At 45.8% G+C, this 71,821-nt stretch overlaps 1 protein-coding gene, 5 non-coding genes and 1 pseudogene across 6 annotated transcripts; 4 read left to right on the plus strand and 3 right to left on the minus strand.

The window, feature by feature from the left end:
* The first annotated feature begins 5,136 nt into the window (after positions 1–5,136).
* Positions 5,137–5,208, plus strand: trnah-gug (transfer RNA histidin (anticodon GUG)). Its single transcript has one exon. It is a non-coding gene; the product is annotated as a tRNA-His (tRNA).
* A 6,560-nt stretch (positions 5,209–11,768) lies between these two features.
* On the plus strand, positions 11,769–11,840 carry trnah-gug (transfer RNA histidin (anticodon GUG)). Its single transcript has one exon. It is a non-coding gene; the product is annotated as a tRNA-His (tRNA).
* A 756-nt stretch (positions 11,841–12,596) lies between these two features.
* trnaf-gaa (transfer RNA phenylalanine (anticodon GAA)) lies at positions 12,597–12,669 on the minus strand. The gene has a single exon. It is a non-coding gene; the product is annotated as a tRNA-Phe (tRNA).
* Positions 12,670–20,111: 7,442 nt separating this feature from the next.
* On the plus strand, positions 20,112–20,230 carry LOC148812365 (5S ribosomal RNA; annotated as a pseudogene).
* Positions 20,231–58,387: 38,157 nt separating this feature from the next.
* LOC148812366 (uncharacterized) lies at positions 58,388–62,812 on the plus strand. The gene is made up of 2 exons (XM_088908632.1): positions 58,388–59,010; positions 60,655–62,812. Exons 1-2 carry the CDS (start codon positions 58,641–58,643, stop codon positions 61,953–61,955), a joined length of 1,671 nt encoding a protein of 556 aa, XP_088764758.1. The 5' UTR covers positions 58,388–58,640; the 3' UTR covers positions 61,956–62,812.
* A 5,984-nt stretch (positions 62,813–68,796) lies between these two features.
* On the minus strand, positions 68,797–68,868 carry trnap-agg (transfer RNA proline (anticodon AGG)). The gene has a single exon. It is a non-coding gene; the product is annotated as a tRNA-Pro (tRNA).
* A 2,116-nt stretch (positions 68,869–70,984) lies between these two features.
* trnap-agg (transfer RNA proline (anticodon AGG)) lies at positions 70,985–71,056 on the minus strand. The gene has a single exon. It is a non-coding gene; the product is annotated as a tRNA-Pro (tRNA).
* Positions 71,057–71,821: the final 765 nt, after the last annotated feature.

A 71,821-nucleotide genomic window follows, 5' to 3' on the forward strand; every position in this document is an offset into this window, starting at 1 on the left:
AAATTGGCTCACACACCGGAAGGCACTAACGTTTCTCTTCGTTAGAGTATGTGAATAACTGTTTAACCCAAAATGTTTGGAATTGTGATTTTGTTAAAATTCAATAAATAATCTATCACCAGCACGAAATTATTATGAAAGTAAGATTTTTTTTTATCATAAACTGTAAGACATGAAGAGAGTTTACAGGTCGTATCCTTCGCTTTGTCTCTTAAATTAAGCGTTCAGGATTCAAACCGGTGTTCGGACTGTTGTGTTTCTTGAATTTCTTGTAATCTTGTAATCATCAAATGTCGATGTCCATCAGTGTTTTTCTCGGTTATACAATGGAATTCGCGCAGTTTTCAGCTCAGTGCGGAGTCCAGAGGGAGGACTCGCTCGCTGAATGATCTCTCAGGAAATCCTGGGTGAGATTCAAAAGGTGTCTTCTTCAACAGCCACGACAAGTCTGAAGACCTCTGGATTTCCTGAAATTGACATAAAATTAGTACAAATCATTTGGTAGTTAACAGAACTAAATGCTTTAGAGGTACATTTAAAACAGCAGAGCAACACCATAGCACTTCGAATGTGCCTGAATTTAATTTTATAAACCCGGTGGTACACAAGGACGTGCATTGAAGTGAAAGCAGGAAGCGCTGCGATATGCACTGTGCAAATCCCACCACACTAAGAGGTGTTAGGGTCTGTTCGATGCACAAAGAACGCTTTGAAAAGTGTCAAAAGCAAGTCATTCCGAGTTGGTCGTTTGTGTTTTCTGTTCAGACGCGAAATGCTGAAATGATCTCTCGGCTCCTCGGTTGTCATTTCTGCTCCGTAAAGGAATTACAGCACGCGTCGGCTTCCAGCATGCTGTGTCGGGACACGATCCTGGGGGTCGAAGAGAGCAATGTCTTCCTTGTTAGTATAGTGGTGATTATCCCCACCTGTCACGCGGGAGACCGGGATACAGCAGGACGCGCATTGGAGTGAAAGCAGGATGCGCTGCGACATGCACTGTGCAGATCCCGCCACACTAAGAGGTGAGTGGGTCTGTTCGATCACAGCGCTAGGCGAATCCCCAATCCCCTTTGTGCGTGGCGACAAAAGAAGCCGCTTTGTTTCAAACCGGGGACCTTTCGCGTGTGAGGCAAACGTGATAACCACTACACTACGGAAACGGTGGCAAACCCTGCCCAGCGGCCCAGCGCTGAGTTTCGCCAATGCGATTCAGCTGCTTCCAGTGCCTTTATTAAAGTGCGCTGTTGGACCGTGCTCTCTCTCCAGAGACCAGCACGCCTGTCATGGACGGAGCAGGAAAGGCGGCGCCACATTCTACAGCCCTCTCCACGCAATCGACGAAATCGGGCCACTGAAGTGGAGAAAATCGCCTCTCCAGAAAGTGCAAATATCATCTTGGAGAGTATAAATCCTATTGCCAAAGGTCAGCCCTGTCTACCAGAGTAACCCTCCCACCTCCTGCAGCGATGATCAGCTCGTCTCACACGCGAGAAGTCTTCGGTTGGAAACATGCGCCCCCTCTTCTCGCGCGTTTTGCACGTTCGAGTGCTTTTAATGCGGCTCCTTCGTACACGGTGCTGATCTTTTGGAAAGCAGAAGGCAAAACTGACACGTTCCCATACCGGGAGTCAAACCCGGGCCGCCTGGGTGAAAACCAGGAATCCTAAACGCTAGACCATATGGGAGCACACAACCCCGCTGTTCCGGGCATCATGCAAGCAAACTACATAAATATGAGAAAACACGCAAGAGAGTTGTCACTCAGAGTGTCGAAGGGTCGATGTATACTGGGGCTCAGTTGAAATGCAACGTCAGGACTTTGCCGAATTAGGTCACACGAAGAGAGCACAGCCTTTTCCGCCCTGCTGGGTGTGCATCGTTAACTCGCCGTGATCGTATAGTGGTCAGTACTTTACGTTGTGGCCGCAACAACCCCGGTTTGAATCCGGGTCACGGCAGAATAGGGGCGTCTGCTTTTACTACTTGCGCGAATGAAGGCAAAAAAAAGCCAATCGATGTGAACGAACGGCGCTTTACAGAGGAGTACTGCCTGACTGGATCGTTGATAAACGACAGAGGCCACTCCGACCTCTTCTCGGTTTTCTTCAATGACATACTAAAGGATCTTCTTCACATTCGCCCATGCAGGGGAAGCCAGTTACACCAAAGCAAACGCAGGAAAGTGCATTTCAAGCAGAGACCATGAGGGACTTGTTTACACCGAGAGTGGTCGGAGAATGGAACAATGCGCCCAGCCCTGTTGCTGGAGCCGATTCTTGATGAGATCTTGGGCTCACTAAGAGGCCCCCACTGGATTCTAACCTTTCTGTTGTTCTTGCAGGTCCTGCGCTGCTTTTGAGCCGACAGAGCTCGTCCTGGACTGTCGGCACAGCCCAATTGCAAATGATCGGCTCCGCGTACAGAAGGAACGTGCGTTTGGTACAAGAGTGCATGAAGGCACCGGAAATACATTGGGAACAAATGACCGGTCGCTCAAGACCTCTGTGAAGTACAGGAGCGTGCAAAAAGAGGCTGTTTCCGCCCGATCTCGAACCGGGGACGTTTCGCGTGTTAGGCGAACGTGATAGCCGCTACACTACGGAAACCTGCGGAGACTGCTGCTGGTGTCTCGCTTGCGTTTCGGGCTGAGAAAGGGAAGCGTCACTTTAGGCAGGGGGCGCTGGAGAGAGGAACAAAGGGCGCGATGAACATGAGCGCACCAAGAGGAGCAGGAGAGTGTTGCAGGAACGTCACTCAGAAGGAAAGCCACCCAGCTGCGCCCTCTGAGCTCTGTCCAGCACATCTTCCTCACATGGACTCCTGCCTGCGACGGGCAGGAAACAATTAGCAAGAACAGAACAGCACCCCATGGGTGTCTCATGACCACACCTTAGGTTGTGACACGTGCAGGTGTGAGGGGTTGCCGGGCTACTCTGGAGCAGAGCTTGGGCGGAGGGGGGGCGGGAAAGCAGACAAAGAGGTGACACCTCAAGGTCTGCACGATCACAGCTCTCCGCCGCCCCAGGCTTCCGCTCGATAAGCTACTGGACACACCCGCCCCTCCTTACACAGACCGTGGAAAAGCCCCCGAGTGGGAGGGCTCTCTCTTCCTCCCAGGAGCTCTTGGACACGACGCACAGACAGAGCGCGGGTAGCCGCCGCCTGCAAACACGGCTCCAGGCAGGACTCCACTCCGCAGGAGCCGCAGAGCAGAGGAGATGAGGGCAGCTTAGCTCCTGTGCAGAGACCTGAGCTGTTGTTGCTGCGGACGCTGTCTTTTCTGTTCTCGGGGTAGGAGTGAATGTTGAGTTGCCCTTAGAAATGAAGCAGAGCACTTCAACGGCACGGGTGTGTGTGTGTGCGTGCGCCCTGGTGATTCTGGGAGACAGATCGAACCTGGGCTGAAAGAGAGGGTGTTTAGCCCTCTTCCATTTGCTAGTTCAGAGTTGTACAACCCATTTGTATCTGCTAGGCGGCGCAGTCGTCGTGCACAAAGAACGCTTTGAAAAGCGTCCAAAGCAAGTCATTCCGAGTTGGTCGTTTGTGTTTTCCGTTCAGACGCGAAATGCTGAAATGAACTCTCGGCTCCTCGGTTGTCATTTCTGCTCCGTAAAGGAATCACAGCACGCGTCGCCTTCCAGCACGCTGGGTCGGGACACGATGCCGGGGATCGGAGAATGCAATGTCTTCCTCGTTAGTATAGTGACAAGTATCCCCGCCTGTCACGTGGGAGACCGGGGTTCGATTTTCCGACGGGGAGTAGAACGCTTTTCTTTTACCTCCTTAGAGAAAGGACTGCCTTTCACTTCTCTGTTTTCTTTCACAGCGTCGTGCACCTTTTCATTGCTCTCGCTTTCAGAGCCTCCGCACGGCACACGACTCGACATCAGGAAGCACATTGAAGTGAAAGCAGGAAGCCCTGCGACATGGTGAGTGGGTCTGTTCGATGCACAAAGAACGCTTTGATAAGCGTCAAAGGCAAGTCATTCCGAGTTGGTCGTTTGTGTTTTCCGTTCAGACGCGAAATGCTGAAATGATCTCTCGGCTCCTCGGTTGTCATTTCTGCTCCGTAAAGAAATCACAGCACGCGTCGGCTTCCAGCACGGTGGGTCGGGACACGATGCCGGGGGTCGGAGAGAGCGATGTCTTCCTCGTTAGTATAGTGGTGATTATCCCCACCTGTCACGCGGGAGACTGGGGTACATCAGGACGCGCATTGGAGTGAAAGCAGGATGCGCTGCGACATGCACTGTGCAGATCCCGCCACACTAAGAGGTGAGTGGGTCTGTTCGATCACAGCGCTAGGTGAATCCCCAATCCCCTTTTGTGCGTGGCGACAAAAGAAGCCGCTTTGTTTCGAACCGGGGACCTTTCGCGTGTGAGGCAACCGTGATAACCACTACACTACGGAAACGGTGGCAAACCCTGCCCGGCGGCCCAGCGCTGAGTTTCGCCAATGCGATTCAGCTGCTTCCAGTGCCTTTATTAAAGTGCGCTGATGGACCGTGCTCTCTCTCCAGAGACCAGCACGCCTGTCATGGACGGAGCAGGAAAGGCGGCGCCACATTCTACAGCCCTCTCCACGCAATCGACGAAATCGGGCCACTGAAGTGGAGAAAATCGCCTCTCCAGAAAGTGCAAATATCATCTTGGAGAGTATAAATCCTATTGCCAAAGGTCAGCCCTGTCTACCAGAGTAACCCTCCCACCTCCTGCAGCGATGATCAGCTCGTCTCACACGCGAGAAGTCTTCGGTTGGAAACATGCGCCCCCTCTTCTCGCGCGTTTTGCACGTTCGAGTGCTTTTAATGCGGCTCCTTCGTACACGGTGCTGATCTTTTGGAAAGCAGGAGGCAAAACTGACACGTTCCCATACCGGGAGTCAAACCCGGGCCGCCTGGGTGAAAACTATCCTAAACGCTAGACCATATGGGAGCACACAACCCCACTGTTCCGGGCATCATGCAAGCAAACTACATAAATATGAGAAAACACGAAAGAGAGTTGTCACTCAGAGTGTCGAAGGGTCGATGTATACTGGGGCTCAGTTGAAATGCAACGTCAGGACTTTGCCGAATTAGGTCACACGAAGAGAGCACAACCTTTTCCGCCCTGCTGGGTGTGCATCGGTAACTCGCCGTGATCGTATAGTGGTCAGTACTTTGCGTTGTGGCCGCAACAACCCCGGTTCGAATCCGGGTCACGGCAGAATAGGGGCGTCTGCTTTTACTACTTGCGCGAATGAAGGCAAAAAAAAGCCAATCGATGTGAACGAACGGCGCTTTACAGAGGAGTACTGCCTGACTGGATCGTTGATAAACGACAGAGGCCACTCCGACCTCTTCTCGGTTTTCTTCAATGACTTACTAAGGATCTTCTTCACATTCGCCCATGCAGGGGAAGCCAGTTACACCAAAGCAAACGCAGGAAAGTGCATTTCAAGCAGAGACCAGGAGGGACTTGTTTACACCGAGAGTGGTCGGAGAATGGAACAATGCGCCCAGCCCTGTTGCTGGAGCCGATTCTTGATGAGATCTTGAGCTCACTAAGAGGCCCCCACTGGATGCTAATCTTTCTGTTGTTCTTGCAGGTCCTGCGCTGCTTTTGAGCCGACAGAGCTCGTCCTGGTCTGTCGGCACAGCCCAATTGCAAATGATCGGCTCCGCGTACAGAAGGAACGTGCGTTTGGTACAAGAGTGCATGAAGGCACCGGAAATACATTGGGAACAAATGACCGGTCGCTCAAGACCTCTGTGAAGTACAGGAGCGTGCAAAAAGAGGCTGCTTCCGCCCGGTCTCGAACCGGGGACCTTTCGCGTGTTAGGCGAACGTGATAGCCGCTACACTACGGAAACCTGCGGAGTCTGCTGCTGGTGTCTCGCTTGTGTTTCGGGCTGAGAAAGGGAAGCGTCACTTTAGGCAGGTGGCGCTTGAGAGAGGAACAAAGGGCGCGATGAAACAAAATGCCGAAATCCAGGATCGAACCAGGGACCTTTAGATCTTCAGTCTAACGCTCTCCCAACTGAGCTATTTCGGCGGTGCACAGAGCACACAGCCACCTGCTCCAGCCTTCCTGTGTTGCGGCATGAGCGCACCAAGAGGAGCGGGAGAGTGTTGCAGGAACGTCACTCAGAAGGAAAGCCACCCAGCTGCGCCCTCTGAGCTCTGTCCAGCGCATCTTCCTCGCATGGACTCCTGCCTGCGACGGGCAGGAAACAATTAGCAAGAACAGAACAGCACCCCATGGGTGTCTCCTGACCACACCTTAGGTTGTGACACGTGCAGGTGTGAGGGGTTGCCGGGCTACTCTGGAGCAGAGCTTGGGCGGAGGGGGGGCCGGAAAGCAGACAAAGAGGTGACACCTCAAGGTCTGCACGATCACAGCTCTCCGCCGCCCCAGGCTTCTGCTCGATAAGCTACTGGACACACCCGCCCCTCCTCACCCAGACCGTGGAAAAGCCCCCGAGTGGGAGGGCTCTCTCTTCCTCCCAGGAGCTCTTGGACACGACCCACAGACAGAGCGCGTGGAGCCGCCGCCTGCAAACACGGCTCCAGGCAGGACTCCACTCCGCAGGAGCCGCAGAGCAGAGGAGATGAGGGCAGCTTAGCTCCTGTGCAGAGACCTGAGCTGTTGTTGCTGCGGACGCTGTCTTTTCTGTTCTCGGGGTAGGAGTGAATGTTGAGTTGCCCTTAGAAATGAAGCAGAGCACTTCAACGGCACGGGTGTGTGTGTGTGCGTGCGCCCTGGTGATTCTGGGAGACAGATCGAACCTGGGCTGAAAGAGAGGGTGTTTAGCCCTCTTCCATTTGCTAGTTCAGAGTTGTACAACCCATTTGTATCTGCTAGGCGGCGCAGTCGTCGTGCACAAAGAACGCTTTGAAAAGCGTCCAAAGCAAGTCATTCCGAGTTGGTCGTTTGTGTTTTCCGTTCAGACGCGAAATGCTGAAATGAACTCTCGGCTCCTCGGTTGTCATTTCTGCTCCGTAAAGGAATCACAGCACGCGTCGCCTTCCAGCACGCTGGGTCGGGACACGATGCCGGGGATCGGAGAATGCAATGTCTTCCTCGTTAGTATAGTGACAAGTATCCCCGCCTGTCACGTGGGAGACCGGGGTTCGATTTTCCGACGGGGAGTAGAACGCTTTTCTTTTACCTCCTTAGAGAAAGGACTGCCTTTCACTTCTCTGTTTTCTTTCACAGCGTCGTGCACCTTTTCATTGCTCTCGCTTTCAGAGCCTCCGCACGGCACACGACTCGACATCAAGAAGCACATTGAAGTGAAAGCAGGAAGCCCTGCGACATGGTGAGTGGGTCTGTTCGATGCACAAAGAACGCTTTGATAAGCGTCAAAGGCAAGTCATTCCGAGTTGGTCGTTTGTGTTTTCCGTTCAGACGCGAAATGCTGAAATGATCTCTCGGCTCCTCGGTTGTCATTTCTGCTCCGTAAAGAAATCACAGCACGCGTCGGCTTCCAGCACGGTGGGTCGGGACACGATGCCGGGGGTCGGAGAGAGCGATGTCTTCCTCGTTAGTATAGTGGTGATTATCCCCACCTGTCACGCGGGAGACTGGGGTACATCAGGACGCGCATTGGAGTGAAAGCAGGATGCGCTGCGACATGCACTGTGCAGATCCCGCCACACTAAGAGGTGAGTGGGTCTGTTCGATCACAGCGCTAGGTGAATCCCCAATCCCCTTTTGTGCGTGGCGACAAAAGAAGCCGCTTTGTTTCGAACCGGGGACCTTTCGCGTGTGAGGCAACCGTGATAATCACTACACTACGGAAACGGTGGCAAACCCTGCCCGGCGGCCCAGCGCTGAGTTTCGCAAATGCGATTCAGCTGCTTCCAGTGCCTTTATTAAAGTGCGCTGATGGACCGTGCTCTCTCTCCAGAGACCAGCACGCCTGTCATGGACGGAGCAGGAAAGGCGGCGCCACATTCTACAGCCCTCTCCACGCAATCGACGAAATCGGGCCACTGAAGTGGAGAAAATCGCCTCTCCAGAAAGTGCAAATATCATCTTGGAGAGTATAAATCCTATTGCCAAAGGTCAGCCCTGTCTACCAGAGTAACCCTCCCACCTCCTGCAGCGATGATCAGCTCGTCTCACACGCGAGAAGTCTTCGGTTGGAAACATGCGCCCCCTCTTCTCGCGCGTTTTGCACGTTCGAGTGCTTTTAATGCGGCTTCTTTGTACACGGTGCTGATCTTTTGGAAAGCAGAAGGCAAAACTGACACGTTCCCATACCGGGAGTCAAACCCGGGCCGTCTGGGTGAAAACCAGGAATCCTAAACGCTAGACCATATGGGAGCACACAACCCCGCTGTTCCGGGCATCATGCAAGCAAACTACATAAATATGAGAAAACACGCAAGAGAGTTGTCACTCAGAGTGTCGAAGGGTCGATGTATACTGGGGCTCAGTTGAAATGCAACGTCAGGACTTTGCCGAATTAGGTCACACGAAGAGAGCACAGCCTTTTCCGCCCTGCTGGGTGTGCATCGTTAACTCGCCGTGATCGTATAGTGGTCAGTACTTTACGTTGTGGCCGCAACAACCCCGGTTTGAATCCGGGTCACGGCAGAATAGGGGCGTCTGCTTTTACTACTTGCGCGAATGAAGGCAAAAAAAAGCCAATCGATGTGAACGAACGGCGCTTTACAGAGGAGTACTGCCTGACTGGATCGTTGATAAACGACAGAGGCCACTCCGACCTCTTCTCGGTTTTCTTCAATGACATACTAAGGATCTTCTTCACATTCGCCCATGCAGGGGAAGCCAGTTACACCAAAGCAAACGCAGGAAAGTGCATTTCAAGCAGAGACCATGAGGGACTTGTTTACACCGAGAGTGGTCGGAGAATGGAACAATGCGCCCAGCCCTGTTGCTGGAGCCGATTCTTGATGAGATCTTGGGCTCACTAAGAGGCCCCCACTGGATGCTAACCTTTCTGTTGTTCTTGCAGGTCCTGCGCTGCTTTTGAGCCGACAGAGCTCGTCCTGGACTGTCGGCACAGCCCAATTGCAAATGATCGGCTCCGCGTACAGAAGGAACGTGCGTTTGGTACAAGAGTGCATGAAGGCACCGGAAATACATTGGGAACAAATGACCGGTCGCTCAAGACCTCTGTGAAGTACAGGAGCGTGCAAAAAGAGGCTGTTTCCGCCCGATCTCGAACCGGGGACGTTTCGCGTGTTAGGCGAACGTGATAGCCGCTACACTACGGAAACCTGCGGAGACTGCTGCTGGTGTCTCGCTTGCGTTTCGGGCTGAGAAAGGGAAGCGTCACTTTAGGCAGGGGGCGCTGGAGAGAGGAACAAAGGGCGCGATGAACATGAGCGCACCAAGAGGAGCAGGAGAGTGTTGCAGGAACGTCACTCAGAAGGAAAGCCACCCAGCTGCGCCCTCTGAGCTCTGTCCAGCGCATCTTCCTCACATGGACTCCTGCCTGCGACGGGCAGGAAACAATTAGCAAGAACAGAACAGCACCCCATGGGTGTCTCATGACCACACCTTAGGTTGTGACACGTGCAGGTGTGAGGGGTTGCCGGGCTACTCTGGAGCAGAGCTTGGGCGGAGGGGGGGCGGGAAAGCAGACAAAGAGGTGACACCTCAAGGTCTGCACGATCACAGCTCTCCGCCGCCCCAGGCTTCCGCTCGATAAGCTACTGGACACACCCGCCCCTCCTCACACAGACCGTGGAAAAGCCCCCGAGTGGGAGGGCTCTCTCTTCCTCCCAGGAGCTCTTGGACACGACGCACAGACAGAGCGCGGGTAGCCGCCGCCTGCAAACACGGCTCCAGGCAGGACTCCACTCCGCAGGAGCCGCAGAGCAGAGGAGATGAGGGCAGCTTAGCTCCTGTGCAGAGACCTGAGCTGTTGTTGCTGCGGACGCTGTCTTTTCTGTTCTCGGGGTAGGAGTGAATGTTGAGTTGCCCTTAGAAATGAAGCAGAGCACTTCAACGGCACGGGTGTGTGTGTGTGCGTGCGCCCTGGTGATTCTGGGAGACAGATCGAACCTGGGCTGAAAGAGAGGGTGTTTAGCCCTCTTCCATTTGCTAGTTCAGAGTTGTACAACCCATTTGTATCTGCTAGGCGGCGCAGTCGTCGTGCACAAAGAACGCTTTGAAAAGCGTCCAAAGCAAGTCATTCCGAGTTGGTCGTTTGTGTTTTCCGTTCAGACCCGAAATGCTGAAATGAACTCTCGGCTCCTCGGTTGTCATTTCTGCTCCGTAAAGGAATCACAGCACGCGTCGCCTTCCAGCACGCTGGGTCGGGACACGATGCCGGGGATCGGAGAATGCAATGTCTTCCTCGTTAGTATAGTGGCAAGTATCCCCGCCTGTCACGTGGGAGACCGGGGTTCGATTTTCCGACGGGGAGTAGAACGCTTTTCTTTTACCTCGTTAGAGAAAGGACTGCCTTTCACTTCTCTGTTTTCTTTCACAGCGTCGTGCACCTTTTCATTGCTCTCGCTTTCAGAGCCTCCGCACGGCACACGACTCGACATCAGGAAGCACATTGAAGAGAAAGCAGGAAGCCCTGCGACATGGTGAGTGGGTCTGTTCGATGCACAAAGAACGCTTTGATAAGCGTCAAAGGCAAGTCATTCCGAGTTGGTCGTTTGTGTTTTCCGTTCAGACGCGAAATGCTGAAATGATCTCTCGGCTCCTCGGTTGTCATTTCTGCTCCGTAAAGAAATCACAGCACGCGTCGGCTTCCAGCACGGTGGGTCGGGACACGATGCCGGGGGTCGGAGAGAGCGATGTCTTCCTCGTTAGTATAGTGGTGATTATCCCCACCTGTCACGCGGGAGACTGGGGTACATCAGGACGCGCATTGGAGTGAAAGCAGGATGCGCTGCGACATGCACTGTGCAGATCCCGCCACACTAAGAGGTGAGTGGGTCTGTTCGATCACAGCGCTAGGTGAATCCCCAATCCCCTTTTGTGCGTGGCGACAAAAGAAGCCGCTTTGTTTCGAACCGGGGACCTTTCGCGTGTGAGGCAACCGTGATAACCACTACACTACGGAAACGGTGGCAAACCCTGCCCGGCGGCCCAGCGCTGAGTTTCGCCAATGCGATTCAGCTGCTTCCAGTGCCTTTATTAAAGTGCGCTGATGGACCGTGCTCTCTCTCCAGAGACCAGCACGCCTGTCATGGACGGAGCAGGAAAGGCGGCGCCACATTCTACAGCCCTCTCCACGCAATCGACGAAATCGGGCCACTGAAGTGGAGAAAATCGCCTCTCCAGAAAGTGCAAATATCATCTTGGAGAGTATAAATCCTATTGCCAAAGGTCAGCCCTGTCTACCAGAGTAACCCTCCCACCTCCTGCAGCGATGATCAGCTCGTCTCACACGCGAGAAGTCTTCGGTTGGAAACATGCGCCCCCTCTTCTCGCGCGTTTTGCACGTTCGAGTGCTTTTAATGCGGCTCCTTCGTACACGGTGCTGATCTTTTGGAAAGCAGGAGGCAAAACTGACACGTTCCCATACCGGGAGTCAAACCCGGGCCGCCTGGGTGAAAACCAGGAATCCTAAACGCTAGACCATATGGGAGCACACAACCCCGCTGTTCCGGGCATCATGCAAACAAACTACATAAATATGAGAAAACACGAAAGAGAGTTGTCACTCAGAGTGTCGAAGGGTCGATGTATACTGGGGCTCAGTTGAAATGCAACGTCAGGACTTTGCCGAATTAGGTCACACGAAGAGAGCACAGCCTTTTCCCCCCTGCTGGGTGTGCATCGGTAACTCGCCGTGATCGTATAGTGGTCAGTACTTTGCGTTGTGGCCGCAACAACCCCGGTTCGAATCCGGGTCACGGCAGAATAGGGGCGTCTGCTTTTACTACTTGCGCGAATGAAGGCAAAAAAAAGCCAATCGATGTGAACGAACGGCGCTTTACAGAGGAGTACTGCCTGACTGGATCGTTGATAAACGACAGAGGCCACTCCGACCTCTTCTCGGTTTTCTTCAATGACTTACTAAGGATCTTCTTCACATTCGCCCATGCAGGGGAAGCCAGTTACACCAAAGCAAACGCAGGAAAGTGCATTTCAAGCAGAGACCAGGAGGGACTTGTTTACACCGAGAGTGGTCGGAGAATGGAACAATGCGCCCAGCCCTGTTGCTGGAGCCGATTCTTGATGAGATCTTGAGCTCACTAAGAGGCCCCCACTGGATGCTAATCTTTCTGTTGTTCTTGCAGGTCCTGCGCTGCTTTTGAGCCGACAGAGCTCGTCCTGGTCTGTCGGCACAGCCCAATTGCAAATGATCGGCTCCGCGTACAGAAGGAACGTGCGTTTGGTACAAGAGTGCATGAAGGCACCGGAAATACATTGGGAACAAATGACCGGTCGCTCAAGACCTCTGTGCAGTACAGGAGCGTGCAAAAAGAGGCTGCTTCCGCCCGGTCTCGAACCGGGGACCTTTCGCGTGTTAGGCGAACGTGATAGCCGCTACACTACGGAAACCTGCGGAGACTGCTGCTGGTGTCTCGCTTGCGTTTCGGGCTGAGAAAGGGAAGCGTCACTTTAGGCAGGGGGCGCTGGAGAGAGGAACAAAGGGCGCGATGAAACAAAATGCCGAAACCCGGGATCGAACCAGGGACCTTTAGATCTTCAGTCTAACGCTCTCCCAACTGAGCCATTTCGGCGGTGCTCAGAGCACACAGCCACCTGCTCCAGCCTTCCTGTGTTGCGGCATGAGCGCACCAAGAGGAGCGGGAGAGTGTTGCAGGAACGTCACTCAGAAGGAAAGCCACCCAGCTGCGCCCTCTGAGCTCTGTCCAGCGCATCTTCCTCGCATGGACTCCTGCCTGCGACAGGCAGGAAACAATTAGCAAGAACAGAACAGCACCCCATGGGTGTCTCATGACCACACCTTAGGTTGTGACACGTGCAGGTGTGAGGGGTTGCCGGGCTACTGTGGAGCAAAACTTGGGCGGAGGGGGGGCGGGAAAGCAGACAAAGAGGTGACACCTCAAGGTCTGCACGATCACAGCTCTCCGCCGCCCCAGGCTTCCGCTCGATAAGCTACTGGACACACCCGCCCCTCCTCACACAGACCGTGGAAAAGCCCCCGAGTGGGAGGGCTCTCTCTTCCTCCCAGGAGCTCTTGGACACGACGCACAGACAGAGCGCGGGGAGCCGCCACCTGCAAACACGGCTCCAGGCAGGACTCCACTCCACTCCGCAGGAGCCGCAGAGCAGAGGAGATGGGGGCAGCTTAGCTCCTGTGCAGAGACCTGAGCTGTTGTTGCTGCGGACGCTGTCTTTTCTGTTCTCGGGGTAGGAGTGAATGTTGAGTTGCCCTTTGAAATGAAGCAGAGCACTTCAACGGCACGGGTGTGTGTGTGTGCGTGCGCCCTGGTGATTCTGGGAGACAGATCGAACCTGGGCTAAAAGAGAGGGTGTTTAGCCCTCTTCCATTTGCTAGTTCAGAGTTGTACAACCCATTTGTATCTGCTTGGCGGCGCAGTCGTCGTGCACAAAGAACGCTTTGAAAAGCGTCCAAAGCAAGTCATTCCGAGTTGGTCGTTTGTGTTTTCCGTTCAGACGCGAAATGCTGAAATGAACTCTCGGCTCCTCGGTTGTCATTTCTGCTCCGTAAAGGAATCACAGCACGCGTCGCCTTCCAGCACGCTGGGTCGGGACACGATGCCGGGGATCGGCGAGAGCAATGTCTTCCTCGTTAGTATAGTGGCAAGTATCCTCGCCTGTCACGCGGGAGACCGGGGTTCGATTCCCCGACGGGGAGTAGAAAGCTTTCCTTTTACCTCCTTAGAGAAAGGACTGCCTTTCACTTCTCTGTTTTCTTTCACAGCGTCGTGCACCTTTTCATTGCTCTCGCTTTCAGAGCCTCCGCACGGCACACGACTCGACATCAGGAAGCACATTGAAGTGAAAGCAGGAAGCCCTGCGACATGGTGAGTGGGTCTGTTCGATGCACAAAGAACGCTTTGATAAGCGTCAAAGGCAAGTCATTCCGAGTTGGTCGTTTGTGTTTTCTGTTCAGACGCGAAATGCTGAAATGATCTCTCGGCTCCTCGGTTGTCATTTCTGCTCCGTAAAGAAATCACAGCACGCGTCGGCTTCCAGCACGGTGGGTCGGGACACGATGCCGGGGGTCGGAGAGGGCTATGTCTTCCTCGTTAGTATAGTGGTGATTATCCCCACCTGTCACGCAGGAGACTGGGGTACATCAGGACGCGCTTTGGAGTGAAAGCAGGATGCGCTGCGACATGCACTGTGCAGATCCCGCCACACTAAGAGGTGAGTGGGTCTGTTCGATCACAGCGCTAGGCGAATCCCCAATCCCCTTTTGTGCGTGGCGACAAAAGAAGCCGCTCTGTTTCGAACCGGGAACCTTTCGCGTGTGAGGCAAACGTGATAACCACTACACTACGGAAACAGTGGCAAACCCTGCCCAGCGGCCCAGCGCTGAGTTTCGCCAATGCGATTCAGCTGCTTCCAGTGCCTTTATTAAAGTGCGCTGATGGACCGTGCTCTCTCTCCAGAGACCAGCACGCCTGTCATGGACGGAGCAGGAAAGGCGGCGCCACATTCTACAGCCCTCTCCACGCAATCGACGAAATCGGGCCACTGAAGTGGAGAAAATCGCCTCTCCAGAATGTGCAAATATCATCTTGGAGAGTATAAATCCTATTGCCAAAGGCCAGCCCTGTCTACCAGAGTAACCCTCCCACCTCCTGCAGCGATGATCAGCTCGTCTCACACGCGAGAAGTCTTCGGTTGGAAACAAGCGCCCCCTCTTCTCGCGCGTTTTGCACGTTCGAGTGCTTTTAATGCGGCTCCTTCGTACACGGTGCTGATCTTTTGGAAAGCAGGAGGCAAAACTGACACGTTCCCATACCGGGAGTCAAACCCGGGCAGCCTGGGTGAAAACCAGGAATCCTAAACGCTAGACCATATGGGAACACACATCCCCGCTGTTCCGGGCATCATGAAAGCAAACTACATAAATATGAGAAAACACGAAAGAGAGTTGTCACTCAGAGTGTCGAAGGGTCGATGTATACTGGGGCTCAGTTGAAATGCAACGTCAGGACTTTGCCGAATTAGGTCACACGAAGAGAGCACAGCCTTTTCCGCCCTGCCGTGTGTGTATCGGTAACTCGCCGTGATCGTATAGTGATCAGTACTTTGCGTTGTGGCCGCAACAACCCCGGTTGAATCCGGGTCACGGCAGAATAGGGGCGTCTGCTTTTACTACTTGCGCGAATGAAGGCAAAAAAAAGCCAATCGATGTGAACGAACGGCGCTTTACAGAGGAGTACTGCCTGACTGGATCGTTGATGAACGACAGAGGCCACTCCGACCTCTTCTCGGTTTTCTTCAATGACTTACTAAGGATCTTCTTCACATTCGCCCATGCAGGGGAAGCCAGTTACACCAAAGCAAACGCAGGAAAGTGCATTTCAAGCAGAGACCAGGAGGGACTTGTTTACACCGAGAGTGGTCGGAGAATGGAACAATGCGCCCAGCCCTGTTGCTGGAGCCGATTCTTGATGAGATCTTGGGCTCACTAAGAGGCCCCCACTGGATGCTAATCTTTCTGTTGTTCTTGTAGGTCCTGCGCTGCTTTTGAGCCGACAGAGCTCGTCCTGGTCTGTCGGCACAGCCCAATTGCAAATGATCGGCTCCGCGTACAGAAGGAACGTGCGTTTGGTACAAGAGTGCATGAAGGGACCGGAAATACATTGGGAACAAATGACCGGTCGCTCAAGACCTCTGTGAAGTACAGGAGCGTGCAAAAAGAGGCTGTTTCCGCCCGGTCTTGAACCGGGGACCTTTCGCGTGTTAGGCGAACGTGATAGCCGCTACACTACGGAAACCTGCAGGGTCTGCTGCTGGTGTCTCGATTGCGTTTCGGGCTGAGAAAGGGAAGCGTCACTTTAGGCAGGGGACGCTGGAGAGAGGAACAAAGGGCGCGATGAAACAAAATGCCGAAACCCATGATCAAACTAGGGACCTTTAGATCTTGAGTCGAACGCTCTCCCAACTGAGTTACTTCGGCTGTGCGCATCACCCCCAGCCACCTGCTCCAGCCTTCCTGTGTTGTGGCATGAGCACACCAAGAGGAGCGGGAGAGTGTTCACAGCGCAAGGTGAATCCCCAAACAGTGTGCGTGGCGACAAACAAAACTGGCCTGTTTCCACCCGATTTCAAACCAGAGATCTTTCACGTGTGAGGCAAACGTGATAACCACTACACTACGGAAACAGTGGGAAAACAGGCCCACCGGCAGTGAGTATTCAACTTCACTGCATTACTGCTCGAGAATTCAATTGTTATCCCAACTAGTTGATATCAATTTATTTCCTTAGGGTTATGTACTTGTTTTGAGTATCTAATGTAGAAGTTGTAAACAAGTTCAATTACGAAACGGTCTAAATGAATGATATACCGAACGTATGTCCTCTTGATATGTGTAACTCTTTGTAACTGAATGAATTTATATCTTTTGTATTCTGATATCCCTTACGATAAGATCTGTTAGGTTTACATGCATATTCTATATATTAATAAATGTATACTCGTGTATTATTACCTGTGTGTGCGTTGTTTGAGTTATATCGCATGGTTGGATTCTAAGACCATTAAAAGAATCAATTTTGTGATTTACTGCCACAATTAATAATTGTCCCAGTAAATGCACAAACCCCTACCGAACTGGTGCCTCGTGAGAGCACACTACAACAGTGTTGATCTCCTGTCCCAGCCTGAGGAGCAGACAGCGAGCCTGTCTCTCAATAATAATAATAAAGTGTGTGATCTCCTGTCCCAGCCTGGGGAACACTGAGCCTGTCTCTCAATACTAATAATACAGTGTGTGATTCCCTGCCCCAGCCAATGGAACAGACAGTGAGCCTGTCTCTCAATAATAATAATACAGTGTGTGACCTCCTGTCCCAGCTTGGGGAACTGTGAGCCAGACTCTCAATAATAATAATACAGTGTGATCTACTGTCCCAGGCTGAGGAACAATGAGTTTATCTGTCAATAATAATAATACAGTGTGATCTCCTGTCCCAGCCTGAGGAACAGTGAGCTTGTCTCTCAATAATAATAATAGAGTGTGATCTCCTGTCCCAGCCTGAGGAACTGTGAGCCTGTCTCTCAATAATAATAATACAGTGTGTGATCTCCTGTCCCAGCCTGAGGAACAGACAGTGAACCTGTCTCTCAATAATAATATGAATAAACTGTGTGATCTCCTGTCCCAGCCTGAGGAACAGGCAGTGAGCCTGTCTCTCAATAATAATAATACAGTGTGTGACCTCCTGTCCCAGCCTGAGGAACAGACAGTGAGCCCGTCTCTCAATAATAATAATACAGTGTGTGATCTCCTGTCCCAACCTGAGGAACACACAGGAGTGAGCCAGTCTCTCAATAATAATAAAGCAGATTATGATCTCCTGTAACAGCCTAAGGAACAGTCAGGAAAGAGCAGGTCTCTCGATAATAATAATACAGTGTGTGATCTCCTGTCCCAGCCTGAGGAACAGACAGTGAGCCTCTCTCTCAATAATAATAATAAAGTGTGTGACCTCCTGTCCCAGCCTGAGGAACAGCGAGCCTGTCTCTCAATAATAATAATACAGTGTGTCATCTCCTGTCCCAGCCTGAGGAACAGTGAGCTTGTCTCTCAAGAATAATACAGTGTGATATCTTGTCCCACCCTGAGGAACAGAGGGCCTGTCTCTCATTAATAATAATACAGTGTGTGATTTCCTGTCCCAGCCTGAGGAACAGACAGTGAACCTGTCTCTCAATAATAATAATACAGTGTGTGATCTCCTGTCCCAGCCTGAGGAACAGACAGTGAACCTGTCTCTCAATAATAATAATCCAGTGTGGAATGTCCTGTCCCAGCCTAAGGAACAGACAGTGAGCCAGACTCTCAATAATAATAATACAGTGTGATCTACTGTCCCAGCATAAGGAACAGACAGTGAGCCTGTCTCTCAGTAATAATACAGTGTGTGATCTTCTGTCCCAGTCTGGGGAATTGAAAGTGAGCCTGTCTCTCAGTAATAATAATAATAGTGTGTGATCCACTGTCCCAGCCTGAGGAACAGACAGTCAGCCCGTCTCTCGATAATAATAATACAGTGTGTGATCTACTGTCCCAGCCTGAGGAACAGTGAGCTTGTCTCTCAATAATAATAATCCAGTGTGATCTCCTGTCCCAGCCTGAGGAACAGTGAGCCTGTCTCTCAATAATAAAAATACAGTGTGTGACCTCCTGTCCCAGCCTGGGGAACAGTGAGCCAGACTCTCAATAATAATAATACAGTGTGATCTACTGTCCCAGCATAAGGAACAGACAGTGAGCCTGTCTCTCAGTAATAATACAGTGTGTGATCTTCTGTCCCAGTCTGGGGAATTGAAAGTGAGCCTGTCTCTCAGTAATAATAATAATAGTGTGTGATCCACTGTCCCAGCCTGAGGAACAGACAGTCAGCCCGTCTCTCAATAATAATAATACAGTGTGTGATCTCCTGTCCCACCCTGAGGAACAGACAGGAGTGAGCCAGTCTCTCAATATTAAGAGAGCATATTATGATCTGCTGTCCCAGCCTAAGGAACAATCAGGTGTAGTGTGCTCTCTGAATGCACCAGTGTAGGGTTTGGGCATTTACTGGGACAATTATTAATTGTAGCTGTAAATCACAAAATTGATTCTTTTGATGGCTTTAGAATCCAACCATGCGATATAACTCAAACAACGCACACACTCAGGTACTTATACACGAGGATACATTTATTAATACATAGAATATGCATATAAACCTAACAGATCTTATCGAGAGGGTTATCAGAATACAAAAGGTATATATTCAGTCAGTTACCAAGAGTTACATATATCAAGAGAACATACGTTCGGTTTATCATTCATTTAGACCGTTTCATAAAGTGAACTTGGTTACAACTTCTACATTAGATACTGAAAACAAGTACATAACTCTTAGGAATTAAATTGATATCAACTGGTTGGGATAACAATTGAATTCTCAAGCTGTAATGCATTGAAGTTGAATACTCATCCAATCTCTGGGGATTCAGATCTCCTGCGGGCTCTCTGGCTCCGTGCCAGGCTGTGCTGTGCTGCAGATGCTCACTGACCGGCTAGTTAGTGTTGGCTTTAACTAGCAAAGTTTGTGCACAGGAGAAAAGATGACTGTGGGTCCCAGCAAGTCAGGAAGAGGACTGGTTCATTCCTGATGAAGCGCTAGTTCTGAATAGTGATTCAGCTGTCCACAGTTCCGACCTGTTCACAAGGCTTGCTGCTGGTGCTAACCTCAGGTGGATCCTCTGATTACTCTCTGGCAACCTCCGCTCTAGACTCTTAGAACAAAGGAAAGTTCTGGCACTCGAACACACTGGCCGTTCCGTGGTTGTCCGGGCTGAGTCTTAGGATGTCCTTTGTCCTTTTGCTCCTGGGCCATCCTGCCCTGGAATTCTCCTTTGAATTCCCTTTAGAAAAGTCCACGAAATAGTCTCTCAGGCCCTCTGTGTTGCCTGTTTTTACCTGGAGGAACTTCAGCTTGTTCATTGGCAGAAAGTTCCATGGGCATCAGAGTCCCACGTGGGTTACTCGGCCCTACCAGTCCCTGATTGGTTGATCAAGGTGAGATGTGAGTCACTTACTCCTGACACTTAGGAATGCAGTCCAGATGTCCATCTGGCACACCCTAGACAGATAGGCGCCAATGGATGACCATTGATCATGATAGCCAGGCTTAGCTAAGTGCACCCCCCTTTGGGAGCTGTCCCTTATCAAAAGAAAACATCTTTAAATCAGCCTGCATGAAAAGTTTCTCTGTGGCTGCACCACAGAGATGAAGAGAGATGGGGCCTCATATGAAAAAGCACAGCAACACTTAATTCTGTCTTATTAATAAGCATTGCCGCTAAAAGTGAAAGGCTGAAGTGAAATAGAGCGGGACGAAGGCAGTGAAGAGAGAGAACGTGGGAAGAAGAGAAAAACGCAAGGGAAAAAAAGCAGCGTCGTAAAAGAGGTGACGGAGCTGTCCTCTCTATAAGAAGGGTGCCAGCGAGCCTTACTCTTGCTTACGGCCACACCCCCTTGAGCACGCCTGATCTTGTTTGATCTCGGAAGCTAAACAGAGATGGGTCTGGTTAGTACTTGGATGGGAGACCACCTGGGAATACCAGGTGCTATAAGCTTTTAAGCGCAGGAGGCGCCCTATCCCCGCTCGCTCGCTCATTCCCCTGTTCACACGTGTAGTGCGATTTTTTGGTTTTTTGTCAGCTTTGGTGAGACACAGGTGCTTGTGTATTAGCATGAGCGTTTTTTATTCTGATCATGAACAGTTTTACAAGTCCGCAAAGGATCGAGGAAAGGTTTATCGCCAGCCATTTATTCTTATCATGAACCTTATATACTGTATCTCTACATCCCATAACCTTTAACGGCAGGTGCCTGGGTGTGGACATGTTGTGATGTAATATTTATTTTAAAAGTAAACTTTTTAGTAAAGTCTGTTATATTGTTAAAATCTATAAGCGTTATAAAGATCAATTTTTGCTCGTGCTTATAAGTTATCGCTGCTAAATGTGTCTTATTCAATTATTTTAACACTTTTATGACCTATCCACTAAAATATAAAGTCCCGCCCTACAATGCTCTTCTCAAAAGATAAAATAAGTTTTACATTTTTTGATTCAATGTAATTTCTTTTCTAGAGAAACACACATCATTTGAGGCTTGGGTTGCATGTTAATATTTTTAAGGTTTAAAGACTTTACGTTCACTATACGTGGAAAATCATTTCAAACTTTTGAAAAGTTGTTGAGAATTTGTCATTGAAATAAGCTTACATATTTTAATTCAACGTGATTACTTTTCACTTTCGATAAAACACGTGTGATTTTGGGGCGGGGGATATGGTGGGGCGTTCTAAAACATCACAACCATTTGAAAAATGTCTTGAGCATGGTTACAAATTTGGAGTTTATGTTTAAATTAGCCGACTTGCCAGTGTTGAAGTGTGACACCTGAGCTGTGCGGCCCCGATATTGACTGCTGCGAAGATGGCTTCTTTGAGTAGTGAATCATCGGATTCCTCTGCTATGCAAACTGAAGAAGTAGGTTGCTAAAATATTTTTTCTGATAGTGGAATTGTTGTTTCAATCTGCGTTTAGCGTATTTCGTTTTCAACACTTTGTCTTCTTTTTAGCAAAAGCTGACCCAGCACTCAGTGGTGTGTGACAGTGGCTGTCATGTGAACTCTGATGGTGATTCAGGTGTTGGGGGTCCGTCAATGACTGATGAAGAGTTGCTACAAATGGTAAATATTAAACCACAGCAAGTTCGAAGCAAACGAAGAACTCTAACACAAAAGAGGCATTACAATTTAAATATTTTAGGTAAAAAGCATACCTATTTATTTTGTTAAGCCTTCCTTTTCTTTTTTCCTTTAATAGAATAACGAAGAGGTCAATGCATCAATCTTCAAACTACCATCAAGCTTGAATGTTTCGTGTCTGTTCATGTGTGTTCGCCAAAATGTGATTAATGATGATGTTCAACCTAGTTTAGCTAACGATGGCTCTAATGAGCCCGATGCTATGGATCAGATTGTAAAGTCGGTGGTATGTTGCACCTTCAACCATTGTTTAAAGGGGGTTGTGGTTGATGAGTGCTCGGCCTGTTTGATTAATCATCCAGGTCAACGGGGTCACACATGCCTGGTTGTCGGGTGCGCGGCTGGGTACTGTGGTGTCTCCGGGAGAAAGTTTATGTAAATGAAAGTAGTACTCACACCACACTTTTCTTTCCTGAGTTTCGTGGCGTTTCTTCCTCCAACTATCTTCCAAATACAGTCCGTAATCCGTTCCCTTAATCCTGATCCGATCCGAGTTCCAAAAGTCCGTAATAAAGCCAATCCGCGATGTATCCTTATCCAGTGTCCGTAATTCAAAAACCATAAACCTTTTCTCCTTTCAGTAGTCCGTTATTCTTTAGCCCGATCTTTAACATACACCTCTTTCCTCTCTTTTCCTCCAAACCGCATTCACCTTATCGGCTTCCGCCCTGTTCACTGCCTCCAGGACACTTATATTTCGGTTCCTGATGCGGCTCAGCTGTGTCTCATTGTTTCTCAGGGTAGACCCTTTCCATTTACCGGTCAGCTGATTCTTTTTGGCAGCCATTTTGCTAAGGTCCATATCTAGTATTTTAAGTAGGTCATTCCGAAAATACCTGTTATGAATGACCCTTCCCCTGGTCATGTTACAGTACAAAGATGTGTTGTTTGCCGCATTAGAAATTTATAAGTGTCTCAGTTTAGCCCGAATTTTATCGGCTGTTCTGTACATCGCCAGTGGCCTGGGTGCCTATACTTTTACAGATGATACTGAGCGGAGTATAAAGCACTTGCTGAGAAAAATAATTGACGACCGCTCGCCATATGAGTATGTACGCTCCTAACTTGTAAAGGTAGATGGAAAAAAACTACACGTGACTTTTGGTGCGTTGCAAAACTTATTTTATACTTATTTATACTTATTTTTACAGAAAAGAAAAAAGATCTATGTAAAACCAGGGCTGTGAAATACTCGCAATGTGAATAGAGCTTTCACTCTGTTTTACAGACACAGGTGTGCCATTGTGAGAAAAACGAAAAATTTCGAATGTATACGTAAGAATTCTTACAAAAAGTGCTTTACACTCTTCTTTCTGCAAAGCTTGAAATGAAAATCAATTAACTGAATGCTAATGTCCTTGAATTTGTTAAAGAGATTGATGTGCATTTAAAGAACATGAGTGAAATTACTGCGATTCTGATGTTTTCACATCAGAAACTGAAGCCTGGCGGATTCAGCGGTGTGTATTCCAAAATACAACGTATTTTACATAGAACCTGTGGTAACACCGTCCCTCTGATCACTCAGGCTAATTTATTTGCTCTGTTAGGGTCGCCCAGTTCGGTGTTCATGGCTATAGAAATGGCAAGAGAAAGGGCGTTATGAATGCTTTTTCAGATGCTGCTGAGTTTCTGAACAATTTTGGGGCGATAGCTACAACTAATTTTCTGCACCAACATTTAATTGGCGATTGCAAGCAGTAGTCTGTAATGTGTGTGAAAAGTTTAAAAGTATATACTGGGATGTTTCTGTAATTTAAAACCTACTGATGAAATAAAGTGGTTCACATTTCACATGCTATTTGTCCTGCGAGTTCTTTCTGTGACACTTTACTCAGTCAGTCAGTCAGTCAGTGTGCGTGCGTGCGTGCGTGCGTGCGTGCGCTCACATCCCGGAAACTCGCGGCACTCACCAGACTTCCCACACCGCCGATTCCCTAGGGTTATAATAGATTGCATTCAAACCTGCAGCAGACATGATCACCTTCCATCCCTCGTTGCTAATACGCTCTTTCACACACTTATTTATAAATCGAAGGGGATGCGGTGGTGGGCATTTGGACCCTGAGGCCTGGGGCTGCTAGGGGAGGAAGGCGGGACAACAACACTCATTATGCCACACCATTGGCTCTCGAGGGGGCGGGACATCCGCCCATAACATTGCACCATTGGCCGATAAGGGGGCAGGACATCTGCCCATGGCGGCCTCCCATTGGCTGAAAAAGGGGGCGTGGTACCTGTCAAAATGATTGATGAAAGGTGTCGCTTTATTCTACTCCCGGGCCAAAATCAGCCCTCGGATCATCAACTCAATCAGGAACTCCCAGTCTCACAACTGCATTCCCTCGGTGCTTCCCTACCACCCTAACCCAATTTCTATCCCCAGGGCCATCATTAACAATGACTAAATTTTACAGGACGATCCCTCCATTGGTACTCTTTTTTCCGACAGCCCAATCATCTCTTATCGCTGACCACCACATAAGCTTCTTGTTCACAGCTCCCTCACACTCAGCACCTTCCCCTGCAATAGCACTCGCTGCATCACTGGCAAATACATATCTAACGACATTCAGGGCATCACAGGACAATTCCAGATAACCCTGACAACATCCTGTATCTCATTTACTGTATCTCTTGCAAAAAATGCCCAGCTATCTACATTTGGGAAACCGAAAGGAGACTAGGAGAATGCTTCAGAGAACATATTAGGGCTGGGAAGGTTAAAGATTTCTCCAAACCCATAGTTTTTCTTTTCACCTCAAATAGCCAGGATCTCTCAATGACTGACTTATTTTAATGTAATCTTCTCTATTCTCATGCAGGTTTTGACTTCACACCTTTCTTCACCTCTCTCCATTTTGCACTTCCTGAGTGGCCTCTCTGCTGCTCCTACCTCCTCCCCTCTCCCAGCTTTTGTTCTTCTGTGCTACTTAATCTTTGTAATCTGCCCTGTCTTTCTCACACCTGAAGAAGGCTTCACAGCCGAAACATTGAGTTTTCTCTCTTCTCTTTTCAGTATGGAATAAACCTATTACTTGTTCCTTTGCAGACTACACATGCTGACATAGTTTAGTTCAGGTGGGTAGCTGCTTCAATATACATTTGTAAATGTCAATTTAAAACTGTAAAAATAGTAAGATTATAACTCCACTTTAAAACGTGGCAAGAAATAGACACATGGCAGGCTACACCCTGGAAAGGACACCAGTCCATCCCAGGGCAAAGATATAAAAAATAAACATATAGGCAGCACATATCAAGCCTTACAAGAAATCATTAACACCCTCAACACACACCACAGGTCCATTAAACTCAAATACACCAAGCATGGTAGCCTGATAGACTTCCTAGACACCACCACATACAAGGTTTCTTCCTTCAACAACACAGACAAACTGGACATCAAGGTATTTTTCAAAGACACATTCACACGGCTTACTGCACAAAGATAGCTTCCACCCAAAACATACTTTAAAAGGACTGGTAAAATCACAACTCCTACACTTCAACAAAATCTGTACACAATAACAAGACTTTGAGGAAGCCAAATACACACTCTTCCAAGCTTTATGCCAGAGAAGATACACACAAAGTTTCCTCAAAACTGTGGCACAAACATTTCTAAATAGAAAAACTCCAGATGACAGAAAAATACCCCTCAACACATCATATTCTCAACTCAGCATAAAAACCAACCAAAAGCCATGATATTAGAAAACACAAACATACTAAGGGAGCACAAAATCATATCTGCACACAGAAAAAAACAAAAACCTTCAGCATTAATTAGTCCAAAGCAAGCTAAAACCTGTGCAAAACAGATCATATACACCAAGAGCCAAACATTTCATAACAGAAAACAATGATCCAAAACAAAGAAACTAAAGAAATCTTCCAGTTGCAAAGGGCATTCTCAGAAAACATCAATAACGCCATCTACAGCATCCAGTGCAAAAAGTGCGGGGTGACCTATGTGGGAGGAACGGGTAACTCCATCCGAACCCAGCTGACACAACACAGGTACATCAGGAACCACGGGACTGGAAAGCAACCCCAACTGGACAGAGATAGAAAGAAAGAAAAAGGAAAGGGAGTGGATCAAAAGACTTAATACTATCTTTACACAAGACCTGAACATCAGAAAAACCGGGAGGGTTTTAGTCGTTGGAAGGAGAGTGCTCTCCTTGTCCCAGATGGCCCCCTCTCGGATAAAATCTGGGAGAAGGAGCTTTGTTCCCCTCTCCTAACTAGCCAGATCCTACAGGGACTGGAACTCTTCACCATACTAACACGCAACAAACAGAAGAATAACTGAAACCAATCAGCTTTGGAAACTCGCACAGCTTGCACAGTCCTACTAGGGAGGAAAACAAAAGACCCTGATTGCCTATTGAGATGTTAATGGTCCATACATAATCCCCACCAGGGAAAGCAGAAACCCATTCACCAACTGAAACTGCACCTACTCATACAGAAACGTACAGAAGGAACACAGACCATAGGATACAAACTAGCCCCCTAGGAGGAACTACAACACACTGCCCCTTACAAAACAGGATAAAAACAGGCCAGCATGGACACAGTGTTCCAGAACAATGCCTGAAGAAGACCCAGGCAGAAACATAGCGACACACAGAAAGGCAAGATTGTCTTCCTATGGAGCCACAGATTCTACAGAGGTAAAGCTGCCTAACAGTGGAAACCTAACGGTGTCAACGAAGCTTTAGGCATTTAAATGGTAAGTATGGATCAATCCAGAGTTGACAACGCACGCAACCGTACGGTCACCCTCCACACTGCCTACACAACAAACATGTCAAACAGACAGGATACCTTCCAACAAGGAACCAGGATCATCTACAAAATGATCCAAACAGTCCACCATTTACAAAACACAGCAGTTTTATTGAACGGGAGAACCGAGCACCCGCCAGCCTACGACGGAAGACCGAGGAACTCATAAAACCTGCCAAGCCACCCAAACTCACATATTTGAAGCTGGTAAGCAATGCCAAAAATTGGCTTCACACCACACTGCAGATCCTCGAAGAGCAAAATCTGTCATACGACTAGAGGATCTTGAGCTTCCCCACTGGGAGGAAGCTTTCACACTTGCTTCCAACTGATCAAAGAAACATTATGGGAGGAAATTGCAGAACACCACCTTTGGACCCTACAGTACACAAGCTATCAATACTGGGTTACGGAAGGACACTCGGGCAGATCAAATTATCACAGCAGTTTTTAAATTCTACAACGACTTCTACTGGAAAGACTGCGAACAAGACCAAGTAAGAGTTAAGTTGTTTTATAAAGTCATTATTTTAGAGCAAGGTATAATTCTGATAAAAATACAATAAACAATATGGTGAAGCTATTGGAGAGAAAATTAAGGCTCGGTTAAGAAACTGAAACAGTCTTGACTTGTTCCTTTACACAAAAGTTATTTATTTTCAAGAGAGACCCATGAGGATTCCTCTGGTGTGCAAGGCCTGCCTAAAGACATTTGACCAGTTTCCTCTTCACCTAAAGAGGGTGTGTATGAAATGAGCCTCAGCAGAGGAGATCAGCAAGGTCCTTCTCCAGGCCAGGAAGGACTTGTTGAATCACCTGAGGAATGGGCAGGTCGGGGATTGCAAGAGCATAGGGCTCATGTGTGGTGAGAATGTGAGACTGGCGGAGTCCATGGACTGTTTTATGTGGAATCCTGAAGACACATCAGCAAGGTAAGATATTTATAATTTATAAGGGTTCTTCTGTTTCATTTCTAACCTTTACCTTTATGTAAGGGTATGTTAAAATGATATACCAGTGGTCCAGATGCCCTGAGCAAGAGGCTGCTGTCCAGGAGGAAGAGATGCCAGAGACTGAAGTGGAAGAGGAAGGGGAAGATGTGAGTTCTGGAGAACTTTCTATTTTTTCCAAATGTATCTTTTGTTTTATACTTGTATTCTAGTTTGTCTTAGAAGTAAAAATGTTTAAATGTGTATTTTGTATTCCTACTGTCCCCCCAGTTCTTAAAAGCCATCAGCAGGCTCTCAGGAAGACGGTGACCCAGGCTGGACTGGACAGAACGCACTCCCTGGATGCTCCTCACCTGGCTGGGTTTAAACAGGACCTTACCAAGGATCTTGGAGTGGCAGATTGCTCTCAGGAGGTATTTATTTTTAAAGGCATTTAAAATTGAGCAGTGATATTTCCATAGCACATGTTTTTACTCCTTAGCTTAAAATTCACCCATGTGAAATCTCAGCCATAAACATAGTGACTCTACATTTGTCAGGTAGAAAATGTTTCCAGATTCCTGTTTTTATGGATCTATCTGCATCTTCCTTAAACTTTGTAAAGGGCCTATCCAAAACAACAATTATTGTAACCAAATGAAGACCACTGGACTGTCTCACCAAATCATTGCTAATTATATTAAGAACATAAACCATTTTCCGGGCTACATCCTAAATGATATCAGTGTGAAAGTAGAGGATCCCAGCCTGGCTAACCTCATCATCAACTTCCAAAGTATCCTAAAGGATATTCAGAAGAAGAACAGTAAGAATGTTGCCAAGAGATTACTAAAAATAGGTCATTTTCATTTTAAATCTTCTTTCAGCTGTACTTTTAATCTGAATACAAAAAAAAGTTGATGAGTATTAATTTCTCCCACAGATATAGACAGTTGCAGAGTCCAGAACCAAGTACGAAGGATTGCTGGAAGGTGTTGATAGTTGCAAAGAGAGATGTGTTGCACAGACTGGGCAAGACATCACCTTGCCTGAGCAGCTTCTTGTACTGTGTTACCTGCAGGCCTTTCTCCAGCTGAAGCACCTGTAGCACCCAGGGGTGGTAAAGAACATGACAGTAAGAATACTTTCATACAACAAAAGTAAGAAATTACATATATGGGATTTTTACAGTTTGGTGTATTCATTTTTATTTTCTCGCTATTACAGGTTGAGGAATGGGTGCAAAGAAAGTGTTGTTTCAACAAGTGGGCACAAAAATGGTCATAATTCCTGTTAAAGAGCACAAAACCTCAAACAACAGCTGGCTTCCTTTGCATTGAGTGAAGAAGAGGAACATGCAAGTTGATGGCTACATTGATATACCCATCCACTCAATTCAGGGTTGTGGTAGAACTGGAACCATCCTGGCAAGCAGTGGATGCAAAGTACTGTATCACCCATAATGTGACACCAGTCCATCACAGGACTCACTCACACCATGGACAATTTTCATAGAAGCCAATTAAAATCCATGTTAATACCGAACAAAAGACCTCCACCTGCATAGCTCCAATCATGTACAGTATTTAAGAAAATCTGGAATGTACCTTAATTGCATTTTATTTGTGTTTTATCAGCCATTTCATCTTTACTTCACTAAACTGCGCTGTAATGCCCAGGTCAGTAGCTGTGAAAGGAGATAGAGAAGATGGACTGGTCAGCCAATGTATCAACAGTGTCTGAAGTGCTTGAGAAGTGGAAGCCCAACACAGGTCTGCCACCAAATGGCATGCAAATTAAAAAGTTGATAAAGTATCAAATCTGGGAAGGCCTGAGCATCACTGACGATCCTGTGAAGGGGAAGAAGTTTGTGACTTCCAGGTGTTTCCAGAAGGGAGAGGTGGTGTGTGATTACAACGGCAAGGTCATCACAAAGACAACTGCTGAAGCTCACAGATGACAGAGGGAGACATGAGATGTCTTTTCTTTTCAGATGAACCTGCACAAAAACTGTGCATTGATGCTCGTGAAAAACACTGAGCCTGCCTCCTGGATAAGGAGCCTGTAGTGGTTTGATGGGTTTACTGAGACAATTATCAATTGTAGCAGTAATCACGAGGTTGTTTGTTGGGGCTTTTAGAAAATCAATCGTCAGAACAACTAACAACGCACACACACGGGTTCAATACACGAGATACATTTATTAATATAAACTGTGCACCAAACATATACTAGTCTGCCTGGATACGAGCGGCAGACCTTACTGTGAGGGTTATCAATATACAAGGTATATAATCTCGAAGAGATGCAAACACAAAGAGATACACAACAGAGAATATATGTCAATATATATCGTTCGGTTACCAAATCGCTAATCAGTGTTATTACCCACTGTTACTCTAAACTCGGAAGTAAATACATTACTCATGAATTAAATTGATAACAACTTGTGTTGAGGTACAATTAAATTCTCAAGACGCAATGAAGAACATGGGGTTTACTTATCCACTGTGTTTGGATTTGGAATTTCCCGGCACGAACACCAAGCCAGCTGACAGGCTCTGTTGCAGCCTCTGTTCCAGAGGTTGTCCAATGGGCGTTGTGTCGGCGTCCTCTGGCTACCGGCCAACCAGTCGAGGTGCAGCTCGGAGTAGGACGGGCGGAGGAATCTGACTGTGGCGCACAGGGCAGTCGTTGCTCTGAGGGGATCCACCAGCAGTCCGGCTGGCTAGTAGAAAGTCTCTATGCACAGAGTGTGACCGCGAGTCCTCACAAGTCACTCTTTTGCCTGGGAAGAAACTGGTTCGTTCCCGGTCCAGCGCTGCTTCTGAATAAGCTATTCAGGTTGTCGACGAGGGTCCAACTGTAGGCTGCCGTTGATCAAGCGGAGCATTCACGTTGGTAGAATTCTGAGTACGTACGGGATCCTCGGCCTCGCGCTTTGAACAAAGTCCAAGTCCTTTTGCAGACAACAGCAGTTGTCACGTGATTGTCTCTGAGGATGCGCGAAAATGGCCAAGGAGAGCTCAGAACTGAGCTTGCGCTCCCTTTTTGATCAAGACCCAGATGTGTGCTGATTGGTTGAGAGTTTGGCGGGCATTGGAGACCAACGTGGTATTACCACGCCCTGCCAGTCCCTGATTGGTTGGTCAAGGTGAGATATAAGTCACTTACTCTTGACACTTAGGAATGCAGTCCAGATGTCCATTCGGCACTCCCTAGATAGGCGCCAATGGATGATCATTGATCATGATAGCCAGGCTTAGCTAATTGCATCCCCGTCTGGGAGCTTGCTTCTTATCAAAAGAAAACATCTTAAATCAGCCTGCATGAATTCTTTCTCTGTGGTTGCACCACAGAGATGGAGGGTGAGATGGGGCCTCCTTTAGGAGCATACCAACGCTTAATTCTGTCTTATTAACAAGCATTGCCGGTACATATCCCCCCTTTTTGAAGGTCACGAGGTCCTGAGGCGTTGTTGCCTTCAAAACAAAAACAGAGTTAAGTGATGTTTGTTGTACCACGGTGGATTCTACCACCCAATATTCACATTACCTCTCGAGAATTTGTACAGGAAATAGTGTTGGAAAGAACATTGCGTATACCTGCTCTCAGTTATAAGGTACCTAGGAATGAGGCATTGGGCATCATCATTAGCCCTAGACCTTAAACTTCCGGCAGTTCACTATCAGTATCGGATAGATCTGCAGCAGGCAGACGTTTGGGAGTGGTTACCTGATTTCGGTGATAAAGCATTGCTCCCTTCAAACTACCCCGCAAGGCTTTGATACGAGAGAACAGCATCCAACACATTACCCCAGCCATGATCCAGCTACCCAGCAGCAGTGTCAAGATGACCACGTTTATTGTTCCTAGCGCCCCAGAGGATCCACAACGACTGTGCTTGGGACCTACCAGTGTAGTTTTTAAGTTTGTGTCGTTAAGAACAAATTCGACTACCTGTACACCCTCAAGACTTACTGTCTCTTGGATTCTCTCATCCAAGTCAACGCTGTGTCCTCTGAAAGCGTCCACAATCTCGAGTTCCGTTTCATACAGTTCTGACTCCAGGTGATACAGTGCTAAATCGTTGAGATGCACTATAGCTCCTTCAGGAACTTGTAGATAAACTGTTTGGTTGGGTAGCTGCACTTCAGTAGCTGTATCATGCCTGTCATATGTTATTGTAACCGTTAACTGTGGTGTGCTGACCAGCCATTTCTTTCCCACCTGCTCAACCTGGGGTTCATTAACCTCACTTTTGCTCGTCACTGTGGCTTTACACTTTTCAGTGGCAGCCCCCTTTCTGATACCACACAACCTCTGAGTTGTGTCCCTAAGGAATGGCTTACTCGGGCATACCCAGTGGATATCCTTGGTTGATATACACAGTTCCAGGTTTGGAACAAGATACAAATTTGGATCATCCTCCTGGTAAGCTACGAGCGGTGGGGTGGTCAACTTCACATGCATGTTCCCCCTCCAGAAGCCAACGTTCGATATAGACTTGAGTCTATAGATATCCTTGCTACTCACGATGGGAAGGTTCAACAGGAAACCTATTTCCTTGGCTTCGGGGTTGACATGTATGGGAATGGCACTGCCTAGACTGTATGCAAGATGTACTTGCAATGGCTGCACCATCTCGGAAGTGGTTGTCTTCAGTACTTCTTCTACTAAGGACAGTGGAACCAAGTAGGTTGGAATCTGTCCCATGGCTAGGCTAGTTGCCGTGGCACTAAGCTCCCTAAGCAGATCCTGCATCAGCATTCTGACCTGTTGCACATAAGCGTAGTCCCACTGTAACACGTCGACAATCCTGCCCACAGTGTGGAGGGTGTTATTTAACACTGCTGCATGAAGGTTTACTGCTAAAATTGTGCCCTGTAAAGTTTTCCCTAGGCTTTCCAGCCGCTGCTGCTGTTGATACAGTCTTTCATAAATTTCTGGCATTTCCTTACGTAACCCAGACACCTGCCTTCTCAGGGTGGTCAGGGTGACAGTGTTAGCAGCAAACAGACCAGCTGAAAATAGCGAACCCACAGCGGAGGCCGCAGCAATCAGACCCCCCAAGAACCTTTTGGGGCGGCTGAGGCCTGTCATCTCCTCCTGGCTGACTGTTGCCTTCCTCAGCTGGCGGAGCATGTGTATAGTGTCTAGCTGGGCATGCCATACAGCATCCTTAGCCCACTGCCTGCCATGATAGGACACCCTACTGTTCATGTTGATGTGCTTCCGAAACACATCACTTGGGTCCAGCCGCACATACACTCGCTGAGTATATGTTCTGCAATTTGTTAACAACAATCCGGGAGCGTCCTGCAGGACTATGCCGGTAGGAGGACCGGGTTCCACAACTTCAAGGGGCTGTGTCGAGGCGATCCACAGCACTGTCAGGACCAGCCGTGGCTGAGGTGCTACCTGGAAGTAGTGAGCAAACTTCCTTTTTCCGATGGAGATGGAAGCTGCACAGCTTCCTTTGCTCCAAATGGACCTATGAGGTGGGGGTGCCCACCACAGAACCTGTGATTGCATCACCAGGGTCACCTGACGGCTTCGCGACAGGTCCTCGAACAGACCTTCACTGATTATGGACTTCTCAGAGCTGAGGCTGAGAATTACATCATCAACCTGCACTTCTGCCACCTGGACCCCTCCCACCACCATGGGGTGGTAGTTCTGGTCCCCCTGAGGTACCAGGGCACACAGAAAGGACTCCCATTCATTACCGGACAGGGAGATCCACTCTTCTTCAGGGATGAAAAAGGGGTGTGCTTTCCCATACTATCAGACTCCCATACTGCTTTAATCCCATACTCTCATACTCTCATTCTCCAGTACTCCTATATTCCCAAACTCCTATAATTGTGTACTTCCACACTCCCCTACACCTATACTCCCATATGCCTGTCCTCCAATTCTCCATTACTTCTATACTCCTATAATTCTTTAGAATTAATAATAATTAATAATTGCTTGCATTTATATAGGGTTTTTCTGGACACTCAAAGTGCTTTACAGGTAATGGGGACTCTCCTCCACCACCAGTGTGCAGCCCCACCTGGATGATACGACAGCAGCCATAGTGCATCAGTACACTCTCAACACATCAGCTATCAGTGGGGAGGAGAGCAGAGTAATGAAGCCCATTCATAGAGGGGGATTGTTAGGAGGCCATGACTGGTAAGAGTCAATGGGAAATTTGGCCAGGATGCCGGGGTAACACCCCTACTCTTTTCAAGAAACAGCCTGGGATTTTTAATGACCACAGAGAGTCAGAACCTCTCATCCTTTTATGTCTCATCCGAAGGATGGCACCTGTTTACAGTATAGTGTCCCCGTCACTGTACTGGGGCATTAGGACCCACATAGACCGTAGGGTGAGCGCCCCCTGCTCGTCCCACTAACACCTCTTCCAGCAGCAACCTTAGTTTTTCCCAGGAGGTCTCCTATCCAGGTACTGACCAGGCTCACACCTGCTGAGCTTCTGTGGGTTTACTTTTTACTCTAATTAACCTCATCATTGTCCCGGACACCTTTGCTCCTGTACTCTAACATTCCTATTCTCTTTGAATCCTAGACTCCAGTATTCCCATACTCCTATAATCCCATGTTCCTATAATCTCATGCTTCTGTTCTCCCACACTCTATACTTCAATACTGCCATACTCCTGCTCTCCAATACTGCAATACTCCTGTACTCCCACTCTTCTACAGCCCCACAGGAAACACTTTACAACTGAGTAAGAAACTGGGCCAGCTGGTCAGTGAGGGAGACACCAGACTGGCCTCAATCACGAGAGTAAGACAATCAGACAGCTTGCAGACACCAGGGAGCCATTTAGCCCATCTGGCCCCACTGGGCATCAGGCAGAGCGCTGGCTCTGTGGCTCAGGATCTGCGCCTGTGTCTGGAAGGTTGCCGGTTGAAATCCCACAGCCGGCAGAGGAATCCTACTCCGTTGGGACCCTGAGCAAGGCCATTAACCCCAACTGCTCCAGGGGCGCCGTGTAAATGGCTAACCCTGGGCTCTGACCCCCAGCTTCTCTCCCTGTCTGTGTGTCTCATGGCCAATAAATGATCTTATATATCTGATCTAGTACCTAATGGATTGAAAAATCGGAGACTTGGGCTCAATGAAGTGAAAAGGCTCTTCGCCGGGATCACCCCCATGGCTCCAGCTATAAAGCCTGCCCCGATCTTCCAGGCAGGAGCGGGTTGGAGTGCGACTGGAGCACGAGGTGCGGGGGGCCCTGTCTCTCTCTGGGGCCCCTCCAGAGTCATTCTTTCATGACAGCCCTACCGTGCCTGTGGGTGGGAGCTCCAGCAAGCTTGCAGTCTGAGCTCTAGATCACAGAGCACCTGCAATCCCACTGTGAGTGGGGTGAGTCTTTCTGCAAAACTGTGTGGCAGCCAGGCCTATAGAAAGTGAAGGCCCAGTCCTATGGGTCAGTGTCCAATAGTAGCTGGAGAAGGTCAGTCCTCTGTGTCCAGCAGTAGTTGGGGAGGGTCAGTGCTCTGTGTCCAGCAGTAAGTAGGAGGGCCAGTGCTCTGTGTCCAGTAGTAGCTGGAGAAGGTCAGTGCTCTGTGTCCAGCAGTAGTAAGGAGGGTCAGTGCTCTGTGTTCAGCAGTAGTTGGGGAGGGTCAGTGCTCTGTGTTCAGCAGTAGCTGGGGGTGGGTCAGTGCTCTGTGTCCAGCAGTAGTTAAGAGGGTCAGTGCTCTGTGTCCAGCAGTAGTTAGGAGGGTCAGTGCTCTGTGTCCAGTAGTAAATGGAGAGGGTCCGTCTTCTGTGTCCAGCAGTAGTTGGGGAGGGTCAGTTCTCTGTGCCCATCAGTAGTTGGGGAGGGTCAGTGCTCTGTGCCAAGCAGTAGCTGGGGAGGGTCAGTGCTCTGTGTCCAGCAGTAGTTAGGAGGGTCAGTGCTCTGTGTCCAGCGGTAGTTGGGGAGGGTCAGTGCTCTGTGCCAAGCAGTAGCTGGGGAGGGTCAGTGCTCTGTGTCCAGCAGTAGTTGGGAAGGGTCAGTGCTCTGTGTCCAGCAGTAGTTGAGGAAGGTCAGTGCTCTGTGCCCAACAGTAGTTGGGGAGGGTCAGTGCTCTGTGTTCAGCTGCAGTTGGGGGAGGGTCAGTGCTCTGTGTCCAGCAGTAGTTGAGGAAGGTCAGTGCTCTGTGCCCAACAGTAGTTGGGGAGGGTCAGTGCTCTGTGTTCAGCTGCAGTTGGGGGAGGGTCAGTGCTCTGTGTCCAGCAGTAGTTGAGGAAGGTCAGTGCTCTGTGCCCAGCAGTAGTTGGGGAGGGTCAGTGCTCTGTGTCCAGCAGTAGTTGGGGAGGGTCAGTGTTCTGTCTCCAGCAGTAGTTGAGGAAGGTCAGTGCTCTGTGCCCGGCATTATTTGGGGAGGGTCAGTGCTCTGTGTCCAGCAGTAGTTGGGGAGGGTCACTGCTCTGTGCCAAGCAGTTGCTGGGGAGGGTCAGTGCTCTGTGCCAAGCAGTAGCTGGGGAGGGTCAGTGCACTGTGTCCAGCAGTAGTTGGGGGAGGGTCAGTGCTCTGTGTCCAGCAGTAGTTGAGGAAGGTCAGTGCTCTTTGCCCAGCAGTAGTTGAGGAGGGTCAGTCCTCTATTCTAGTGCCCAGCACTGTGAAGGAGAGACAGTCTTGTGTCCTTTGAGAGAATCAGAGACTGAAGGTGCTTCTCCTGCAGCTGCTGTTTTTAATTCTGATCCTAGACACTAAAAGTAAGTGATGAAATAGCCACAGGTTGGGGCATGAGGGAGGAGAGTGGTAGCTGTTGTGTGTTAGTGGAGCTCAGGGATCAGGACTCCAGGTGGGACACCACCTGGAGGAGCCTGAGGACATAGGCCTTATCCCCAGATGTCCTGTCCTCTGAGCACGGGACCCAGCGATTCCAGTCCTGTTCCTGTTCCGTGACTGTTCCTCGTCTTGTTTTCCCTCTTCTGGGGGTTTTATCATGTGCTCGTCTCGGATGGATTACCTTGTTATGGATTATGGACTGTTCCCTGACTACCAACCTGGATCTGCCTGGGCTCGGTTGCCTTTGGCTGTTCCCCTGTGAACTGGATCACAAACTGTCCTCACAAATAAACCTAGTGTGTCTTTCCCTGAAGTCCGTCTAGTGTTTTCTCCAGAAAAACCATCAGGTGTAACCGACCTCTACATGGGAGACCAATCTGGCTCCCGTAACACACCTGCTGTGGTTTGTGTTAATAGAGCTCAGATACAGAAATCAGGACTCCAGGTGGACTGATAATACAAGCTCATATCAAGAGGACCTTTATCCTGTCAGTAGCATTATTTTTTCTGATGTGAATCCCTCTCCTCAGGGAATCAATAATTCTTATCTCACTCTCACTGGGGACTGGGGTTCTCAGGGGCTGAACTGAGCCAGTTACTGTCTTCATGAGCCCAGAGTCACAGTGACCTTTAACCCCTGACTGGAGACACTAGAGCACTGAAGGACTGGGGCTCTTAGGGGCTGAACTGAGCCAGTTACGGGCCTTGGCTGGGACTGTGAGCTCTGGAAGAGGTTGCGCTTGGCACAACTCCCCTAGGGTCTACACCCGGGTCTCCAGCTACAGGACCTGGGCGCAGGAGAACAGTGGAGTCTGATAGTTCTGCTGAGTCCTGGGGTCAGCGCCCTCTGCTGGCACTCTCTTTACCTGCAGCTTCTGCTTCTGATTTTGTTTTTAATCAAACTACAGTAAAATGAGTTGGGATACTGTGACACTGTGTTTGTTGTGTGTGTGTTACTTACATAAAGTACTTAATATTACATTTTCTGTTCCATCTCTCCCCATTACACTTCACACACAGACACACACACAGGATACATTGCAATCAGACACATGTATATGCACTCATGAACACCTACAAACACTGTAATAGGATCACACATGTACACAGAGTGCATATTAAATATTACAAACAGACATATCTATAGACATTGTATAGAATCACACACACAGACAGGGCACAATCCCACAAGCACTCACAGGACACAATCCAAACACAGACAGACAGCACAATTCCAGACACATGCACACAGGGAATAGGCGCACACAAGGCACAATCACACACAGAGGGCACAATCTAAGAAACACACACACATAGCAGAATCACACAGACACATGCACACACAGGGTACTGTTACATGCACATTTAATACTCTTACACATGCACATAGGCAGGGCACAGTCTCTCATACAGGGCACAATCAAACAAACACACACAGGGCGCAATCATACAACCTCACACACATAAGACTCAGTCACACAATCTCTCACACACAAGGCACAATGTAATGCACACACAACACAATCACACAATCTCAACACACAGGACACAATCACACAGAGTACTATAACACCAGCACACACACAGGGTACTATTACACACACTGACAGGACAATCATACAACCTCACACACACAAGACTCAAGTCACACAATCTCACACAGGACACAATCACACACACAGGGTACCACGTCATACACAAAGTACTATAACACAAGCACACCCACAGGACACAATCACACAATCTCACACACAGGACACAAACACACACACAGGGTACCACCTCACACACAGAGTACTATAACACAAGCACACTCACAGGACACAATCACACAATCTCTCACCCAGAGTACTGTAGTGTGCTCTCACGAGGCACCAGTTCTGTAGGGTTTGGGCATTTACTGGGACAATTAATAATTGTAGCAGTAAATCACATAATTGATTCTTTTAATGGCCTTAGAATCCAACCATGCGATATAACTCAAACAACGCACACACACAGGTACTAATACACGAGGATACATTTATTAATACATAGAATATGCATGTAAAACTAACAGATCTTATCGAGAGGGTTATCAGAATACAAAAGATATATATTCAGTCAGTTACGAAGAGTTACATATATCAAGAGGACATACGTTCAGTATATCATTCATTTAGACCATTTCGTAAATGCACTTGGTTATAACTTCTACATTGGATGCTCAAAACAAGTACATAACTCTTAGGAATTAAAGTGATATCAACTGGTTGGGATAACAATTGAATTCTCTAGCTGTAATGCATTGAAGTTGAATACTCATCCAATCTCTGGGGATTCAGATCTCCTGCGGACTCAAAGAAACAGTTGCAGGCTTGTTGCTGTCCAATCCACGCTGTCTGGCTAGGTGCCAGGCTGTGCTGTGCGGCTTGCGACGGTGCGCTGCTGATGCTCTCTGAAGACCGGCTAGTTAGTGTTGGCTTTAACTAGCAAAGTTGTGCTCAGGAGAAAAGATGACTGTGGGTCCCAGCAGGTCAGGAAGAGGACCGGTTCGTTCCTGATGAAGCGCTAGTTCTGAATAGTGATTCAGCTGTCCACAGTTCCGACCTGCTCATGAGGCTTGCTGCTGATGCTAACCTCGGGTGGATCCTCTGGTTACTCTCTGGCAACCTCCGCTCTAGACTCTTAGAACAGTTGAAAGTTCTGGCACTCAGACACACTGGCCGTTCCGTGGTGGTCCGGGCTGAGTCTCAGGATGGTCAGGAGGCGCACTACGAGAATGTCCTGCCCTTGGGAGCCTTCTGCTTCTGGGCCGTCCTGCCCTGGAATTGTCTCACACCCCTGGAATTCTCCTTAGAATAGTCCTACGAATAGTTCTCCTGTGTTGCCTGTTTTTACCTGGAGGAACTTCAGCTCGTTCATTGGCTGAAAGTTTCCTGGGCATCAGAGTCCCACCTGGGTTACTCAGCCCTACCAGTCCCTGATTGGTTGATCAAGGTGAGATATGGGTCACTTACTCCTGACACCTAGGAATGCAGTCCAGATGTCCATCTGGCACTCCCTAGACAGATAGGCGCCAATGGATGACCATTGATCATGATAGCCAGCCTTAGCTAAGTGCATCCCCCTTTGGGAGCTGTCCCTTATCAAAAGAAAACATCTTTAAATCAGCCTGCATGAATAGCTTCTCTGTGGCTGCACCACAGAGATAAAGAGAGAGATGGAGCCTTATTTGGGAAAGCACAGCAACACTTAATTTTGTCTTATTAACAACCATTGCAGCTACACCATGTAGCCATTACGGTGATTTGCTGAAGGAACTGGCTCTTTAGCAGTTGTATTGCCTGGAGGTAGAAGCTGTGAAATAAATAGGTACAGTATGTGATCTGGTGCTTCCTATAATCCACTATCATCTCCTTAGTCTTACTAATGTTCAGAGATAGTTTGTTCTCCTGGCACCATGCTGCCAGGGTTTCAACCTCCTCCCTGTACGCAGACTCTTCACCATCTGTGATCAGGCCGATGACTGTTGTATCATCCGCAAACTTGATGATGGAGTTTGAGTTATGCCTAGCGACATAATCATGGGTAAATAAGGAGTAGAGGAGAGGGCTAAGCACATAGCCTTGAGGGGCTCCATTGTTTAGAGACAGGGTATAGGATATGTTGGTGCCCACCCTCACCACATTTGGACATTCCATCAAGAAGTCCAGGATCCAATTACAGAGGGAGATGTTCAGTCCCAGGTCCTGGACCTGGATGAAAAGCTTTGAGTGCACTATGGTATTGAATGCTGAGCTGTAATCAGCAAACAGCATTCTCACATATGTTCCTTTCTTATCCAGTTGTGAGAGGGCAGTATGGAGGGCAGTGGCAATAGCATCTTCTGTTGACCTGCTCTGGCGATACGCAAATTGCAGTGGGTCTAGGGTGTCAGGCAGTGTTGAGGTGAAATATGCTTTGACCAACCGCTCGAAGCACTTCATGATAACTGATGTGACTGCAATGGGGCAATAGTCATTCAGGCTACTGACTCTTGGTTTTTTAGGGACAATGGTGGTTTTCTTAAAGCAGGAAAGAACTATAGACTGAGCTAGAGAGAGACTGAATATGTCCAAGAAGACACCTGCCAGCTGTCTGCACATGCCTTCAGAACACGGCCAGGGATAGCATCAGGAGCCTTGAGTGGATTGGTCTTTTTAAAAACTTTACACACATCCGCTCTAGGTATGATCAGTGGGTGTTCGCCCTGGATTTCTGGAATCCTCCTGGCTGGATCTGCATTACTGACCTCAAACTGAGCATAGAATGAATTTAGCTCATCAGGAAGAGAGGCAGACTATTGTTTGATATAGCTGGGTTGCGCTTTGTAGTCTGTAATTGTGCATATACCACTACACATGTTCCGTGTGTTGGAGCTGTGATAATATGACTAATAATGTAAGTCAGCATATGTAAGTGCCAGCATATTGCAGTTCTTGATGTCCCATTGGAAAGCAAGCCTTGCTCTCAGTTCATCCATCTTATTGTCCAGTAGCAAGAATTATACTTGGGAGCAAGCCACGATTGCTGTGCTGTCTCAATCTAGCCAGAACGCCTGCCTGTTTACCCCTCTTCCTACAACGTCGTCTTCTTCCAAGTAGAGGTACAGGTGAGACACCACAATTATTGCTGACTATTAATTCCAATCTGATCTTTTTGTCTAATCTGGACAAGGAGCTCTCGCCTTCCCTCTTCACCTGTTTTTTTTTACTCCTTCTTCAGTCTATACCCCCATCTTCTTCTGTAATTGTTTTAAGCTTTGTTCCTGGACTGTTGACAATTAATCATTTACCACAAATTTTATTTAATAAGGTAAACCAAGGTAAACTTTATGATTGTTTTGGTCACTGAATTTGGACTCTAGCTACTATACTAGATACTACTACTACACTGCTGCTATTACTACTACTACTGAAGTGACTGCAATGGGTAGTAGTACTACTACTTCTAATTATAGTTTAGGAGGTCTTAATTATTAAAAAGAATTACATTCTGTTCTGCTCGCCAGACCCCCAGCAACAACACAGCTCCCCGCCCCGCCAATCACACACAGCTCCGCCTTTTCAGACTGACAGCAGGAACCTCTCACACAGGCATGACGGCCAATCAGACAGAGCCCTTTCAGTCTTCTCCATATATATCAGAGCCACATCACTGTTTCCTCTCCCTGAAGACACTCCCAGAGACAGGAACAGCTCTGTGTCTCACTGGAGGAAACACACAAATACAGACAGCAGGGCTGCAGGTGCAACAGAGCTGTTACAGAGCTGTTTGTGTTACAGAAGTCAGTATTTTCATAGACTAAACTAACATCATTAATATGAAACCGTGCATTTCTAAAGAATGTGTGAAATTGTACACAAATGTAAATTCTGATTTTTAAGAGTGCCACTGTATTCCAAATGTACCTTTGTACCTTATCATAAAATTGCAAAGGGATGATGTTATTACTAGTTTCAATTAGAATGTAAATTTCTAAAGAAGTAGGCATTTCTTATTCCATTCCAAATTCAGATTCTTTTTTTTCCCATGAAAGACAATTTTATACTTTTAAACAAAATATACCATTAAAACGATACACCATCGAAATAAGAAGTGCAACTTTGACAAAGTGAGAATATAAATGCCTCCAGGTTTGGTGTTAATAGTCACACTGTACATAATTCAGACCAGTCCCTTAAATTCTATACCTCAAATTGACTTTAAGACTCCAAAACTAGCATAGTACATGTATATAATCAATCAGAATTGTGTGGACTGTATTTGGATTACAGGTTGCAGCACTGGTACATGTTCTTAATGTAATTGGATGATTTTATGGAGGAAACTGGAACAGCCACAGAAACAAAAAAACAGTAAGACATGTGAAGAACATGCAAACTCCACACAGAAAGTGCATAAGTCAAGAACACCCAGTCTGATACAAGAACATCTGAAACCCACATACAATGCCTAAAGAAAGTCTACATCCACCTTGGACTTTTTCACATTTTATTGTGTAACAGCATGGAACCATGATGTATTTAACTGAGAATGTTTGCCCCTCATTAACACAAAGTACTCTATAATGTAAAAGAAAAAGAAATATCCAGACATTTTACTAAATTAATTTAAAATAAAAAACAGAAAATATTTTCTGACTCCACAAAGAATGGGATGCAGTTTGGAATCAAACACATAGCCTTCAGAATATAGAGGCAGCAGTGCTAACCACAAGGCAAAACCAAGTCTTTTAAATAAATAACAGCAGAGGTATATGTGCAAAGAGTGCAAGAATTCTGTTTGCCTACAAGGCAACAAACACCAGCTAAGCAGTAACCTGTAGCCTTAAATTAAACCAGACAGATGCACACAGTTACATGCTACTGTGCAAAGAAAACATGTTGTGTTTTCACAAATATAACAGTATCATAAATATAATGCACACCAGTCATATTTGAAAAATGTTTTGAGAATAAAACCTAAAAGTGTTTTAGGAAAAGAAAAGCTGTCACAACTTAAACCAAAAAATTATTAAATGTTTCCTTACATTTCTCTAGGCTACAACGAACACCATTAATAGTAGTATGTGAGGCACTACAGAAATGAATCTGAAGACATTTTAGGTCTTAATTGTTAACAGCAAAGTAGATATCTAAATAAACTATTTTATATGAAATAAAACAAATAATGAAAACTCATATAAGATAATCAGTCATAAATAGTTAACCCATCTTCTAGAACAGGGGTGGGGAACATCCGGCCTGCGGGCCGTATAAGGCCCACTAAATCATTTGGTCTGGTCAGGCTGGGAGTGTACACGTTGCGAAAGTGTTAACACACTGTGGCGAAACTACGGCGATCCGGTGATGATGAGACGAGATGCGATGAGATGATTCCTCGCGACCTTGATGACCTTGCCTCTGATGATTGACAACGATGTTGTCGACTTCTTTGTCGACACAGACGATTACTCCAATCCAACCTTTACCCACACGTCTATGATCAACAATCCTCGCAAAAACTGAATCTCAGATGAAGATTAAGGAAATTACAGTACACAGAAAAGACCTCAAGAGTCGATGATACGAATGTTGGATATGTTCCAAATCCAAGATGGAGGATTAGAACAGCGATCAAAGCAAAATAATTGCGTCGCTGGCGACACACACGCTGGATAGTTATTAAAACTTACAGTAAGTGGTGTGACATCCTACAAATGGCGACTACAAAGAAAAGAAAAGTTTATGCAGATTGTCGATCTTTCCAAGAGAAATGGACAAATTATTATTTTTTGTTGAAGTCAAAGGCAAACCTGTGTGCCTAGTTTGTGGCGATGCGTTAGCAGTAATGAAAAAGCCGAAAAAAAACTGTGGAAAGTGCAACTCGAAAGGAATAACACGGTGCATTTCCCCACTCTGGAAGGACAAAAGCCTTCTACTTCACTTGAATATGCTGGTGAATGTGCAAAACTAATTGAGGCATTTAATGAAAGATTCAAGGACGTGAAAAGTAAACAAATGGAATTGAACATCTTTGCTACATCTCTCAATGTGGAACCAGCTGATGTGCCTGATAACCAACAACACAAAATCATTCAGCTGCAAAGCGATGATGAGCTGAAGGCTAGGTGCATTGAAATATGCATCTGTGTTCGGAACAACTTACTTCTGCGAGCAGTTTTTTTCAAAACTTACCATCACAAAGAGTCGACTGCACTCCAGACTGACCGACCCAAACCTGGAAAAGCAGTTGCGAGTAGCAACATCATCAATACCAGCTAACATCACACGCCTCACCAAAGAGAAGCAGTTCCAGCCATCACATTAGGGGTGAGTTAATTAAATGTTTGACCAAATATAGCAGGCTAATTTTTAAATTGATAATTTTGTATGGCCCACGAATGATGTTATAAATATCCAAATGGCCCTTGGCAGAAAAAGGTTCCCCACCCCTGTTCTAGAACATCGAGGATGACCTTTAAAAATTCCCAGCGTCATTATTTTAATCATTTTTATTACTTGCTGTTCAATGTTTTTAATCCTGGCTATGGGTCAGGTATTGTAAAAGAAAACGATTTTGAAATGTTCTGCTCATGTACAGCAAAGCAGTGCCCGATTCAGTAAGAAATACACTGAACGCTCTCTGCCTAATTCCTCGGTCCAGATGCCAGGAGTTCAGGAGGGACCTGAGGTCCTCAGTCTTAGCCCTTTCTCTACTTCTCTCTCCTACTGAACCCTCAGAACTCAAGACTGAGAGAACAGCTGGAGCATCTGTCTGTCAACTGACATCTGCTGCTCTGCTGTGTCACCCAGAAACACACAGACATACAGTAACAAAAATCACAATCCTACACTATCAATCCACTCTGTAAGAAACTTTAAACACCCCTGATTCTGTTTCCAATTCACTAAAAAAATCAGGGCCTTATCTGAAGAGCTGGACAGGAGAAGAGTGAACACTTACTGGCTGAGCTCTGCAGCACCAGGACAGCAAGAGAGAAGATGGACAGGCAGCTCTCCATTGTCATCAGGACAGAGCGCAGCTGAGACCCCTGTCTTCACCCCTGAACCCACAGGGCAACTGAGCTGCTGCTCCGCAACCCGGACCCCCAGTAACAACTGACAGCAGGAACCTCTCAAACAGGCGGGACAGCCAATCAGACAGGGCCCTTTCAGTCTTCTCCAAATATATCAGAGCCACATCACTGTTTCCTCTCCTGAAGACATTCCCAGCAGTGCGGACGGGAGGAGAGACAGGAGCAGCTCTGTGTCTCACTGGAGGAAACACAGATACAGATACAGACAGCAGGGCTGCAGGTGCTGCAGGGTCAGGAAGAGATCAGATATTGAACTAAAAAAAATTGTAGATAAGTATTATATTTTTAAATCAGTATCAAGATAATCAATTATCTATATATGGTCCTGTGATTCTTGCTGTCTGTTTCAGGAAGTGTCCAGTGACTGGTGTCCTGAATATGGTCCTGTGTGCCTTGCTGTCTGTGTCAGGCAGTGTCCAGTGACTGGTGTCCTGCAGTGAGTCACAGAGTTGTTGTGTCTCCAGACAGTTATGTCTTCTGGTTCTGGTCAAGGACAGTGTGAGAAAAGCCTGTCCTCAAGGTGGCAGTGAGGTCACTCAGGTCAGCACAGGAATACAGAGACAAGGTGGACTGAATAAGAACTGGCTGTGTGACTGTGATCAATAATTTAAATGAAAAAGAAAGAAAAGCTCAGCAGTGATTGTCCCGTCTGTACTGAGCCTGTTGGACAGCAGCTCTCCCAGTTGACTCCCTCAGACCCTGAGTCTGTCTCTGTGCAGCTACAATCCAAACAGATGTTCCAACCCCTCCAGCTGTGACCCCAGTGTCACTCTGTGTGGAGTTGACTGCATTACTGAGACTCTCTAACAGCACAGTGCAGCTCACATCCCCTTCCTTATTATTATAGGTAATAGTAGCAGTAGGAGCAGCAGTAAAATATTAGTAGCAGCAGTAGTAGCAGTAGGTGTGTATTAGCAGTTATGCTGTATTTAAACTCTCCTGTTCAATATAGCAAAGTTCTTGTGTTAAAGCTTCACAATAATAGCTGCAGCAGCAGGAGCCGCAGAGCAGGAGTCAGTTTCAAATTTGAAAAAGCAACAGAATTATGAAAAAAAAAGTTCATAATTTGAACTGATTTAAGGCAGAGCTTTACTGGAGCCTCAGGTCAGACTCTGCAGTGAGTCTGTGGTTTGTGCTCTTCTGAGCTCTTCCAGCACAGGAAGCCAGGCTGTACTGTGAGGCTGTAGTTGTCAGTGTGATGAGGCAGCTGAGAGCTGAGCTGTATAGGGAGACACACAGGAGAGCCCAGTGTTCAGAGCTCCAGTGCTGTACAGGGACACACAGGGAGCCCAATGTTCAGAGCTCCAGTGCTATACAGTGTGACACGTCCTCTCCCCACACAACTCTCTTGGTGTGTCTCTCAGGGTTGAACAGGAGGGGCTGTTCCTGTCAGAATGGAGGCTGACTCTCAGAGGCAGCTGAGAGCTGAGCAGGGAGACACACAGTGCAGCTCCTTATTAGTAGTAGTGGTAGTAGCAGTAGTGTCAGTGGCAGCAGTATTAGTAGCAGTAACAGTACTACTAGTAGCTTTAGAAACATTAGTAGTAGCTGTAAAATGTTATTAGTTGCAGTTGTATCAGTGGCAGCAGTACTAGTAGCTGTAGTAGCAGTAGTAGCACTAGAACCATGAGCAATAGTAACAGTAGTAGCAGTTATGCTGTATTTAAAATCTTTTGTTCAACAATATACTAGAGCTTTGTTGCAGCTTCACTATAATAATTGCAGCAGCAGGAGCAGAAGAGCAGGAGTTAGTTTCAAAATCGGAAAAACAAAAAGAAAACATCAGTACTTGTTAATAGACCGAGGCTGAACAGTGAGAACACAGCTCACATCCTTCTTATTAATAGTAGTAGAAGTAGTAGCAGTGGCAGCAGTAGTAACAGTAGTACTAGTACCTTTAGTAGCATTAGTAGTGGCAGTAAAATATTACTAGTTGCCATTGTATCTGTAGCAGCAATAGTAGTACTGTAGCTGTTATAGTTGTAGTAGCAGTAGTAAGTGTAGTAATAGTAGCAGTATTTGCAGTAGTAGTAATAGCAGCAGTAGTATTTGTTGCAGCTTCACCATAATAACTTCAGGAGCAGGAGTCTGTTTCAAAGTATTAAAAAACAACAAAATGATTAACTAGAAACAATCAGTCCTAGTTAATACAACCAAACAGCTGTGATTTAAGGCCACAATTCCTGCTGGGCTAGCATGAAAAATGTTCATATCATGATATGACAGCATATTTTTACAGAGGGACATATTATCTTCAGTAAAACTGCTCTATCTCTTCACTCCCCTGTCTTTAGAAAATGGGCCTGTTTCGTCAGAGCTTTACTGGAACTGCAGGTCAGCAATGAGTCTATGGTTTGTGCTGTGATGTGCAGTGCACTGTGATGAGGCGGCTGAGAGCTGAGCTGTACAGGAAGACACACGGGGGAGACCAGTGTTTAGATCTTTAGTGCTGTACAGAGACACACAGGTAGCCCAGTGTTCAGAGCTCTATTGCTTTACAGTGAGGCACACAGGAGAGCCCAGTGCATAGAGCTCTACAGGGTGACAGGTCCTCTCCCCACACAGCTCTCTCAGTGTGTCTCTCAGGGCTGAACAGGAGGGGCTGTTCCTGTCAGAATGGAGGCTGACTCTCAGAGCTCCACTGTCAGTATGAGGAGTAGCTCTCAGACCTGACTGCTGCCAGAGCCTCTGAGCCTGAGTGGCCATGAGCACTGAGCTCCTCAGGAGTTGAGAAAAGCCTCCTGTCTCCTGTGGTCACAGTGTGGTTGAACACCTGCACTGTCTTCTTGCTCCTTCTCCTCTCTCTCCCCCTTCCTGTCTCTCTTGCTGTGTGTGCACTTATCTGTCCATCTCTCTCTCCTCTTCTCTCACTCTGACAATCTGTGCAGAGTATCTGAAGGGGATGTAACATTACTTGGCAAAGGAAAAAAAATTCTCAGAAGCAGAATAAAAAAAACTCTTCTCAGTCAACTTCACAGCTCAGACTCACACACAGAGGTCTGGGTCCCTCAGCAGTTTACTCAGACTCCTACCTCCTGAAGCTCATCTCCATCCTGACAATCCAGAACCAGAGGATATTCAGACAATCGGAGCTGCTACACGAATAATATCAGACAGAACAGCCTGGACTCAGGTCACATCTCCCCCTTTTCACCTTCCTCACAGCCGTCTTAGAGACAGAGAAGAGCTCCTGGATCTGGGCTCAGGGGGTCACTGATCTGGCAGCTGTGGGCTCTATTCCAGGTCAGAAGCAAGAAGCTTCTATTAACCTTTCCAGGACTTCCAGCCCTTCAGTATTACTGTCCTGATTCATTGTCTGTACTGTACGTCAGCTTACAAACCTCTGACAGAAGTGTTTGACTGACAATTGAACAATATGTGATTATCTCTTATTATTATTTTTACTTATTTAATGAACATCAGTGTTGTCGCTCTTACCAGTGTATTATGATTATCAGCAGCAGCAGACCGATGGTCGTGTCTACAATAGTGACCAGTTGACCAGTCTGTAGCTCTGAGCAGTGGGACTCAGATCACACAGAAGACCTGTCTGTGTGTGATTTCACGCTCTGGGACTGAGCGTCTCCCACACGTCTCTCATGGAGAGTCTTATAAATATACAGTTAAACAGTGTCTGATAACAATTATACAGATAATTAAATAATCACACCAGCTGAGGAACTGAGAGCTCGAGTGGAAATAAAACCAGGATATCACTTTAAGCCTCCAGGATCAGGAGTCTGATCCTCCTGGCTTCTGTTCCGTGGAGATTCGTGTAAAACGCTTAAAAGTGCTCATTACAGTACACAGACTTGTGCTCTTTCTCTTCTGCTCTACGGGAGTACGCTATACAACAAATTAGTCTGTGAAGCAAGCTTTTTTTCTGTTTAATTAATTTCATTCCTCGCTTCGTCGCTCTACTTCTCCAGTTGTTATGATTCGCCTCTCTTCACAGGCGGTGTGTTTTTTTTTTTTTGGATTTGTTGTATCTGTAAGAAAAGCCCCCCGAGCTCCGGACAGCAGTCTCCCCCAGCGGAGACGCGCTCTGCACTGTCAGAAAGACGGCTGTGACGTCACAGACACGAGCCAGAGCGCCGGGATCAGAGGGCGAGACCGCGGGAGGCGCGCTGAGTGCATGGAGCCGAGTTATTGATCACTTACTGTATCTATCGTCAACCAATTAATTCAACTGAAGAACCGTAGAATAATCGATTAATTTCACCGATTGGTAAGTACTGATTATTTTCCCGTATTTGACCCTGTTTTAAATATCTAGAAAACAGTCAATACAGCCTGTATCGATCAATAACCATAGTTCGTTAAGTGTTAATAATGTTCAATCCGAAATTAAAGAATGATTATTCAAATTATTATTTAAAAATTTCACCCTAGAGCTAGAAAATTATATTCCAAGTTGATAAATTTGTGTAAGCAACAGTTTAAATGCATTTTCCATTTGTTTACAAATCATAAGTATGGTAACCATGGTGACACGCTTCACGTCACTGTGCTAGGTGTCTCGCCTTCGTCAAAGTGAGCGATGTGACGTCACGGACAGCAACTAATACTGATACTAGTGTCTTCATGTTCATATTAATAAGAGTACAACTGGTAGTTTAATTATTAATGCTATTATTATTGTTAATGTTAGTGATTATTATAGAGTTACTGTTAGAGTATTTACATTAGTAGTCATGTTAGTTTTAGTGATAGGATTACTGTTATTATTAGTATTAGTAGTGTAGTAGTAGTTTGTATCAATGGTAGTGATAATGATAGTGTTAGTCGTAGTGATAGTGTTACTGTTGTAATATCAGTAGTATTGTGTTAGTTATAGTGTAGGTAAGAGTGTGGTGTCTGTGAGTGTGTGGATTTGTGTCTGTGAGTGTTTGGTATTTTTCAGTGTGTGTGATGTGGGTGAGTGTGTGGGTGTGTGTAGTGTCTGTGTGCCTATGTGAGTATTAATGATGATAGCACAACTGATTAATTTCAATACTAGCATTCGTGTTAATATTACTGAGAGTATATCTAGTAGTTTTACTAATAATACTAGTATTCATGTGAGAATTAGAGATGATAGAGCTACTATTAATTTTAGTTTTAATGTTAGTATGAATGTTAATATTAATGATAATCATAACGTTAGTGTCAGAATATTAACACTCTTCGTCATTTTAGTTCTTTTTATAGCATTACTGTTATTATTAGTATTATTAGTGTAGTAGTTAGTTTGTGTTATTGTTAGTAATAATGATAGTGTAATACATAATGGCAGTTAGCAGTATTTGTGTTAGTGTTAGTCATGATTGTGTGTATAAATGTGTGTGGTGTCAGTCAGTATGTGTAGTGTCTGTGCGTGGCTTAATATCACGCACAGACACTACACATGTGTGTGAGTGTGTGGGTGTATATCTGTCAGTGTGTGTGAATGTGTGTGTAGGTGGGCTTGGGCTCCACTGTTGTGTCTGACAGAAGTGACCCATCAACAGGTGTTGAGGTCCAGAGCTGCTTGTGAATGGAATCACTTTCTAGAGTCCAGACCAATGTCTACAGAGATGTGAGTGCTCTGTTTTTATCACTCTTAGTAGTAATGACAGCTGATTAGTAGTAGCGGAGTATTAGTATCAGAATTAGTATTAGAAGTTGTAGCCATGGTTGTAGTAGTAGTAATAGCAGCAATAGCAGCAGTAGCAGCAGTGGTTGTTGGATTATTCAAGCAGTTACTTTAGAAACTACAATACTACACATTTAAATTCTGTTTTTCTAGATATGTTTTGTAAAGTGCCTTGATGCTCTGGAGGCACAATACAAGAAAAAAATACGATTGATTGATTGAGTGTGGGAGTGACGTCAGGTAGAGTTCATTTGTCTAACAGAACCGTCCTGTCCACAGATGTCAACAGAGGTGACCAGAGAAGCTGTCCAGACCCAACAGAAACCGGAGATGTGCTTAAGACTCAGGTCCCAGGCCCAGAGAGCTAAGAGTCCACTGCTGTCCCTGAACTTATTCTGATTTTTCTTCTTTTTTCTACTTTCCCTGAAATTAAAACATATCGCAGTAGCAGGGCCCTGCTGTCCTTTTTATGGGGAAGAGAAGGCTCTACCTGACAGTGTGTGCATCTGCATGTGTGAGTATGTGGGAGTGTGTGTCTTTTGGTGTGTGTGCTTGTGAGTCTTGTTCAGACCGTGTCTATAAAAGAACTGTGTCTGACGTCCCCAGATCAGGAAAGAGGTAACAGGAGACCCATCCGACACAAGTTGTGGAGCCAGACCCAAGACCCCAGGAGCAGTGAGTCTGCATTATTATTATTATTATTATTATTATTATTATTATTATTATTATTATTATTAGGAGTGAAAGGGTGTGTGCTTGAGACAGTGAGTGTGAGAGAGGGTGAGTGTGAGAGACAGGGGGTCTCAATCTCCATTCAAAGAGGGTCTGGTGCATCTCCTGGTTTTCTGACCAGAGCTCTTGGTTACAAATATTATCAATTTCTTTAATTAAACAAAAATCATTCTAATACCTTTATCCTGGCCTAAAATATTAAACTGTGCCTTGAATATTTTGAGTCTTCAACAGTAAGAGACATTAAAATTTATTATTAAGCACATTATTTTCATATCTTACTTAGAAAATAATTAGCTTAATTGTTTAATTGGCTAGACCCATTTGGAAAGAAAACCTGAAGATGCACTTGGCCCTCCAGTGACTGGAAAAGGGCTTGAGACTCCTGGTCTAGCAGAACTGGCCCCTCAACAGATCTTGGCAGGGATGTTGGGGATCATGAAGCTGTATAGCCGAGGGCTGGACACTGCTTCAGGATTAAGGATGGGAGGCCACTGTGATGTAGGGTCATCTTGGCCCATGATGATGAAGATGTGTTTCTGTGACTGGCTGGTAACTCCCCAACGCCGCTGGGAGAGACTTGGAATGGCCAAGCAGGGAGAGTGGCGTCACACTGATGCCTGGGGCAGATCCCAGAGGAACATGAATATTGGCTTCAACAACATGGTTGGGTAGTTTGCTCCACTCCCCCCCAACCTTCTATGTACAGTAGTGCCTCCTATCCTGACTGTAGGGTCTCATCCAGCTGTCTTGTGAGATAAGCCAGGCTATCAGCTTCCACAATATGGCTAGACAGCTTGTTCCACACCCCCAAAACCTTCTGTGTAAAGAAGTGCCTACTGCTGTCAGTTTAAATTAATTTGTTCTTCCTGAAGTGTTTAATACTGTTTGAATAAGAAGATACCTGCACTGAGACACATGATCTTGGTTGGCTTGTGCTGGTGAGACTAAAGCAGTCAACTTGCTGACAGGTCTCGACAGAGACAAACGTGACCTTTGTAGGTGTTTTGTGCATTTACTGGGACAATTATTAATGATTAAAATTAAAAAAATATTAAAATGATTCTTTGATGGCTAGAAATCGACCTTCCCAAACAACTCAGCAACGCATACACACGGACATGAGAATACATTTATTAATACATAAAATGTGCTTATAAACATAACAGATCTTATAGTGAGGGTTAGCAGAATACAAAAGGTGTTTTTTAAGGAGCTTTGGTTACAATGTCTGCACTAGATACTCAAAAGCAATAGCAATTAATTTGACATCAACTGGGATTGAGGTAACACTTGAATTCTCAAGCTGCAATGCAGGATGTTGAATACTCATCCAATCTATGTGGATTCAGATCTCCTGTGGACACAAGGAATGTGCATCCAGTCGGCATCCTCTGGCCCGGTGCCAAGCAGTCCTGTTGCGGCTGGAGTTGTAGGAGAAGGATTGAGAGATTCCTGCTGCAGCGCACTGGCAGTGACTCTCTGAAGACCGGCTAGTTAGACCTGGCTGAACTATCAGAGTTTGTGCACGTGAAAAGTGACTGCGAGTCTGAGTAAGTCACACTCTTTAGATGGGAAGAAGACCGGTACTTTCCTGATTTAGCGCTAGTCCTGACTACTGAGAATCAGCTGTTGACATTACCGACCATAGTTCACTCGTTGATCAGGCGAGCATTCACGGTTACCAGTGGTTCGAACTTGCTTAGAACTTGACTCTTAGAACAAAGTAAAGTCCTGGCACTTGGACACACTGGATGTCACGTGATTGTCCAAGCTGAGTCTGAGAATGTCCTGCAGGGGCACCTTCTGGGCCCTGTGCTGCCTCTTTTATCTGGAGGAAGGTCATTCATCGGTTGAAAGCTTCACGGGCATTTGAGACCCACGTGGGGTTATCCTGTCCTACCAGTTCCTGATTGGCTGATCAAGGTGGAGGATGAGTAACAATGCTGTCTGACCTTAGGATTGTAAACCAGACAGTAAGGCGCCAGGGATGACCATTCTTTCGGGTGGCTGGAGAATCTCAGCCTTGGGAGTTGTTCCTTTCAGGGAACTCTATCAGATAGAAAAGCACCTTAAATCTGAACCACATGGAATGGTCTCCGTGTGTCCAGCGCCACTGAGATGAGGGAGAGAGAGACTGGCAAAGGAGCAGCAAACTTAAATCCTGTATTATAATAAGCCTTGCCACTACAGCAAGCTGTATGGATTTCTTGAACATCAAGTTGTTCCAGAAAGGAAATGAACACTTGCATTCAACTCAAACAAGTCATATGTGATTTGCCCAAAAGGATAAATTCTGTATAGTCAGATAGGAAGAAAGGCACTGCTGGGAATCGGATCCAGGATCTCCTGTTCTCTAGGTCTCCTTGACAGGCGCTTTGACCAACTAAGCCACGGCGCCGGCAAAGTGTTGTCCTTTTACAGCCACTTGGACATGTCTCACCTGCTCTGAGACAACTGCGTTCAGTGTGCACTGAGCCTGCTTGCTGTGCAACTTGCTTCCTTTACCTGCGATAGCAGCACCAACACTAAGAGAAAGGATGAGAAATGGCTTTTATCTGGCACTTTTCATGTCCATGGAGCTCAATGTGCTTGTCAACTGGGTGACAGACCTGTGTATTATTTGTGAAAATGCCTTTTTCTTTCTTTGTAAACTCATTGATAAGTAAACAAGAAATCTTGCAAGGTAAACACATGCATTTTATTTCATTGCTGAAAACAGCATGAGCAAGAAGTTAGGAGAAGTGATTTAACATGATATGTGATCTAATTTACCAGAGCAAATGTGTTTTTCTATTGGCATTGTGACCTCTTCTGAATGTGTACGTTGATGCTGTTACTGGTTTATATAGGACTGTAAAATGTCTTCTTTGTATTATTCTGTATTTATTTGTGAAAAGACAATAAAGTTCTTAGATAAAGACCTAGATAATGAAACATGGCAGTGAAAGAAGAAGGCACAGACAGAGTTTAAACCACTGATCTTGAGTATATGAGACCAATGCTTTACCACTTGGCCACCGCACCTTCAAGGATGCATTGACCCCTCGAAATTGTTTTATATGCAGCACGTTTTTTAACAGCAAACTTTGTGTATGTTTTAAAAATAAAGAAGAAAATCTATAAATCTTTGAGTATAAATTACAATGAGAAGGAGAATATAACACACTCAAATGTGACTATTATGTTGTTCAAATTAATTAAACTGGTTTAATTCTCATGCAGACAGCAACAAAAAAAAGTGATTCTTAACAAGGAGATATTTGGCAGCCGTGGGACTCCAACCCACTCCCCCAAAGAGACTACAGCTTTAATCCAGCTCCTGACAGTGGCTCTTATTATCTGAACTTGAAGTATTATAAAGCATGGAAGCGACTGCTCCTTCGTTTTCTGTGATTCTTCCTCTCTCTTGGTGAAATATTTAGTTCTTTGGCACCTCTGGATATAGTTCTCCTGTGGAGCAGGCTTCAGACCTCAATGTACAGCCCCTTTGAAGTAATTTTATTTTTACAGGAAGATGCATTTGCAACGTGTCTCCCGTTTCAGAAATGCTTTAAGCGGCATCTTATATACAACGCACAAACAGTAGACTGCAGAACTGAGCAAAAATTGTACTGGATTTGACTGGGATTCTGAAATATTTATTGCAAAGGAATTCAGGCTTTCATGAACCTATAATAAAGAAACTGACCTTGAAAGTAACCTGAGCTAAAACTACCTTTAGAAACAGAAGAAATCTTAAGAATTTTGCCACGGGAAAAGATAAAAACAACAAAAAAATTCGGATCCTGCCCATAAACAACAACGATGAGAAATAAAATAATGCTCTTCACATTTGCTTGAATCTATAATAAAAAAGTAACCTGAAACTTTCATGCTTCCAATCTATGATGTGGCTGTCACTAGACTTGAACGTGATGTTCCACAGATAAGCAGGGCGCCTTGTAATTAATGTAATTTAACCAGTCACATTCCAGATCATGTACAAAGGTTATTTGCCTCAAAAATCAGATATATGTTCAAACTGCACAGCAGAACATGAAGAAAAATCCGTCTGCTGATTGACACCAAAGAATGTCGCTACAAGCCCAAAACATTGTTTCCTTCTCGTTTCAGTATTGAATAAACCTTCCCTCGTTCCTTTGCAGCCCATGCATGCTGACACAGCTACTTAAATTACCATCAGCTGTGGACCTGCAGCTGAGCTTTACACAGATAGATGAGTTCCCCAGATATGTTTTTAATGTTCTTTTTCTTTTTGTTTTGAATGCTTTTTTATAGTTGTTAGACTACTACACTGATTTACATAGGTTCCTGGAGGACTTCTCGCTTTGTGGTTGTTGTGTTTTCGGGTTACAACTATTTTATTGATAGGACCCCAAGCATTACTGTGGGACTAGTTAACTTTACTTCTTACATTCTACCTGAAATTACCTCAATAACTACTACTCTGTTTTTATTTTTTTAAAAGGCACAGGTGATGTTTGTTTTTTTTCTTGCAGCTGATTGGTATCTACAACGGGTCAGCTGCAACAAACGTGGCCACTGAAATTTGTCAGCAGCTGTGTCCTCAATTGCAACAAACCTAAAATAACAGCTGCTGCCCATTAGATGTTACTGAAGCCTCTTCACAGGGTTTAAGCAACTCAGTAGCGGACTAAGCGGAACAAGCGATCACATTAGAACTGTCGTGAATATAGTAGAAATAATATAGTCACTAAATAACGAGCTTATGCACCACTAGCTTGAAAATAATTGTTATATTTAACTGAAATTGTTTTTCAGACACCACAACTATTCACAATGAATTTTATCAATACATGTCTCAATAAAAGTGTAATTTATTAGTACTTAACTTTAATGTCTATCTTTATTAGTAGTTGTATTACATGTACAGCCTTTAATATGCGATAGTGAATTTTCAGGTACCCCAGGGAGGTAAGAAAACTCAAATAAAGCAAATGCATATTTAAAGGGGGTGTAAGTCTTAAATGTGTTCTGTCATATCTGTTCTTTTAAGTAGATTTGTTGTATAATTTATTGTGATTCAGGAGAAAGTAGTAACATTGGGGATTTGAGGGTACAGAAAATATGTTGTACTGTACGGGCAAATGTAAGGATATGTTAAAAAAACGTATCGTCATCTTTTTGAACGTGATTGTTAGACACTTGTTGAATCTCAACGGGGGTTTCTTGAGAGATCGTTCAGCGAGCGAGACCTCCCTCTGGACTCCGCACTGAGTTGAAAGCTATGCGCGCTCCTCACTGCTTGTCCTGTACTGTTACCTGTGCTCTCGTCTACATTATCTACGTGCAGCACAGCGTCAAGAACACCATAAACTTTGTGATAGAAAGTGCTTATAAGCATGAAAAATATTGAACATTTTAAACATTCATAGAACAGCTTGAAAAACTGAGGGACAAAAGACCATCTATTTTGCAGGTTCACAGCATTTGCAAGAAAATCAGCCACCTGAATAGGGACCCTGAGATGAAAAGTTCAATATTCTACTGACTGGGCTATTCCCGTCTACTCAGTTTCTTTCTGAAACAACATTTTTCAAGAAATTCTTACAATTTGCGAAATTTGAAATACAATACTTGCTTAAAAGTGCAGATTTTTTTTTACCCCAATACTGCAAATGGAGAAAACCAATTTGTTGGAGTCTCTGTGGTACAATTGCTTAGTGTGGTAAGGTTGGGACTAAGATGAAAGTAAGGTGCTGGTTCGAGGGCACCCAGGTATGCCTTTCTCACTGTTCCAATGAGAACAGGGTCAATTTTTGCACACACTGCATGGTCTGTGCATGTGCAGTAGGATTAAGAAGCAGTGTGTATCAGTTGAAAAAAACTAAATTACTGCAGAGAGTTGTAACAGTAAATACTGGGTTGTTTTCCTATTTACACCCTAAATGAGTCTCAAATAAAACGTATTAACCAGTATAAAGGGGTATTTCATAGGATTAAGACAAGCACCGTTTGTTAAGTGCATGTCAATGTAAGAGTATTATACTAATTATTGTTGTAATGTAATGTAGTTCTCAGTGAGGGTGGTGCTGAGAGGTGACCTGTGCAGCCTGTAGGAGGCCTATTTCTGCACGCACTGCGTGGTGAGTTATTTAAATTTAAACTGTAATGTAATTTATTTTTGTTCAGTGTGATTTTGTAACGGTTAGATGGAATGTTGAAACCGTCAAACTGAAATGTGTTTTTTTTACCGTTTTCCCTCACGGTAGAAAGAACCACTACCATAGTTTGTGTAGTCAAATATATCATTATATGTCATTTATTTTGCTTTTTATTATGTTCCAAACTAACAAAACAGATTAGACACCATACTAACCTGGAAATAAAGAACCCCAAAAATATATTTGTGTCCTGTGCTGGTTATTCTTTGCCAGGCTACACAATTTTACCTAGGTTAATCCCTGTAGTAGTTTAACAACTAAAACAAAAACAGCCAAACACAACAGCTTCAAAAGAAAAAGAACATTGAAAACAAATCTGGGGAACAACAAAAACACAGAATCTAATGCAAGAGCTTTTTCAAGTCTTCGGTACTCTATCGTACTCCTCTTGTCTCAGTAGACCTCCTCATATATTTGTGTGCAGGTCAGCTGGAGGTCCACAGCCGAAGGTAATTTACGTAGAGGGCTGCATCAGCATGCGTGGGCTGCAAAGGAAAAAGTATAGGTTTATTCCATGCTGAAAAGAGAAGGAAACACAACGTGGACCCTTCTTCGGGTGTGACGTGGAATAAACCTTTAAATGTTCCTTTGATGTTAATTTAGACCAGATCTCCAGCAAACACATAACAGACTACAATCCCCCTAGATAAGGTGTTAAGGTGTAAAGTGAATCCCACAAGAGAAGGAAACACAACATTCCAGCTGTGGAGCCTTCTTATGTGACAGGGAATAAACCTTTACTTGGTTCCTTTGATGTTAATTTAGACCTGATCTCCAGGAAATACCTAAGAGCACCTAAACTCGTCAGTTGCTTTCAGTACCTAAAGACACAGACCACACTATTCTTTGCCAGACTCCATACATAATTAAGGACAATCACATATAGCTTGATTTTGTTAAATGCAAGTATTGATTTCCTTTCTGGAACAACTTGTTTTTCGAAGAATTATTTTTTCCGAAATAAGAAATACAAATCTTGCTTATCGGTGAAGAATAAATACTGTCAGCTGGCAAGAAAATGACAGCATTTTTTTTCTTTTACAAAAAACCTGCATAGGGAGATGTAGAATAAAGATCCACTTGAGACGTTTTCGTTGTGCAAGGGCAAAAAAATAAATTTGTTCCGTTTCACAAAATTCAGGCTTGCGAACGGCGCAAGTCGCAGGTGATTCACTCCTCTTGACTAGGTGGCGCTAGGAGGTGCAGTGAAGTTTATATCCGGCTGCAGAAACTCCTCTTTCTCAGCCCCGCTTCTCGGTTGTTTTGAAGTCGCGGCCGCGCTAGTGGATGATGTCATCATACTGCGCGACACTGCATATCTTTCACCCACGTGTTGGCGATTGAATCATTTTCTTTACATAAATAAGAAAGTTGTTGTTTTTTTTAATAGCTTTAGTTTCTGAATACGTAGCGTCTTGTCGGCTGTGTTCGTGCTTGAACTGATCACAGCCCTGACAACAGGATCTGTGAAGAATAAAAATAAAGAAGAAAGTTATTCTGTTTAAACTTCGCAAGTCTGCCTTTGTTTCTGACCGACTCTGAAGAAGGATGGCGGAGTGCTTGTTAAATCTGCAAACCCAGCTTGACTCGTTCATGCAGGTTTTGCTCAAATCGATCGTGTATGAAGTTTCAGAACTTTTTGGAAACAGGATGTCTGACACCGAGGACGAGTTTCAAGGCAAACTCCGCGGCGTCTCCCAGATTCTGGTGAGACGGGCCGTGATTAAAATCACACAGTGTGTGGAAGACAGTGTCGGGAGTGAAATGGCGCAGCTGAAGAAGGAAAACGAGAGCCTGAAGTGGAGATTGCAGCTGTGGGAGGAGTCGGGAGCAGGAGGAGATCAGGGTACCCAGGCGCTTCCATGTGAAGTCACTGCAGAAATAAAAAAAGAAATGGACACGAAACTGGAGCTGTCAGGTCAGTGTGGTGACTTGTATGAGTGCGTTTAAAACCAGTATTTTTAACTTCCTCGTGAGATTTTAAAAAAACACGCTTCATTTTAAAGAAAACATCTCACAAGAGTAAACATTCTCATTATCAGTACGCGTTCTAACAAACTATCAAACTGTCTTTAAAAAACTTCCGAAAGATGTGAGAATATAGTGGAGAGATGGAGAGATTGCAGAGTGAAGTGGGAAAGACTTGTGTGATGTAGCAACGCGATTCTTTACTGAAAACTGAACTATTTTGGCCGGTTACGGTGCTGAAAACACCTCATTCAGATTCAGTTGTTTCACTGAATCAGTGTGTAATCCGACGTCATTAGGAAACACGGTTTACACATATTGTATTTAACTTGTTTTGGTTTAGATTTTTATATGTATACTAATTATATCTCAGTTCTCCAGGGATTTTGTCTGTATGAATCCAGTAAGTTTGTCTGTATTCACCCCCCCCCCTCACTACACTATTAAAGTACTGTAGTGTCCAGTCAGTCAGTCTGTATTAAACCCTCTATCTTTCACTGCAGTGTTAATGTGCTGTAGTGTCTAGTCAGTGTGTCTGTATTAACCCCTCTCTCTCTCAGTGCAGTGTTAATGTGCTGTAGTGTCTAGTCAATGTGTCTGTATTAACCCCTCTCTCTCTCAGTGCAGTGTTAATGTGCTGAAGTGTCTAGTCAGTCTCTGTATTAACCCCTCTTATAAAATTATAAAATATATAAAAACTTGGATGACTCAAAATGTCTTTATCTTAACTGTGACAAGACTGAAGTCATGCTTATTGGCACCACCCATCAACTTTGTAAAACCATTGCTGTAACTCTATCTGTAGATGGTCCTGTAATTGAGCTTCAGTCTAAATTGAAAAACTTTGGGGATGTTTGACTTTCAACCAACATATGTAGTATGTTGTCAAAACATATTTCTTTCACCTCGAAAACCACGACTACGCCCCATGTTATCAGTGGCTGAAAAGTTTTGGCTGCTCCCAAATCGACTATTGTAACGCTCTACTCTCTGGGGTTTCTAAGTCCACATTGAACAAACTCCAGTATATCCAAAATTTGGCAGCCAGAATCCTGACCAAGTCTAGTACAAGTGTTCACGTTACTGCTATACTGGAGTCCTTGCACTGGCTTCCTGTCATGTTTTGTGTCGACTTAAAAATCCTCCTGCTCGCTTTGCACCTCAGTACCTGTCTGAGTTATCATCCTACTCCCCATCTTGCCGTCTTCGTTCTTCTAATTCTGGTCTCCTATCTGTCCCCCAGTCCGTCTACACTCTCTGGGTGACAGGGCGTTCTCCTGTTATGCCCCCAAGCTTTGGAACTCTCTTCCCAAGGATATAATTGAGTCACCTTCTCTAAACTCCTTCAAATCCAGACTCAAAACCTTATTCTTTAGAACAGCCTTTATTTAACTGGTTCTGTTCTTGACCCCTCTGTTCCTACTGTACTCAGTACCACCATCTACTGTCTCCTCAAATTGTGTATTCTCATCGTGCTTATATGATGTATTTTTTGTTATTGGTAAAGCGCTTTAAGAAGCCACCTTTAAAGCTGCTACTAAAATAAAATGTATTATTATTTTGAAGGCCTTGTTTTCTTGTCCTGTGTTTACAGGCTCAGAGACCAGTGCTCTCCCTAATGCTGGGGACAGGGCTCCTCTTGAACAGCAGCACAGTGAGGAGGAGTGGGGCTCCAGTTTGATGCAGGAGACAGAGCTTACTGCTGCAGAAGGGAAAGAGACATTCAGTGAGCAGCACACAGAGAGCAGACAGAGTGTGGAGGATCTGGGCTCTGTGCCCATGATGAAGACTGAGCCTGAGAGTGAGACACCTGGGCTCTTAGTATGTGATGATTTTACAGAGAAGATTAATAATCTGGACACAAAAAATATTACACAAGGTTGTAATGAACTGGGAAGTGTCTCTGTACTAGAGCACAAAGAAGAACTGGGTGAGTTTAATCTTACAGAGCATGACACGGAGCCCCAGTTGATTGACCATGCAGAGCAGCAGACTGATGTATCTGGTGAAGAGAACAGTACTGAGTTACAGCAGCACGATCAGAGGAAAAGGAAGAATCGGTCAAGGCCTTGCTCAGATGGAGTGGACAAACTACCATTATGGCACATGGGGGAGCAGCCTTACTGTCAGTCTAGCATTTCACAGCCCTACCAGCACCTTCACACAGGAGAGAGACCTTTCAGCTGCAGTCAGTGTGGTAAGAATTTTAATAGGTCAGGTGACTTAAAAAGACACCAGCGCATTCACACAGGAGAGAGACCATTCAGCTGCAGTCAGTGTGGGAAGAACTTTAGTCAGATAAGCCACTTACAATCACACCAGCACATTCACACAGGCGAGAGACCGTTCGTCTGCAGTCAGTGTGGGAAGAGTTTTAGTCAGTCACGTAGCTTAATAATCCACCAGCGCATTCACACAGGAGAGAGACCATTCAGCTGCAGTCAGTGTGGGAAGAGTTATAGTCAGATACGCCATTTACAATTACACCAGCACAGACACACAGGAGAGAGACCGTTCATCTGCGGTCAGTGTGGGAAGAGTTTTAGTCGGTCATGTACCTTAATAACCCACCAGCGCATTCACACAGGAGAGAGACCATTCAGCTGCAGTCAGTGTGGGAAGAATTTTAGTCAGATAAGCCACTTACATTCACACCAGCGCATTCACACAGGAGAGAGACCGTTCATCTGCGGTCAGTGTGGGAAGAGTTTTAGTCATTCAAGTACCTTACTAACCCACCAGCGCATACACACAGGAGAGAGACCATTCAGCTGCAGTCAGTGTGAGAAGAGTTTTAGTCATTCAGGTACCTTGAGAGCCCACCAGCATATTCATGCAGGAGATAATTCAGCTGCAGTCAGTGTGGAAAGAGTTTTATCCAGTCAGGTGACTTAAAATGTCTTTTAGTTCAAGTTGGTAGATGCGTCAGCATGTGACATCCAAAGAAGGCTCCACAGCCGAAATGTTTCTTTTCTTCTCTTTTCAGCATGGAATAAACCTTTACTTGTTCCTAAGATGTCTTTTAGTCATAGTCACTTTGTAGTCACCCACTGTTGAGTTTGTCTAGTCAACTAAATTTTGACTGTATTCTTCCTTATGGTTGACTAAAACAGAAATAGTTCTTGTCACACAGTTAAATTTATTTGTATACTAAAATATATAATGCTTTTTACTTTTAGTTTTTTTCAATTTTAAAATGAATTAGGTCTAAATTGAATTAATGTTTTATTCCTTTATAGTCTTGGGATGTTAAGTTTAATTTACAGTTAAGACTGTTCTCATTGAATAGGCTTGTAATTTTGTAACAGCTTTTAACTTACCATGTTAAGCAAGAAATGTGTATAAAACAGATAAGGATTCTTAACTGTCACAGGAAAAATAAAAGTCACACATCTGATTAAATTCTACAAAAAAGCTCAAAGTACTTGCGAAAAGAATACGATATTGTATGAATCTCTTTTAAGTAGAAAATCTATTTTGGCACCATCACTAATAATTCCATATCTTTGTTTTTTTTTTCAATGCAACTATTTTTTTAAACGAGACAGGACAGCAATATATACTGTGCCTTCAGAACGTATTCACACCCCATTGTTTATTTCTCATTCTGCTGTGTTGCAAGGTCAAATTAAATCATATTAAAATGTTTAATTTTTTTTCTCTCCTGTAGAAGCAATTCTCTATAATGTTCAAATGAAATTAAGTATTTAAAATTCTGAAGACATCTATTAAAAATAAAATGGAAAATTACTTAATTGATAAGTATTCACTCCCTTTGTTTTAGCAACCTAATTTGGGTCCGTTATCTTGAGAGATCCCACTAAATGTTAACAAGGTACACCTGTATTCAATTGCTTGACTGCACAATAAATATCACTGACTGTGAGGTCTCACAACTAAAACAGCAGATCAGATCAGTCCTACTGTCATGAAGACCAAGGAGCTGCCTATGGAACTTCGAGATGAAGTTGTTAGGAGGAAAAAAGCTGGAGAAGGTTATAAAAAGATTTACAAAGCTTTGAACCTTCCTAGGAGCACTGTGAAGTCCATTGTAACAAAATGAAAAATAATATTGCACAACAGCAACCACTAGTCTGTGCAGCAAGTGGGGGCTGATTTCCAAAGTAAAATAGGGAAAGGTCCCTTATTTTACACACTTAGCTGATGCAACAGCTCAACTTGTTTACTTCATTATGGTTGGTTAGTAATACAAAGACAGGCGAGGCAGTAATTTTCCAGTACTTATAGGTCTAAGCCTTGAAGGACAGAGAAGACAGCTACATGCAGTTTTGCATCGCCTTTTTGCTGGTGCAGAGATAAACATATTCTTCGAACATCCCGTGCCCTTGACCCGCTGGGTACTATCACACTTTGTTCACAGAATCCAGCTGCTTTAATATTGCCCGTAAACAACATTTTTAGGATTAAACACTTTTCTTTAGTAACTTTCCATTACATTCCCTCCTTTTTATCCTTAAAATGCTTTTTCACTATGGAGTCCTCGTAGGGGTCACCTGGAGGGTCCCAGGGCTCATGGGAGTCTATTCTAATCAGTGCATATTAATGAGTCTTTACCATAGATTGAAGCATAGGGATAATACAAGTTATACAACAACAGAGCAGCAAAAACACTATAATAACAGACATGAATAGTTTCAAGAAAAACATTCCCCATGACCCGAATAACAATTTTAACCATGAAAAGAAGGGGAACTCATTGCCAATGCCCCGCTCTTGATTTACTTTGTCCTTAAGTTCTTTCAGCTGGTGTATTGCGAGGGTGAGGTTACCATGGTCATCAGCATTAGCAGGGATATACTGTAGGTACAGCACAAATCGCCTATCAGAGCACACACTCCTTCAGAGGCTGCATTCTGGAGGCCTAGCATAAACCTATTTTACAATGCCATAAGCCTGACTCCTCTTAATTCTTGTTTAATTGCGTCGAGGCCATCCAGCGTTATATTAATAAAGGTGTACATTTCATAGCGGGTTATTTGCAGCCAGCGAGCATTAGCTACAGATTGGAGACTTAGACCTATACATTTCGAGAAGAGTCCCGCCACAGGATGCGGACTCAACCTACCAGGAGAGGCAGTAGAATGAGGCATCAAGCTACACACCTAACAGGACGCATTTGGTCGAATACTTTTCACAGTATAGTTCATGTAATGATACCACAAATTATCCTGGAAATCAGCATGATCAGTCTCATTCAGCTAATCCAGTGGGGAAACAACCTCTCTCTTCTGTCTGCTTTTCAGAAACTGAGTAGTCCCGTTCGGGCCTCCAGTAGTCACAGAATCAGTTGTCAACAGAATGGGGATGATGATGAACAGGTTGATCATAAGAAATGGAAAATGGAGTATCACTTTTTACTGCAAAAGTAATTTCCCTGGATAAACATTTTTCTCCTCCATTTTTATTTTTGCACAGGTGTGCAGATTTTCTAATCAGTTCGATAGAAACAGTAACCAAATCTGAATTGCACTGAGAATAATGTACACAATTATGTAGGTTTAACCTGTGGAAATACATTTATAATTACATGGAATTCACACACAGTTTAGTTTGATGGCGATTCACTTCTCCCGACTAGGTGGTACTAGCAGATGCAGTGAGGTTTATATCCAGCTGCAGAATCTCCTCTTTCTCAGCTCAGCTCCTCAGTTGTTTTGAAGCCGCTGCAGTGCCAACTAATGACGTCATCATGCTGCGTGGCTGTGCAGACATTTTACCCACATGGCGGTGATTGAATCAGCAATTTTAGCTAAATAATAAATTAGAAAGTGATTGAATCAGATATTTTAGATGAATATAGAGAAAGCTATTTTCTTTCAAAAATTATTTTTGCTAAACTCCTGGAGGCCTGATCTTATTTTGCTGCACATATCTGTAGACCCTATTGAAAACTCAGCCTTTATTTCGGATTGGCTCTATCAAGATGTTTTTTGCATGCAATAAAACTCACTTGTTCAGCTTCATTACGGGGTCCAGAACTTATTTGTTTGTAACAACACATCCATTTCTCTCCCAAAACGCTATAAATCCCTACGGGATCCCTATCTTTCTCTCTTGCATGTCTCTTGCATCCCACCTCTGCAGCTGGCCCTTGGTCACCCTGCATGGGGGCCCTGACTCCTCGTCCTATGGCCAGCAGGTCAGCCCTCAGCCGAGCGGGTTAAGCCAGAATTTTGCTCCATATTCCTTTCATGACGCTTTAATCTTGGGTGTTGTCATTTCTAATAAAATACAGTCAGGTGTGTCTCTTTGGAGATGCTGTGTCTGGCTTTGTCTACAGTGTACAGTGTTACATTCATGTTTCCTTTTTTCTCTGGGGTTGAATTTATTGTTTGATTGGCCAAGGGCTACGTCATGTTTTTATAGACAATCTTTTAATATTGCACGTCAGAATAAAATGACAAAAATGACTTTAAACAGTTTATTGCAAACCAAAATTTTAATAAGATGCATACAAATGTGTATCAAAAATATTACTTTCAGAATCGTACATCAATGGATCTATTCATACCTGAAATACACATTGTGGAAAGAAGCAGAAACAGAATTTTCAGGGTCTTCCTTTTATAAAAAACAAGCTGCAGGTCCTGCAAACACAGACAGTGAGGACAGTGTGGAAACAGTGGAGTGAAGTGGACTCAGGTCACAGACAGTGTCAGTGTGGAAACAATAGAGTGAAGTGGACTCAGGTCACAGACAGTCTCAGTGCTCAGAGCTGCTCTAAGACTGTGTGACTCTGTTGGTGAAGCTCTTCTTTGTCTAGATCTGCAGGAGGAGCTTCTCCCAGACAGCCCTGTCAGTCCCACAGCACCCATCCTCTCCCTGAGACTCGTCCTCAACATCATCATAGTCAGTCCTGTCAGGGGTAGAGACTCCTTCCTCAGATGGCAATGTGGGCAGGACCCTGTCCACTCCAGGGCCAGTTTGGAGGACACCTGATAGAGAGACACAGACTAAGAGACTGGCAGTGGACAGCTGATGGACAGGGATGACTCTCTTAGATGATATTTTTGGTTTAGAATTGGACCCATGAATTTTTATGCATGGGTATAGTATGTTGTTTTTTTTTTAAGTTGTATATGTGTGATTTTAACAACCATTAATTATATAAACAAATAATCTTAGACAGGATCACAAAAAATAATGTTATAATTAAGACAGGTGAATACGATTTGTCAGATGAATACGTTATTGAAAGCATATTATAATCCAAAAGCCTTTATAGGAATTAATTTTAATTAAAATTAAAAAATTATCTTTTAGAACAACTTTTAGTACTTCAGATTTTACTTACCAAAAATTTACCAGTGTTCTAAAACCAGAGTGCAGAAAAGCTTTGACAGTATTTTCTAAAATAAGTAATTCTGTTTGAGTTTCTGAAGACCTCTCTGTGGTCAGATCAGTAGCTGATCCAGGTGTAAAGACCTCAGGTCTCTAGCAGGGCCACACAGGACAGGGAAACACTAGGCTGACATGTAGAGTTCAGGACTCCTGGTCAGGGATTGGCTGGACTATGGTCAGAAAACAATACTGAAAGCATACCATTGGCTGGGTGTGACAGTGGGTGGGTTTAGCTGAGACCCTGATCTAAGCATTTAAATCTTGTGGCAATCAGGACTCTGTATTAGCTACTATTGATCCATGCAGGACACAGCACAATTTGAGCCACCACTTAGACCTGGTGCCCTCTTGTCTTGGATGAGAGTGGCACAGCGATTGATTACTGGGGATCATCTTCTTCATCCCTGAACTACCTCACTCACACCGAGATCCCTGGCTGTAGTCCCCTTTACCTAAAGTGGGGTCTCCCTCACTGTCATCCACACTGTATCCAGAAGGTGCCGCATCAGAGAGGAGTCTCCCTGTGAACAGAAGAGCAGGTCAGTAATCTCGCTGTCATTCTGACACATACTGGCTTGTCAGAGACTATTTCTCTTCCAGGTAGTGTTTATTTCTAATGACAAAGGCTAATGCAGGCTGGTACAGAGTGTACTACCAAGTCTTATTTATGATAACTCACCTGACACTGTGTCTGGGCTCTGGGGCACAGTTACAGCATCATCATAGTACTCTGGAGCCTCTTCTTTCACAGAAGACATCAGCTCTCCTGAAGCACACAGAGACAGTTTTACTGTTACACATCAGATTTAAAATACAGGGGATCAGGCAACCTGATTATATAATACATTTCAAACCCATTCCATTTTTTTAAATTGAGATGGTGACTGACAACAGTGCAGCCTGTATCAGAACAGAGAAGGCAATGCTTTGTATCCTTGTGAAATATTTGAAGAGGAGCTGGACACTGGCAGCAGAATAAACAGACTCAGTGTGATGTAGTCTGCAGTACATAGAGGAGAGAGACTCAGAGTTTCTGGGATTGGTACAAGGTTTCTCTTTGGGACTGGACTGAAATAACCCACCTGACAAGGCATCTGGACTCTGAGGTATAGTTACAGCATCGTCATAGTACTCTGGGGCCTCTTCTTTCACAGAGGACATCAGCTCTCCTAAAGCACACAGAGCAGAGCTTCACTGTCACTGTCACACATCAGAACACTGATTCACTCGGCGTCAACATGATAGAACAGCGATCACTTGAAAACAATGTTCCACACTCCGTAAGCAAGAACTTCAGTGTTTGCAGTCACCCGATATGCCGATAGTTAAAGGAGCGCAAAACACGAAGCGTCAAAAGACAAGATGAGTTGATGGAAAGAGCGTTGAATTGATGAGCACAAAAGTTCAGCTCGTACAATAGGCAACGAAGGTCCCAGCGTCGTCATCGCACTTGAAAGGACTGCCTTGCAGACCAAGGGCAGTGGGGGGTGCCTGGCAAGAGGGGCAGAGGCGGTAAGACATGATGCTGAGAAGCATGAAGCGACGGGGATTAGCTCAAATGGTAGAGCGCTCGCTTAGCATGCGAGAGGTAGCGGGATCGATTCCCGCATCCTCCAGGTCTGAGTTTGGAGCTCTAGGAGCCCGGTGCTCTCATTTAGCCTCTGCGACTTCTGATAGGTGCTCCTCCGTTGTGGAGAGAATGTCCTTCAGTTGTCAAGCGTTGAAGGGCCACACCTCCTTCCCAACCTCAGTCTGCACTGAGTGCGTCTCCAGCATTTTCTCGTCCAGTTTGTCAGCTTAGCAAGTGAGAAGTATATCCGAGTGAAAACAGTGCTGATAATACTCTCACAAATTGTTAGAAGACGTGCTTTTGATCATCGATTGCTTAACAATCACATTTGTTCGACTTGAGCCATCAAGCTCGTAGTTTTCCTTCAAATCTTGAAAGCTCTCAGTGAGAACATCATAGGCTGCAGGACGCCCCGTAACTTGAGTACTTCAACAGAAAGAAGAGCAGACAGCTCCACAAATATGCGAGGCGCAGAGAGCGCAAGGCGAGCCGCACACGTTTCGGTGGCTGAGAGAGGGCAGTTTTTGCTTCTGCATTTCCCAAGTAAGGACGCATGACAACAAGCGATCGCGGTGCTCATCTACGACATAGTGGTGATGAGTTTTCAGTACGTGTTCTTTTGAACGAGCAATGAGGTTGCCGCCTTGGACAGCTGACTGCACGCTCTCATTGTGCCACGTGATGAGAATTCGCCAGGCTCGTTCAGTCATTAGTCACATTCCATCATTTGCCATAAGCAGACGCTGCGAAGTGATGTGGATATCAGTTCCCAGTCTTGTGGAAGAGGAGGAAAAGAGCACACGAGGGCTCGTCCGGGAGTTGAACCCGGGACCTCTCGCACCCTAAGCAAGAATCATACCACTAGACCAACGAGCCACGGCAACATTGGCTATTTCAATCTGTCAGCGAGCTTGAGGATGGGGGAGAGGCGTCATTCGCTCGTCCAGTCAGACCTTCATCAATAAGTCAAGAAAGCCGCAATTACACGACTGCCTTGCAGACGAAGGGCAGTGAACTTTGCCTGGTAAGAGGGGAACAAGCGGCACTAGGTGACGCCGAGGCATAAGCCCCAGCAAGCGGGTTTGGCTTGTATGGTACAGCGCTTGCCTTGCATGTGGGAAGTAGCAGCATCAATTCCTGCGTCCTCTAGGCGTGTGCTTAGAGCTTGATGTGCTGAAAGGTGTCTTTTAGCCTGTGGTCACGCCTTTCATGGAAGGCATCGTGCAGCTGTCAAGCATTTCGCAGCCACGCCCCCTTTTCATCTTCTCTCTGGCTTAAGCGTCTCCGCCACTCTCTCTTGACATTTCATGTCAGCATGTCAGAAGTCCGAGTGACATTTTTAATGGCTGAGTGAGGGCACGATGCTGAAGCAGAGAGGCCACTTCAGCCAGAGAGACTTGTGCTAGGTGAGATCTGAAAGACGGACTCGCAACAGAAACAGACCAAAAATGTATCGGTGAGATCAAAAGGCAAATGCAACATTCAGCAGAGGGCGTCTAAAGATTAGGGAACGGGCGACTGAAATCCATGTGAGGCAAACTTTCCAGTGTCTGTACTGCAGCTGGGCTTGTTGGCGTAATTGGTAGTGCGTCAGTCTCATAACCTGAAGGTCGTGAGTTTGTTCCTCACATGGGGCAGGGTTGCTTCCTCTCTTACTCTTTTCAGACACTTGCGCCAACTGTTCGCTCATAACCACGTCTGGAATGCGTGACCTTTACACGGGCGAGAAGCAACGCCGCATCCCTTTCCTAAAGAACATTCACATTCAGAAATAAGTCAAGAAATTTGCCGTTACTTTCGCTCGCGCTGCTGTCGGCCTGCCCATGTTGCCAAAGAAAGATTCACTCGGCGTCAACATGACAGAACAGCGATCACTTGAAAACAATGTTCCACACTCCGTAAGCAAGAACTTCAGTGTTTGCAGTCACCCGATATGCCGATAGTCAAAGGAGCGCAAAACACGAAGCGTCAAAAGACAAGATGAGTTGATGGAAAGAGCGTTGAATTGATGAGCACAAAAGTTCAGCTCGTACAATAGGCAACGAAGGTCCCAGCGTCGTCATTGCACTTGAAAGGACTGCCTTGCAGACCAAGGGCAGTGGGCGGTGCCTGGCAAGAGGGGCAGAGGCGGTAAGACATGATGCCGAGAAGCATGAAGCAAGGGGGATTATCTCAAATGGTAGAGCGCTTGCTTAGCATGCGAGAGGTAGCGGGATCGATTCCCGCTTCCTCCAGGTCTGAGTTTGGAGCTCTGGGAGCCCGGTGCTCTCATTTAGCCTCTGCGACTTCTGATAGGTGCTCCTCCGTTGTGGAGAGAATGTCCTTCAGTTGTCAAGCGTTGAAGGGCCACACCTCCTTCCCAACCTCAGTCTGCACTGAGTGCGTCTCCAGCATTTTCTCGTCCAGTTTGTCAGCTTAGCAAGTGAGAAGTATATCCGAGTGAAAACAGTGCTGATAATACTCTCACAAATTGTTAGAAGACGTGCTTTTGATCATCGATTGCTTAACAATCACATTTGTTCGATTTGAGCCATCAAGCTCGTAGTTTTCCTTCAAATCTTGAAAGCTCTCAGTGAGAACATCATAGGCTGCAGGACGCCCCGTAACTTGAGTACTTCAACAGAAAGAAGAGCAGACAGCTCCACAAATATGCGAGGTGCAGAGAGCGCAAGGCGAGCCGCACACGTTTCTGTGGCTGAGAGAGGGCAGTTTTTGCTTCTGCATTTCCCAAGTAAGGACGCATGACAACAAGCGATCGCGGTGCTCATCTACGACATAGTGGTGATGAGTTTTCAGTACGTGTTCTTTTGAACGAGCAATGAGGTTGCCGCCTTGGACAGCTGACTGCACGCTCTCATTGTGCCACGTGATGAGAATTCGCCAGGCTCGTTCAGTCATTAGTCACATTCCATCATTTGCCATAAGCAGACGCTGCGAAGTGATGTGGATATCAGTTCCCAGTCTTGTGGAAGAGGAGGAAAAGAGCACACGAGGGCTCGTCCGGGAGTTGAACCCGGGACCTCTCGCACCCTAAGCGAGAATCATACCACTAGACCAACGAGCCACGGCAACATTGGCTATTTCAATCTGTCAGCGAGCTTGAGGATGGGGGAGAGGTGTCATTCGCTCGTCCAGTCAGACCTTCATCAATAAGTCAAGAAAGCCGCAATTACACGACTGCCTTGCAGACGAAGGGCAGTGAACTTTGCCTGGTAAGAGGGGAACAAGCGGCACTAGGTGACGCCGAGGCATAAGCCCCAGCAAGCGGGTTTGGCTTGTATGGAACAGCGCTTGCCTTGCATGTGGGAAGTAGCAGCATCAATTCCTGCGTCCTCTAGGCGTGTGCTTAGAGCTTGATGTGCTGAAAGGTGTCTTTTAGCCTGTGGTCACGCCTTTCATGGAGAGCATCGTGCAGCTGTCAAGCATTTCGCAGCCACGCCCCCTTTTCATCTTCTCTCTGGCTTAAGCGTCTCCGCCACTCTCTCTTGACATTTCATGTCAGCATGTCAGAAGTCCGAGTGACATTTTTAATGGCTGAGTGAGGGCACGATGCTGAAGCAGAGAGGCCACTTCAGCCAGAGAGACTTGTGCTAGGTGAGATCTGAAAGACGGACTCGCAACAGAAACAGACCAAAAATGTATCGGTGAGATCAAAAGGCAAATGCAACATTCAGCAGAGGGCGTCTAAAGATTAGGGAACGGGCGACTGAAATCCATGTGAGGCAAACTTTCCAGTGTCTGTTCTGCAGCTGGGCTTGTTGGCGTAATTGGTAGTGCGTCAGTCTCATAACCTGAAGGTCGTGAGTTTGTTCCTCCCATGGGGCAGGGT

This window comes from Atractosteus spatula, assembly GCF_055471065.1.
Source record: "Atractosteus spatula isolate fAtrSpa1 chromosome 10 unlocalized genomic scaffold, fAtrSpa1.hap1 SUPER_10_unloc_3, whole genome shotgun sequence".
Taxonomy (NCBI): domain Eukaryota; kingdom Metazoa; phylum Chordata; class Actinopteri; order Semionotiformes; family Lepisosteidae; genus Atractosteus; species Atractosteus spatula.

Coding starts and splice junctions, on each gene's coding strand:
- LOC148812366 (XM_088908632.1), top strand. CDS start 58,641: ATGGCGGAGTGCTTGTTAAATCTGCAAACCCAGCTTGACTCGTTCATG. Junction 59,011..60,654: donor CACGAAACTGGAGCTGTCAG/GTCAGTGTGGTG, acceptor CTGTGTTTACAG/GCTCAGAGACCAGTGCTCTC.